This window comes from Salvelinus fontinalis, unplaced genomic scaffold, assembly GCF_029448725.1.
Source record: "Salvelinus fontinalis isolate EN_2023a unplaced genomic scaffold, ASM2944872v1 scaffold_0617, whole genome shotgun sequence".
NCBI lineage: Eukaryota > Metazoa > Chordata > Actinopteri > Salmoniformes > Salmonidae > Salvelinus > Salvelinus fontinalis.
In genome coordinates, this window is record NW_026600826.1 from 33,788 (window position 1) to 105,876 (window position 72,089).

Below are 72,089 nucleotides of genomic sequence, written 5' to 3' on the forward strand. Positions count from 1 at the left end.
TGACATTCCAGAGGAATCTGTGCTTCCAACTTTTTGGGAACAGTTTGAGGAAGGCCCTTTCCTGTTTCAGCATGACAATGCCCCGTGCAATAAAGCGAGTTCCATACATGAATGGTTAGTCGAGATTGGTGTGGAAGAACTTCAAAAAGCCCTGACCTCAACAACGTCGAACGCCTTTGGGATGAATTGGAACGCCGACTGCGAGCCAGGCCTAATCACCTAACATCAGTGCCCGACCTCACTAATGCTCTTGTGGCTGAATGGAAGCAAGTCCCTGCAGCAATGTTTCAACATCTAGTGGAAACCTTCCCAGAAGACTGGAGGCTGTTATAGCAGCAACGGTGGGACCAACTCCATATTAATACCCATGATTTTGGAATGAGATGTTAGATGAGCAGGTGTCCACATACTTTTGGTCATGTAGTGTATATACTGCAGATGGCTGGCTGGCTGGTCTGGCTGGCTGGCTGGCTTGCAGACAGACAGACAGAACATTGGCAGTTATATCCTGCCTGTTTTGCCCTGTCCGGGGGTATCGTCGGATGGGGCCACAGTGTCTCCCAACCCCTCCTGTCTCAGCCTCCAGTATTTATGCTGCAGTAGTTTATGTGTCGAGGGGCTAGGGTCAGTCTGTTATATCTGGAGTATTTCTTCTGTCTTATCCGGTGTCCTGTGTGAATTTAAGTATGCTCTGTCTAATTCTCTCTTTCTTTCTCTCTTTTTTTCTCTCTCTCTTGGAGGACCTGAGCCCTAGGACCATGCCTCAGGACTACCTGGTCTGATGACTCCTTGCTGTCCCCAGTCCACCTGGCCGTGCTGCTGCTCCAGTTTCAACTGTTCTGCCTGCGGCTATGGAACCCTGACCTGTTCACCGGACGTGCTACCTGTCCCAGACCTGCTGTTTTCAACTCTCTAGAGACAGCAGGAGCGGTAGAGAAACTCTGAATGATCGGCTACGAAAAGCCAACTGACATTTTCTCATGAGGTGCTGACCTGTTGCACCCTCGACATCCACTGTGATTAATATTATTTCACCCTGCTGGTCATCTATGAACATTTGAACATCTTGGCCATGTTCTGTTATTATCTCCAACCGGCACAGCCAGAAGAGGACTGGCCACCCCTCATAGCCTGGTTCCTCTCTAGGTTTCTTCCTAGGTTCTGGCTATTCTAGGGAGTTTTTCCTAGCCACCGTGCTTCTACACCTGCATTGCTTGCTGTTTGGGGTTTTAGGCTGGGTTTCTGATAAGCACTTTGAGATATCAGCTGATGTAAGAAGGGCTTACAAAATAGATTTGAACTACTAGTCACCCCTCCACTCTCTCCCTGAGTCCAGGACACACACACAGACAGACAGACAGACAGACAGACAGACAGACACAGACAGACAGACAGACAGACAGACAGACAGACAGACAGACACACAGACAGACAGACAGACAGACAGACAGACAGGCAGACAGACAGACAGACAGACAGACAGACAGACAGACAGACACAGACAGACAGACAGACAGACAGACAGACAGACAGACAGACAGACAGACAGACAGACAGACAGACAGACAGGACAGGACAGGACAGGACAGACAGACAGACAGACAGACAGACAGACAGACAGACAGAACTACTAGTCACCCCTCCACTCTCTTCCTGAGTCCATGCCCCAGACAGACAGACAAAACTACTAGTCACCCCTCCACTCTCTCCCTGAGTCCAGGCCCCAGACAGACAGACAGACAGAACTACTAGTCACCCCTCCACTCTCTCCCTGAGTCCAGGCCCCAGACAGACAGACAGACAGAACTACTAGTCACCCCTCCACTCTCTCCCTGAGTCCAGGCCCCAGACAGACAGACAGACAGAACTACTAGTCACCCCTCCACTCTCTCCCTGAGTCCAGGCCCCAGACAGACAGACAGACAGAACTACTATTCACCCTCCACTCTCTCCCTGAGTCCAGGCCCCAGACAGACAGAACAGCAACACCGTCAGAACTATAGCAGTCTTCATTCTGAAATGACTCTGGTCTTCTTCAGAAGTAGTGCAGTAGTCTACAGGGTTCAGAACTCACCTTTTTAAACACTTCTTATCACTCATATCATGAGGTTTCACATGTGTTTGGTTACATAGTGTCCAATGTTCTTCTGAGTGATAAAACAGCAAACATTAAGAGTGTTTACTTATCAGACCCACATATATAATAAATATACTATAATATACTATATTCATATGCGTTTAGTACTCACACATGAATCATATCCTGTTTGCAGGTCATGTGTTGTTTTGAGCCAGCAGTAAAAACACACTGACAGGACAGTTCTTCTTATGGCCACTAGGTGATAATCTGGTGTCACAGACGCAGGACTGTAGACTAGAAAGAAGCATTGTACCAATTATCTCTCCTTTCTCCTAAAGTGTGCACTTGTTCCCTTCACTGAAATGACTGGTACACTAAATATGGTGGAAATGCCCACTTGATAACAGAAGGTAGAGTCCTCTGAGTGGAACGGTGGGAGACAAACAGTACCTCCTCTCCCTTTCTCCCATCCTCCTCTCCTCTCCTCTCCTCTTCTCTCCTCTCCTCTCCTCTCCTCTCCTCTCCTCTCCTCTCCTCTCCTCTCCTCTCCTCTCCTCTCCCCTTTCTCCCATCCTCCTCTTCTCTCTCTCCTCTTTTCTCCACCTCTCCTCCCTCTCCTCTCCCATTCTCCCATCCTCCTCTTCTCTCTCCTCTTTTCTCCCCCTCTCCTCCCTCTCCTCTCCTCCTTCCTCTCCCCTTCATCTTTTATTCACTGACTTCTCACCAGTGATGTCATCATAACCAGTAACCTGTTCCTCTCTTGTCCCAGCCCAGCCTGACCCTGACATATAGTATCAGGCCTGTTGACTTGACTTGGGTAACAGACCTCTAGCTTCTACACCACATCCCCCCTTCTCCTGCTCTAACATGAGACCTCATCAGTACTCATTTTGGGTGCTGGTACTGTTTATATTGAGGTGCTGGAACATTAAGCCAATATTCTATAAGAGGTGAACTCAAGCAGTAGAAATTTAGAGGCGATATTATAGGACACACTATGTGTAACTTTGCTGCTCTGTCAGCAGCTTCCTGTGGAGTTTTTTTAACATATCAGTTTGCTGTAGTGTGTTCAACCACTGATCCAAGATAAGATGCTAAGAAGTTAATCTCACATCATTGAAGTTAGGACGTAATGAGATAGAAGTCATATAGCTTAGCAGTAGTTTCCACTCTTCAGTCGACTCTACATGACAGTAGACTTGTTTCACTCAGCGGAGCCCCAGTTAGAGGCAGATATGATACCTCTAGTGATACTGACCATCCTGTTGTGGAGCACAGGTAGGAGGCTGTTACGTTGATAGACACTTGTGACAGTTACTGAGATATGTTTTGATATTGTAAGATATGTTACCATTTGCCGGGCTAGTAAAATAACATGCAACTGGAAGCAGACAGTAAAAATGTGTCTCAAAGCAGGACAATGATGTGATCACCTGTAAATGTACTTTACTGTAGCCTAACTGTCCATCTGGGGACAGGCACTAATGTCAGTTAAGTTGTGATGGTGTCATGCATCTGACTGTTGTATATTCAGTGTGTCAATGATTGATTGTATCTGTCTCTATGTAAATGAATGAGAGTATATATTATATTGGTGTTATGTTAGAGTAGGAGAAGGGAGGGGTGTAGATGATAGAGGTCTATGAGCTGAGTCAAGATCAACAGGTCCAACACTATATGTCAAGAAGAGAGAGAGAAAGAGAGAGAGAGAGAGAGGGAGAGATGAGCAGAACGAGAGGGAGGAGAGAGGAAGAGTGGGGAGAGCAGAGGATGGGAGGGGACAGAGGAGGGTAGGGGAGAGAGGAGGGAGGAGGGTAAGGGAGAGAAAAGGAGAGGGGAGAGAGCGAGAGAGATGAGCAGAACGAGAGGGAGGAGAGAGGAAGGGTGGGGAGAGAAAAGGAGAGGGGAGAGAGAATTGTGGAGGAGAGAGAAAAAGAGAGAATGGGAAGGGAGAGAGAAGGGGAGGGGAGAGAGAGAATTGTGGAGGAGAGAGAAAGAGAGAGAAGGGGAGGAAAGAGAGAGGGGAGGGAAGAGAGGGGGGGGGGGGAGAGATTTGGGGAGAAGAGAGAAAGAGTACGGGAAGGGGTTCCACTAGGGCCCTCTCAGCCAGCCGGCTCCACTCGGGCCCTCTCAGCCATTCTGCTCCACTAGGGCCCTCTCAGCCAGCCTGCTCCACTCGGGCCCTCTCAGCCAGCCTGCTCCACTAGGGCCCTCTCAGCCAGCCTGCTCTACTAGGGCCCTCTCAGCCAGCCGGCTCTACTAGGGCCCTCTCAGCCAGCCGGCTCTACTATGGCCCTCTCAGCCAGCAGGCTCTACTAGGGCCCTCTCAGCCAGCCGGCTCCACTAGGGCCCTCTCAGCCAGCCTGCTCCACTAGGGCCCTCTCAGCCAGCCTGCTCTACTAGGGCCCTCTCAGCCAGCCGGCTCCACTAGGGCCCTCTCAGCCAGCTGGCTCCACTAGGGCCCTCTCAGCCAGCTGGCTACTCTAGGGCCCTCTCAGCCAGCCGGCTCCACTAGGGCCCTTTTAGCCAGCTGGCTCCACTAGGGCCCTCTCAGCCAGCCTGCTCCACTAGGGCCATCTCAGGAGAGGAGGAGAGGGGGAGAATAGGAGAAGAGAGGAGGATAGGAGAGGGGGGAGAAGAGGAGAGGGGGAGAATGGGAGAAAAGATTAGGAGAAGGAGAGGAGAGGGGGAGAAGGAGAGGAGAAGGGGAGGAGAGGAGAGGGGGAGAAGAAGAGAAGGGGAGGAGAGGGGTGAGGAGAGGAGAAGGGGGAAATGAGAGGGAGAGGAGAGGGAGGAGAAGAGAGGGGAGAAGAGGGGAGGAGAGGGGAGGAGGGGAGAGGGGAGGAGAAGAGAGGAGAGGATAGGGGGAGGAGAGGAGAGGAGGAGAAGGGGAGAGGAGGTACTGTTTGTCTCCCACCGTTCCACTCAGAGGACTCTACCTTCTGTTATCAAGTGGGCGTTTCCACTATATTTAGTTTACCAGTCATTTCAGTGAAGGGAACAAGTGCACACTTTAGGAGAAAGGAGAGATAATTGGGGCAATGCTTCTTTCTAGTCTACAGTCCTGCGTCTGTGACACCAGATTATCACCTAGTGGCCATAAGAGGAACTGTCCTGTCAGTGTGTATTTACTGCTGGCTCAAAACAACACATGACCTGCATACATGATATGATTCATGTGTGAGTACTAAAAGCATATGAATATAGTATATTATAGTATATTTATTATATATGTGGGTCTGATAAGTAAACACTCTTAATGTTTGCTGTTTTATCACTCAGAAGAACATTGGACACTATGTAACCAAACACATGTGAAACCTCATGATAAACCTGTCTTCCCATCACATCATGAAAGGTCATGTTGATGTTCATTTAACCTCTGTCTCTCTCTTCCTCTGACTCCTCCCTTTCTCCTCTGTCTCTCTCTCTTCCTCTGACTCCTCCCTTTCTCCTCTGTCTCTCTCTTCCTCTGACTCCTCCCTTTCTCCTCTGTCTCTCTCTCTTCCTCTGACTCCTCCCTTTCTCCTCTGTCTCTCTCTCTTCCTCTGACTCCTCCCTTTCTCCTCTGTCTCTCTCTCTTCCTCTGACTCCTCCCTTTCTCCTCTGTCTTTCTCTCTTCCTCTGACTCCTCCCTTTCTCCTCTGTCTCTCTCTTTCTCCTCTGTCTCTCTCTCTTCCTCTGACTCCTCCCTTTCTCCTCTGTCTCTCTCTCTTCCTCTGACTCCTCCCTTTCTCCTCTGTCTCTCTCTTCCTCTGACTCCTCCCTTTCTCCTCTGTCTCTCTCTATCTCTCTGACTCCTCCCTTTCTCCTCTGTCTCTCTCTATCTCTCTGACTCCTCCCTTTCTCCTCTCTCTGTCTCTGTCTCTCTCTTTCTCCTCAGATCTCCAGGCTCAAAGCGTCAGTCCACCAGGTAGGTAGAGTATAAATCTACAGTGATTATAGCAGTTCAATATTAGTCAACTTTATTATCCCACACGGAGAAATTCATGTGTCCATACAAACCATTCTAAAACCAAATTACTAGTAGTGTTTTATGGAACTACTAATACTTGTCAACCACAAATCATTACTGCTGTTAGAATAACAGAATCACTGTCATCATCTGTCCTCACCACTGTGTTTTCCTCTCTGCTGTTTACAGCTGAACTCTCAGTCAGACTGGTGGATGGAACCACTTCCTGTTCTGGGACAGTGGAAGTCTTCTACAGAGGAGAGTGGTCAGGTCTATGTTCTAGGTGGTGGAGCATGAGAGAGACTAAGGTTGTGTGTAGAGAGTTGGACTGTGGGAATCCTGTAGCTGAATCTAGAGGACCTCTGATTGAAGATGGAAGAAGAATAGGAGTCACACTAAGTTGCTATGGAAATGAGTCTTCTATTAGACAGTGTGACATCATAGGAGGACGTGGTGTCTGTGATGGTGGATATTATCATCATGTGACCTGTTCAGGTAAGAGACTGGTCATATTGAGAGATTTATTTGTACATTATACAATATTACCATGTATCATGTTTTATGTGTTTTTAATTCATTTGAATAGAGGGAGAGATGTCAGATGTATTTAAACATTATATTTGTGTTTGTCATATTGGTTTATGGGAGATGTTCATGGGCAGATCATTGTAGTTCAGATGGTACTGAAGTGAAGCTGCCTGATGGATGTCCAGCTGTTTATTTTCTATAAAGTGAAGTGAACTTATTCCTGTCTCCTGCCTGCATTATTCCCAACCCGATCCTGAGTGACTAAGAACCCATTTCTACCTCTTACAGTATCAAACATAGCAAACTACAATCTTTTATCCAACATATTTGTGTTTAGTCCTTGACAGTGTCATCAACAAAACTGATTGAATGTTCAACCAACTCTTTTTCTCCAGAGTCTGTGCGGCTTGTGGATGGAGCTGGTCTCTGCTCTGGGAGAGTGGAGGTGAAGTCCAATCAGTCCTGGGCCTCAGTGTGTGAAGCTGACTTTGACCGGCAGGATGCAGAGGTAGTCTGTGGGGAGCTTGGCTGTGGGGCTCCTGCAGCTCTACAGGGGGGGCTCTATGGAGGAGGTGAGGGTCAGACCTGGGATGAAGAGTTCCAGTGTAAAGGCAATGAGTCCCTTCTCCTGGACTGTGACACCTCAGACAGAAAACACAACACCTGCCTACCTGGTAATGCTGTTGGACTCACCTGCTCAGGTAAGAAACAGTTTGTCACTCAATCAACATTGTTTCTCACCTGGAGTGAAGAATATGAGAGACAATATAGGTGTGTTTTAGTGAGAAAATAGTAAGATTACTGTCTCTCTCTTTTCTTTTCTCAGAGCCTGATGATGTGAGGCTGGTGGGAGGAGGCAGTCGCTGTGCTGGTGGAGTGGAGTGGTACGACCAGGGAGAGTGGAGGACTGTGGGAACTCTCTCTGACGTGAAGGCTGTAGCTGCAGTAGTGTGTAGACAGCTGGGTTGTGGCTCCACTGTTTCAGAACAACCTGGAAACACCACTGGAGAGCTTGGAGTTTACTGTTATTGGTTTGAGTCTTCACTGAGGGACTGTTACAGAAGCTATGATCTCCTTCCTGGACTCACAGTGATCTGCTCAGGTAATAACAAGATACACTATGTGGCCAAAAGTATGTGGACGTCAGTGGAATCGGCTATTTCAGCCACACCTGTTGCTGACAGGTTTATACAATTGAGCACACAGCCATGCAATCTCCATAGACAAAAATTTAAGGTAGATTGGACTTACTGAAGATCTCAGTGACTTTTAACGTGGCACGTCTAGGAGCAACAACGGCTCAGCCAAGAAGTGGTAGACAACACAAGCTCACAGAACGGACCGCCAAGTGTTGAACCACGTAGAGCGTAAAAATAATCCTCTGTTGTAAAACTCACTGCTGAGTTCCACATACTTTTGTCCATGTATTATATCTCCTTCCTGGACTCACAGTGATCTGCTCAGGAAATATCAACATATTATCATTATATTCAACTGATTTCCTTCATTCATACAACTTCCTCTGCACCTCTCATGATGACTGTTTAGCTTGTAAGTCTGCTTTGCAAAATAGATCACTCAGTCAAGTAGGAATCAAATACAACTTAAATATCCCAGAATGCTTTTGTATTTGAGTGTTATCTCAGTGAATGTCTCTACTCACTACCACTGTCACATGTCATGTTATTGTCATATCTAAATGAGGAAAGTAGTTGAGGAGCTACGTTTTCTTTTTCTCTCCTCTTGTTCCAGATGTCCTGCTTAAGCCTGATATCAACATATGTTGTCTCAGTGACTGTAGGCCCACTACTCATGTTGCCCTGTGAGGGAGGGTGGCTGGCACTGTTACATGCTGATGTTATTGTCATATCTATAGGAAACTAGTTGAATAGGTTTTTCTTCTTCTCTTTTATTGTTACAGATCTCCTGGTCCAGCCTGATATTTTCCTGACTGACTCTATGGGAGGGGTCTCCAGGGGCCACCAGGGGCCCGAGATGTTCAGGGGCTACAGCTTCACCATCACCTGCTCCACTCAGCCACAGTACCCAGGAGGCTCCTTCCTCCTCACGTTCACCGGCTCCAACAGAACCCAGATCCAGCCAGCTGTCAATCACTCTGCTGCCTTCCTCTTCCCTGCTGCAGATGACTCCCACCAAGGGACCTACAGATGTGTTTATGTTTTCTCTCATAACTTCTCCTCTGAGAGTGAGCTCCTCTCCCTCACCATCACAGGTAACTGAACATGAACCAGACTTATAACTTTGTCATTGACAGATTTCCCACAGATCTATGTGATGATGATCAGTCCCCTCATCAAAGGTGTTTCTGTTTGCAGCCTCTCCTCTGCCAGCCTTCATCATCAGACACGTTGTAGTGCTGCTGCTCCTACTGACAGCCATCACCACCTCCTACCTGTACTACAAGGTAAAGACATTTACTCAGACGTTACACGTCATTTAAACTAGAGGGAGAGGGTGAGGAGGAGAGGGAGGGAGAGAGAAAGGAGATACTAGAGAGTAAATGTCTGACTGTTGGTGCTGTGTCTCCCTAGCCCACCAGGAGGCAGAAGAGAGTGAACAGGGTGAGCAGCATGGATCTTGATGTCAATGCCATGGAGATGGTCTCTCTGAGCTCCAGAGCTGAAGCTGGACCGGGAGAGGAGAGAGCAGCCCAGGGGACGGAGTAGGAGTAGAATGAAGCTGATCCTACATGCTGATCTTAGGTCAGTTTTGTGTTTTAAATCGATGGTCAACAGTGGACTGGTGTTTAAAATGTGGTGACAAACCTGAAGTGGTTCTAATTTTAATAACAAGTTCAGAATTAGTTTATCTTTCTAGAACCTTGGAAGAAATCTAAAAGGAGTGACTGCAACCACCATTATTCCTTTTAGTTTGGTTTTTACCACCAGGGTAACATGGGGTTCTGGGTAACATGGGGTTCTGGGTAACATGGGGTTTTGGATAACATGGGGTTCTGGGTAACATGGGGTTTGGGTAACATGGGGTTTTGGGTAACATGGGGTTTTGGGTAACATGGGGTTTTGGGTAACATGGGGTTTTGGGTAACATGGGGTTTTGGGTAACATGGGGTTTTGGGTAACATGGGGTTTTGGGTAACATGGGGTTTTGGGTAACATGGGGTTTTGGGTAACATGGGGTTTTGGGTAACATGGGGTTTTGGGTAACTTGGGGTTTTGGTAACATGGGGTTTTGGGAAACATGGGGTTTTAGTAACATGGGTTTTGGGTAACTTGGGGTTTTGGTAACTTGGGGTTTTGGGTAACATGGGTTTTGGGTAACATGGGGTTTTGGGAAACATGGGGTTTTAGTAACATGGGTTTTGGGTAACATGGGGTTTGGGTAACTTGGGGTTTTGGGTAACTTGGGGTTTTGGGTAACTTGGGGTTTTGGTAACTTGGGGTTTTGGGTAACATGGGGTTTTGATTATTTTAAGCGAGTAGCTCAATTACGTCTGTTTTGCGTTCCAGAATTTATTGATTTTTGCTTTTGTCTTTATCTTATTTAGTGTCTCTTAGATTCTTTATCTTATTTCGTGTCTCTTAGATTCTTTATCTTATTTCGTGTCTCAGATTCTTTATCTTATTTAGTGTCTCTTAGATTCTTTAGTGTCTCTTAGATTCTTTAGTGTCTCGTAAATTCTTTATCTTATTTAGTGTCTCGTAAATTCTTTATCTTATTTAGTGTCTCTTAGATTCTTTATCTTATTTAGTGTCTCTTAGATTCTTTATCTTATTTAGTGTCTCTTAGATTCTTTATCTTATTTAGTGTCTCTTAGATTCTTTATCTTATTTAGTGTCTCTTAGATTCTTTATCTTATTTAGTGTCTCTTAGATTCTTTATCTTATTTAGTGTCTCTTAGATTCTTTATCTTATTTAGTGTCTCTTAGATTCTTTATCTTATTTCGTGTCTCTTAGATTCTTTATCTTATTTCGTGTCTCAGATTCTTTATCTTATTTAGTGTCTCTTAGATTATTTAGTGTCTCTTAGATTCTTTAGTGTCTCTTAGATTCTTTAGTGTCTCGTAAATTCTTTATCTTATTTAGTGTCTCGTAAATTCTTTATCTTATTTAGTGTCTCTTAGATTCTTTATCTTATTTAGTGTCTCTTAGATTCTTTATCTTATTTAGTGTCTCTTAGATTCTTTATCTTATTTAGTGTCTCTTAGATTCTTTATCTTATTTAGTGTCTCTTAGATTCTTTAGTGTCTCTTAGATTCTTTAGTGTCTCTTAGATTCTTTAGTGTCTCTTAGATTCTTTAGTGTCTCTTAGATTCTTTAGTGTCTCTTAGATTCTTTAGTGTCTCTTAGATTCTTTAGTGTCTCTTAGATTCTTTAGTGTCTCTTAGATTCTTTAGTGTCTCTTAGATTCTTTAGTGTCTCTTAGATTCTTTAGTGTCTCTTAGATTCTTTTGTGTCTCGTAGATTCTTTAGTGTCTCGTAGATTCTTTAGTGTCTCGTAGATTCTTTAGTGTCTCTTAGATTCTTTATCTTATTTAGTGTCTCTTAGATTCTTTATCTTATTTAGTGTCTCTTAGATTCTTTATCTTATTTAGTGTCTCTTAGATTCTTTATCTTATTTAGTGTCTCTTAGATTCTTTATCTTATTTAGTGTCTCTTAGATTCTTTATCTTATTTAGTGTCTCTTAGATTCTTTATCTTATTTAGTGTCTCTTAGATTCTTTATCTTATTTAGTGTCTCTTAGATTCTTTATCTTATTTAGTGTCTCTTAGATTCTTTATCTTATTTAGTGTCTCTTAGATTCTTTATCTTGAAGTGTCTCCATTATTAGTTCATGTATTATAATCATCTGTTCATTCTTTGTATTTTGAAAAAAAATATAATTAAGGGGTTTGTTGTTGTTTACCTCTCATGATGTTATTGATTATAAATGTTATGATATTGATTATTGATTATGATGTAGAATATTGTTATGATGTTGTTAGTAGTATATAGATAATGATGTTATTGATTATAAATGTTATGATATAGTTTATGATGTAGATTATTGTTATGATGTTGCTCTCTAAACTGCCATGTAATCAACTGAATGCTTTTAATAAAATTACAGACTGTCAGTCTTGTGTGATTCTCCTCTTGGACAGACTAAAACATGGTTAGGTAGGACACAAGATATCTGTGAGATAGGAGCAACAGTAGTGATACATGGTTAGGTAGGACACAAGATATCTGTGAGATAGGAGCAACAGTAGTGATACATGGTTAGGTAGGACACAAGATATCTGTTAGATAGGAGCAACAGTAGTGATACATGGTTAGGTAGGACACAAGATATCTGTTAGATAGGAGCAACAGTAGTGATACATGGTTAGGTAGGACACAAGATATCTGTGAGATAGGAGCAACAGTAGTGATACATGGTTAGGTAGGACACAAGATATCTGTGAGATAGGAGCAACAGTAGTGATACATGGTTAGGTAGGACACAAGATATCTGTTAGATAGGAGCAACAGTAGTGATACATGGTTAGGTAGGACACAAGATATCTGTTAGATAGGAGCAACAGTAGTGATACATGGTTAGGTAGAACACAAGATATCTGTTAGATAGGAGCAACAGTAGTGATACATGGTTAGGTAGAACACAAGATATCTGTTAGATAGGAGCAACAGTAGTGACACATGGTTAGGTAGGACACAAGATATCTGTTAGATAGGAGCAACAGTAGTGATACATGGTTAGGTAGGACACAAGATATCTGTTAGATAGGAGCAACAGTAGTGATACATGGTTAGGTAGAACACAATATATCTGTTAGATAGGAGCAACAGTAGTGATACATGGTTAGGTAGAACACAAGATATCTGTGAGATAGGAGCAACAGTAGTGACACATGGTTAGGTAGGACACAAGATATCTGTTAGATAGGAGCAACAGTAGTGATACATGGTTAGGTAGGACACAAGATATCTGTTAGATAGGAGCAACAGTAGTGATACATGGTTAGGTAGGACACAAGATATCTGTTAGATAGGAGCAACAGTAGTGATACATGGTTAGGTAGGACACAAGATATATGTTAGATAGGAGCAACAGTAGTGATACATAGTTAGGTAGGACACAATATATATTTTAGATAGGAGCAACAGTAGTGATACATGGTTAGGTAGGACACAAGATATCTGTTAGATAGGAGCAACAGTAATGTAAACTCACGTAAACTCGTACATTGCCTTGGTCCGTACAATTGCCCTTATTTTAGCGCCCCAAAAACGTAATACTTCCAGATCAACTGTAATGTCAATACCATTGTAAAGCACAATTTCTCCCCTTTCCAACAGAATCTATTACATGACCTAAACGCTGGCCGTTTCTGCATAATTCAAACAGGCAATGAGCCCCGTCGGGTCTTTTTAAAATGGCGGGTGGGGAAGCGAAACTAATGCATGATAGTGAGAAGGAGAGATGTTGTCTGGGAAATTGCTTTTTTTCACTCGATCTGTCCAACTTATCACCTTATCGCCTCTAAAATGTAAATAAAACACTATAAAGAGTTTATATAACGTGTCATTACATACCTATTTGAAGGTTTGTGTCGAATTTGAATCGGGTTTTTAGGGCGGTGCTAAAGTGATCTTAGAAGTAAACAGCGGCTTTGAGAATGATGATCGCATGCAATGTTGACGCAAAAATGACTAGGTATCCCCGTTACCCTGGTTACTGTCGGAAGGCCAAGATGGCGTCGCTGTGAGAGGGAGTGTTTTTGCGCTCTTCAAAGCAATATTGAGGGTTAGGTGGTTAACAGTCAAATATTGGCTATTAATATTGAAAGAAACTAACTATAACTTTTTTTTATGGACATGGGATAAGTTTAGAGTTAGTTTTTGTCAAGTTGAATGGGAAGAACACGACAGAAAGACAAAAGTAGACGAAATATCCAAGTCTCACAGAAGACGGCTGACATGCTAGCTAGCCACAACGAGGACCAGAGCTGCATGGATACACAAGAAGCCGCGATCTCTAACAAGAGAAAGAACAAAACTGACCAGGATGAAATCCTTGCAACCTCTTTACCTCGGACCCCAAGTAAAAATCCTCTGGTGAAAAAAGTAAAAGACGACATTTCCATGTCGGAACTTTTCTCTGCAATCCAGTCCCTGTCTACTAAACAAGACGCCACGCTCTCCAAAGTGTCCATCATAGAGCGGGCTACAGAAGAAACATCAAAGAAGATCGATCATTTGTCAGAAACTGTCAATCAACTACACAAAATTGTGGGCGAGAAGAAGGAAAAGATAACGTTCCTAGAGAATGAGCTGAAGAAAATGCAATCCAAAAATAATGAGCTGTGTGAGAATGTAGCTGAACTTCAAAGGTACTCTGGCAGGTGGAATCTGAAAATCCAAGGTGTAAAAGAGGGAGAGGATATTAGAGAAGTAGTTATTCATATCCTGGGAAAAGTGGCACCATGCATCAAAGACAGGCTAAGAGACGTGATTGATGTGGTACATCGACTTGGGAAACGAAGATCTGATGAACCCCCTTGTAATATCATCTTGCTCTTAACTATGCGCCATTACAGGGACATCATATGGAAAATGGCCAAGGGGAACAAGTTTCTGGACGAGAAGAAACTCCGCATCAAAGAAGCTCTGATACCGCAGGATCAGGCTGCCAGAGAGAAACTGTGGCCGCTGATACAGAAGGCGCGACAAGAGGGAAAGAAGGCGGGGTTCAAGGGCCCACACGCGTTTATCGAAGGAAGAATGATTACTGGGTAACTCTGTTGACATGAACCAAATTGGAACTGTGAGTACTACCATGAGTACAGTTAATGTACTGCCAATAATACATGTACCGTTCGAACTACAACTGATGAACACTTGCCAAAGAAAAGGAAGTAAATAGATGTGTTATTCTGTTAACCACCGCTACCTCAGCTGAGTGGTTTTCCGTCGAGTAATCCTCAAGGTTCACCGTTTTGTTTTATTGTTCATATTAATACTTTTTATCTAATTTGTGTTTTTTTCTTTTTTTAATGCAGGAGTTCGTTTTCAATTCACTCAATATCGTTAGTCTGAATGCTAGGGGTTTGAGAAATCCTACAAAAAGGAAAGCTTTATTTTTATACTGTAAACGCAGTAATGCAGATTTTGTCCTTCTTCAGGAAACTCATTCGGGTGAAAGTGATTTGAAATGTTGGAAATCACAATGGGGAAATATGGCCTATTTCAGTCATGGATCAAATCACTCTGCTGGTGTTTTGACACTTATTCACAAGTTTAAAGGTGACATTCTAGAATCCACATCTTCACAAGACGGCAGATGGGTCATAGTAACTGTTAAACTTGACAATGCTATTTTCATCATCTGTGATGTATACGGACATAACTCACATGCTCCTAATAAGACCCTTTTTACCCAATTTACCAGGAAAGTACAGGATTTAAACAACAAATACTCAGAGGCTTTTCTAATTATTTCAGGGGATTTTAATGAAACACCTGATGCATCTGCTGATCGTTTTCCTCCTAGAACGAGTCAAAGCCTTCAAAATAGCAATATCATCACTAAATTATGCAAGGATCTCTGTGTTGAGGATGCCTGGCGTTATTTCAATCCGGATGCTAAGGGTTATACCTGGACCAACAAAACTATGTCACCTAAATCTAGAATAGATTTATTCCTAATTTCCCCTTTTTTGTTACAATTTGTTATAGATGTAGATCATCAGTTGGCTCCCTTTTCTGATCATCACTTGATTTCCCTGAATTTACAAGCTACTAAAAAATCAAAAGGCTCTCGAGGGTATTGGAAATTAAACAATACACTTTTTAAAGATACTGATCTCATTGAAAACATCAAATCATCAGATAAAGATATTTTTGCAAGAAAAGACTTGGGTCATGGAAGTAGATGGGAATTTTTCAAATATAAAGTCAGAGTTGTAGCCATTAAACGCGCCAAAGAGCTGATGCAATTATAGAACCATAGAGAAAATGAGATGATGAGCAAGCGTGACAGTTTTCTAAAGAAAGATAATCTATCTGAAGAAGAGGAGTCTGTGTTCAGGTCTTTACAACTAGAATTAGAACAGACTTACACGGATCTGGCAAAGGGCGCCTTTGTAAGGTCAAGAGCAAAATGGATTGAAGAGGGGGAAATAAACACTAGTTACTTTTTTGCACTTGAAAAGAGAAACTACAAAAGAAAATCTATAACTGCACTCAAAAATTAACGATGTTTTATGCAAAGATCCCATTACAATATCATAATTTGTCAACTCCTTTTATGAAAACCTTTACAGCTCTCAATTTCAGGAAGATGGTTGTGAAAGCTACATTTGCCACATTCAGAATTGTGTCCCTGTAATTGAGGATGATTTCCACTCAGCTTGCGATTCACCTGTGTCAATTGGAGAAATTAGAGAGGCTCTGAATTCAATGAAAAAAGGGAAATCACCTGGCCCTGATGGCCTATCAGTTGAATTCTATAAGACAGTTTTGGGAGTTGCTAGAAGACCCAATTTTCAATATGTTTCAAGATTGCATTAAAAATGGGGAAATGGTCTCCACTATGAAACAGGGCCTTATTTCATTGATTCCGAAGCCTGATAAAGACCCTTCTCTCATTGACAATTGGAGACCAATTACTTTATTAAATGTTGTTTACAAATTGATTGCTCTGGTTTATGCCAAAAGATTAAAGAAAGGAATAGATACCATTATAAATGAGACTCAAACAGGATTTATGAAGGGCCGTCACATAAGCTCTAACATTCGTTTAGTCTTGGACCTTATAGATTATTCAGATGCAATTGACTCAGATGCGGTTGTCCTATTTCTGGACTTCTGTAAAGCCTTTGACACAATTGAACATGAATTTCTCTTTAGGTCTCTTAAACTTTTTGGATTTGGTGAAAATTTTATTAAAGTAATTTGCATGTTTTACAAAGATATAAATAGTTCTGTGCTACTAAACCTTAATACTTCCAAAAGATTTAGTATCAACAGAAGTGTACGACAGGGATGCCCAATTTCGCCATTTTTATTCATTTTGGTTGTGGAACTTCTATCTCTAGATATTCTGAATGATGCAAATTTGTATGGCTTAACCATTTTTAACAAAGAAATCAAAATTTCCCAACTGGCTGATGATACTCTTTTCTTAAGAGACAAAGACCAGGTCGCCCATGCCCTTAATGCTATAACTGCATTTTCTATTGCATCAGGATTAATGCTGAATGTTTCTAAATGTGAAATCTTATGTTTATTTGACTCTGATGATAAAGAAATTGAAAATATTCCTGTAAAGGACTGTGTTAAATATTTATACTTGGGAGAGTACTTCTGTCCAAGGCAGAGGGACTGTCTCGCTTTGTGTACCCCTCATTATCGTTATGTGTAAATCCAGCTACATGTAAAGAGATCAATAAGACCTTTCTTGACTTCATCTGGAAAAATAAGTCTCACAAACTAAAAAATCTGTCCTTTCTAACAAAAGAGCTGAAGGCGGTCTAGAAGTGTTGGATTTTGTGACATAAATAACACTTTCAAGATAAACTGGCTGACAAGATGTTTGATCAATACTGATTCAATATGGTATTTCATTCCAAATAATGTGTTTCATAAGGTGGGAGGTCTTCAATTTTTACTGAAATGTCATTATATTCCTGAAAGATTACCTGCTAAATTGGCTAGGTTTCACCAACAAGCTTTAATGGCCTGGAAAATATGTTTCCTGTACAATTTTTCCCCTCATAAAGCTCTTTTGTGGAATAATTCAGACATAACTGTAAGGAATAAGTCATTGTTCTACCCCAACTGGCATGAGAGGAATATTGACTTTGTTCTTGATGTTTTCGACAACAGAGGTAATATTCTTACATATGAACAATTTATAACAGTTTCCAATTCCTTTCAGTGTTTATTTCTGTGATCAAAGCCGTTCCCAGTGGTCTAACTACACTAATGAAAACTCATCTTAGCTTTGGGAATGATCACAAAGTTTATCCAGAACTCAGATTGGAAGGCGTGGGCTTACTTGAGAAATCTTGTTGTAATACATATATAAGACAAATTCTTCATTCACAAAACCAACTTCCACCGAGAGGAAAATGTTTCTGGAACATGCTTATTATTCCTGACATTGTCTGGATAAATGCCTGGTTAAGGCCTTACAAATATTGTATACCAAACAAAGTTAAGGAAGTGCACTTTAAAATGTTACATAAGATACTGTATATCCATGTAATTCTATGATATCCAAATGTGTGGCTGTTGATGATATCTGCGTTTTCTGTGAAAAAAAGGTGAGAATCTGTCCCACTTGTTCTTTAATGTAAATTTGTGTCAGAATTTTGGGAAAACCTTGAAAAATACTTATTTACCATTATGAACACGACCCATGTTTTTGACATGAAAGATATAATATGTTACTATTGCAATGATAACAAGACCATTGAAATGATTGTTCATTTTTTTTATTCTTGTTGCCAAATACTTTATACACAAACAAAAATTCCAAAATTCTATACCAAAATTCTACATTTTTCTGATTGAATGTAACTATTTTATTAAAACATTAATCCTAGTGAATAACAACAACAATAACATCTTCCTGATTCATTATAGATTTTTTCAGAGTGATTACAACTACACTAGAATAGTTAATTATTTATATGTTTTGTCTGTTTTAGTATTTTCTTGTTAATACCTGTGTTCTGTTCTGTATGATGTAACAATGTAAATTGTAGATCTGCATTTTGAATTAAAAAATATATAAATCAAATCAAATATAAAAAGAGGCACTTCTGCTGCGTCTCTTTCTGCTGACTGGAGTGGGCAACGCAGTTGAGGAACCAAAAGTGTATTTTCATTTATTTCATAAAAGTGTAATATTATATTAAGTCGTTCAAAGAGAAGCATGTGTTGATTGATTCGTGTTTTATGAGTGATAATTTAAAACAAACTTTAGACCCACTACATATTTACATTGAACCATAGTTCTGACATGGATCATTTTGACCCCAGAGCCATTTCTTTTATCAGAGCCAAAATGTGGTTTATTCCATTTTTCATGACTTTGTCGATCAACTTGTTCTTAATACATCTAAATCATGGTTTAGTGTTTCTGTATCAATATGGACTTTTAACAAATAAAAATCATTTGTACTCCTACTACAATGTTAAAACATTCTACATTGTGACATCATTCAAATATTCTACATTGTGACATTTCATTGATATCATGAAACAACTACTTCATGTATGTATTTTCTGATGTTTGATCAGAGATCTTTTATCAGAGTATCTCTTGTGACATTGATCTCAGCTATGAGATTTCTCTCCTGTGTGTGTTCTCTGGTGTGATACCAGGCTGCGTGACTGAATAAAACTCTTCCCACATTGACTACAGCTATAAGATTTCTCTCCTGTGTGTGTTCTCTGGTGTATAGTCAGATGGCTAGATGTAACAAATCTCTTCCCACATTGATCACAGCTATAAGGTTTCACTCCTGTGTGTGCTCTCAGATGTACTATCAGCCAGCTTGATTGATTAAACCTCTTCCCACATTGAGTACAGTTAAAAGGTTTCTCTACTATGTGTATTTTCTGGTGTGATTTTAAATTTGTTGAACTAACAAAACTCTTTCCGCAGTCAGCGCAGTTGTAAGGTTTCTCTCCGGTGTGTGCTCTCAGATGTACTATCAGGCAGCTTGAGTGAGTAAACCTCTTCCCACATTGATGACAGCTATAAGGTTTCACTCCTGTGTGTGCTCTCAGATGTACTATCAGGCAGCTTGAGTGATTAAACATCTTCCCACATTGGGTACAGCTATAAGGTTTCTCTCCAGTGTGAATTCTCATGTGTACTTTTAGTGATTCTGATCTTAAGTAACTCTTCCCACAATCAAAACAGTGGTGAGATTTCTCTCCTGTGTGTACTCACTGGTGTATTTTAAGTTCTGATGAAGATTTGCAACCTTTCCCACAGTCAGAGCAGTGAGATTTCTTCCCTGTGGGTCTCTGCTGGTGTTTCTTGAGGTGTTCTGATCGGGAGGGACTCTTCTCTGCCTCGTCAGCTTCATGATGTTGTTGAGGCTCCCCAGAGGATCCACGATAGTCACGTCTCTCTCCTGTGTGAACAACAAAGTCAGACAGATGGTTAAAGGCCCACAACAGCAGAAATCCACTGTAAAAGGTGATGCCAACAGAGTAGCCATGATATTGTACAACAATTGACGTCTGTATTGAATGTTAAAATTATTTGACAATTGTCTTAAGACAGTCAAGTGAGCAACAATAGTCATATTTAGTCTTTTTTTCACATTAGTAGTAACATCGATGATTTTAGGCTAGAAAAAAGTAAAAGTTGTTGAAATCCTAAGCAGTGTGCCAGATGACTTTTGGTCTCCAATATAGGCCCCTTTCTGTGTTTTCTAAAATTGCGACAAGGGCGATGCACATGCAATTTGGTTGCAGAAACACCTCCCTGATAATGCAGAAACCACTAGTTATGGATGTTGTATATCTGCCTGGAGCAAAAAAGGTGAGCAAAGATTTTCGTTTTTCCACAATGTATTCTGAATATGACAACACACTATCAGTGCAAGATCAGGAGTGCTACTCAAGGAAACTCACATTAAGCTCTGTGTCTATTCACTAATTCACCACCGTGGGGGAAAACTCAGGGGAGTTCTCAGAGGCTGACAGCAGATATAGCCTCCATTTACAGGTTGCTTATGAGTGCATTTCACACTACTTTGGATTATAATTGTAAGGTTCATTTGAATGTCCTGATTAATATAATGTTTATGTTTTTGTCAAATGTACTACTTTGTATTTAAAAACGACCTCAACCAGTAAAATGTTCTTTGGCTATTATTCTAAAATGGATGACATTTAAAAAAAAAAAGATCTATCTTCAGACAATACCCCATAATGACATCACAATAAAATAGTACCCCATAACAGTGAATAAAGTTTAGAAATACTTGCTTACCAGGGAACTTTTGGCTAAACCAACTATATCATACTACGACCAATAAGCATACTACAAACTCAATGTACGTCACAAATAGTACAGTTAGTATGAGTATTCCAACACAGCTCAGGTCTCTGGGCTGCCATTTTGTTTCTGTTTAAAACCTAGGTTGCCCCTTTAAAAAAGCCACACAACAAACAACCAATCTGCAGTTGAAACAATAACAAAGATGTCATTATTTTTTTACTCCAATGTTTAGAAACAAATGTCAGATTTCCCCTTTAACACCACACACATCAGTCCCACCACTGCCTCTGTTTTTAACACAGTAACGGTACCTACAGTTGAAGTCGAAAGTTTACATACACCTTAGCCAAATACATTTAATCTCATCACAATTCCTGACATTTAATCCTAGTAAAAATTCCCTGTCTTAGGTCTGTTAGGATCACCACTTTATTTTAAGAATGTGAAATGTCAAAATAATGGTAGAGAGAATGATTTATTTCAGCTTTTATGTCATCAAATTCCCAGTGGGTCAGAAGTTTACATACACTCAATTAGTATTTGGTAGCATTGCCTTTAAATTGTTTAACTTGGGTCAAACGTTTCAGGTAGCCTTCCACAAGCTTCCCACAATAAGTTGGGTGCATTTTGGCCCATTCCTCCTGACAGAGCTGGTGTAACTGTGTCAGGTTTGTAGGCCTCCTTGCTCGCACACGCTTTTTCAGTTCTGCCCACAAATTTTCTATACGATTGAGGTCAGGGCTTTGTGAGGGCCACTCCAATACCTTGACTTTGTTGTCCTTAAGCCATTTTGCCACAACTTTGGAAGTATGCTTGGGGTCATTGTCCAATTGGAAGACCCAAGCTTTAACTTCCTGACTGATGTCTTGAGATGTTGCTTCAATATATCCACATAATTTCCCCTCATGATGCCATCTATTTTGTGAAGTGCACCAGTCCCTCCTGCAGCAAAGCACCCCCACAACATGATGCTGCCACCGGCGTGCTTCATAGTTAGGATGGTGTTCTTTGGCTTGCAAGCCTCCCCCTTTTCCCTCCAAACATAACGATGGTCATTATTGCCAAACAGTTCTATATTTGTTTCATCAGACCAGAGGACTTTTCTCCAAAAAGTACAATTCACTGATGTGGCCATCAACCTCCTCCTTCACATCTGACTCCTGATGATCAACCTCCTCCTTCACATCTGACTCCTGATGATCAACCTCCTCCTTCACATCTGACTCCTGATGATCAACCTCCTCCTTCACATCTGACTCCTGATGATCAACCTCCTCCTTCACATCTGACTCCAGTGATCAATCCAGAGCGTCTTCTTTTTTGGGGGGAATCCCAATGGACGTCATCGAATAGGCCGTCATCACGACCACCAACAAGTTAATTGTCATTCAGGTTATCAATAGGAAGAGCATCAGCAATATGTCCTGTCTGGTAACTTGTCTCGTTCAATGGATTTACATTGGCAGGTGCACAGGGTGAAACCCCATTAAGAAAACTCAGTCGATCTCAAACTGCGGGAAAACTTTTGGAAGTCTTTATCAAAGTCTGTGTCCTGTGATGTTGGGACAAATGATAGTCCCTTATTATACAAGCGACAAAGTTCACAAATTCTACAGCACAACGGCAGAGTCATGGAGACTTTTGACTGGTACCATTATTTTCTCATGCAATTACAGTAGGTTGTACCCAATTGGTTTTCTCTCTAGGTCATGTCAGTAGGTTACAGTAGGTTGTACCCAATTGGTTTTCTCTCTAGGTCATGTCAGTAGGTTACAGTAGGTTGTACCCAATTGGTTTTCTCTCTAGGTCGTGTCAGTAGGTTACAGTAGGTTGTACCCAATTGGTTCTCTCTCTAGGTCATGCCAGTAGGTTACAGTAGGTTGTACCCAATTGGTTCTCTCTCTAGGTCATGCCAGTAGGTTACAGTAGGTTGTACCCAATTGGTTGTCTCTCTAGTGGAAACAATTATCAACCCAATGTGGAAAGTGTTGAATTTGGTCAACAACAAAATGAATTGCTTATTTGCTACGTGAGGTTTACTTGATCTAACAGAAGTGTCGTAATTCTTTAATTGTTATGTGGACACGTGACATACCGACAACTTTGATAAAAAACACTATAGGAGTTGTCTCCAGATCGCTATGCATATTCATGCTAGTAGCTTAGCATCTCTCTCCATTGAATACAGGCGGTTGACGACAACAACCCTCATAGAATATAAACAATAGATAACAATAATAATAAGATCCACCAATCCAAAGAAAGGATAGGCGGGAGCTAGACAACCCACAGTGCCGCTTTGTGGACAACGACTCCGCTTGTTAGGGCAGAGACTTATTGTCAGTATATCCATAATCGTTGGTGTAGCCAACCCAACTCTCGCATGGCACTATTGGGGGGCACTGTGTGTAGTAAATCATAACTACATTAAAATCACTACATGCCGTGGCCCCCAGATAGACCCTTCTCAAATATATATGTTAAGTCACTTTTTGAAAACGGAGCGGAGAAAACAAGGGGTAGCTTGCTCTCTACGTCGTCTGATTCTAGACATATCAGTCATCATCCTAGGGCCCTCCCTTGATGAGGTATTGACGAGCCAACTCCGAATATCCAAAGTGAAAACCCAATTTAAGGCGGTACTTACTGATGTAAATCAGATCTCCTACCTCCACCTCTTCATCTTTCAATGTGACAGAAATCTCCCCTTCCTTCTTCACGTCAAAAACGGCATCTCTTTCTCATCCTCCTCTTTCACTGTAACGTCTTCCTCTTTCACTGTAACAGCCTCGCCCTCAATTTATTTTTTAACGGTGACATCCTCCTCTTCCTTCTCCTCTTTCACTACAATGTTCAGCCCCAGAGCTTCTTTCTCCGTCCAGCAGACCCCTTCTTCTTTAGCAGGAGGAGAGTAGCTTAGTGAGCTCATGTTCGGGGATGTTAGCTAGCTAGCTATCATTAGCGACTAAGCTAGTGCTAATTTAACCAGCCAGCTACTATATCTGACTAATAAAAAATAACGTAACATTAAATTAAATAGGCTAACAAGTAGATACGATAGAAGTGTGTCTAAAACACAGCAGCTAATATACACCGAAAGCGTAAAAACAGCTTGAATCTTTCGGCTACGTTGGCTAGCAAGCTACCGAGGTGGTTGAATTGTTGTTTTTGAAGAACCGTCCACTACATTATACGTCACGATAGCAGCATCGCCTGAACGACGCAAATCGCCGTCTGCTGACTGGAGTGGGAAACGCAGTTGAGGAAAATATTATTTTAAATGGATTTCATTAAATAATACTATTATATTGAGACATACAAAGACAGGAAGGTGTTGATTGATTAGTGCAAATACATTTTATTTTACTACAGCACATTTAAGGCAGTTTCATTAAGTCAAACTAAATCTAAATAAGTAGCCAGCTACTGTTGGTCTATACAGCACCCACATGGTGTAACAATACATCATGTAGATGTATATAATGAACAGACTAGGTCTATACTGCTCCTACATGGTGTATCAATACATCATGTAGATGTATATAATGAACAGACTAGGTCTATACTGCTCCTACAGGGTGTAACAAGACAACATGTAGATGTATATAATGAACAGACTAGGTCTATACTGCTCCTACATGGTGTAATAATAAATCATGTAGATGTACACTACCGTTCAAAAGTTTAGGGTCACTTAGAAACGTCCTTGTTTTTGAAAGAAAATCAATTTTTTTGTCCAATAAAATAAATTCAAATTGATCAGAAATACAGTGTAGACATTGTTAATGTTGTAAATGACTATTGCAGCTGGAAACGACTGATTGTTTTATGGAATATCTACATAGGTGTTCAGAGGCCCATTATCAGCAACCATCACTCCTGTGTTACAATGGCATGTTGTGTTAGCTAATCCAAGTTTATAATTTTAAAATGCTAATTGATCATTAGAAAACCCTTTTGCAATAATGATAGCACAGCTGAAAACTGTTGTGCTGATTAAACAAAGCTTTTGTAAACAGTGTGCAGGTCTTCTTGTTCTTTAACAAAGCTTTTTTAAGGCAGTAGAACAACAATAATCATCACCTCTTGACCCTCTTCCCTCCCCTTAACATTCAGACTCTGTCAGTGTGCCAGGTGGACATTGGGTTTGATTCAGACTCTGTCAGTGTGCCAGGTGGACATTGGGTTTGATTCAGACCCTGTCAGTGTGCCAGGTGGACATTGGGTTTGATTCAGACCCTGTCAGTGTGCCAGGTGGACATTGGGTTTGATTCAGACCCTGTCAGTGTGCCAGGTGGACATTGGGTTTGATTCAGACTCTGTCAGTGTGCCAGGTGGACATTGGGTTTGATTCAGACCCTGTCAGTGTGCCAGGTGGACATTGGGTTTGATTCAGACCCTGTCAGTGTGCCAGGTGGACATTGGGTTTGATTCAGACTCTGTCAGTGTGCCAGGTGGACATTGGGTTTGATTCAGACCCTGTCAGTGTGCCAGGTGGACATTGGGTTTGATTCAGACTCTGTCAGTGTGCCAGGTGGACATTGGGTTTGATTCAGACCCTGTCAGTGTGCCAGGTGGACATTGGGTTTGATTCAGACCCTGTCAGTGTGCCAGGTGGACATTGGGTTTGATTCAGACTCTGTCAGTGTGCCAGGTGGACATTGGGTTTGATTCAGACCCTGTCAGTGTGCCAGGTGGACATTGGGTTTGATTCAGACCCTGTCAGTGTGCCAGGTGGTCATTGGGTTTGATTCAGACCCTGTCAGTGTGCCAGGTGGACATTGGGTTTGATTCAGACTCTGTCAGTGTGCCAGGTGGACATTGGGTTTGATTCAGACCCTGTCAGTGTGCCAGGTGGACATTGGGTTTGATTCAGACCCTGTCAGTGTGCCAGGTGGTCATTGGGTTTGATTCAGACCCTGTCAGTGTGCCAGGTGGACATTGGGTTTGATTCAGACCCTGTCAGTGTGCCAGGTGGACATTGGGTTTGAATCAGACCCTGTCAGTGTGCCAGGTGGTCATTGGGTTTGATTCAAACCCTGTCAGTGTGCCAGGTGGACATTGGGTTTGATTCAGACCCTGTCAGTGTGCCAGGTGGACATTGGGTTTGATTCAGACCCTGTCAGTGTGCCAGGTGGACATTGGGTTTGATTCAGACCCTGCCAGCGTGCCAGGTGGTCATTGGGTTTGATTCAGACCCTGTCAGTGTGCGAGGTGGTCATTGGGTTTGATTCAGACCCTGCCAGCGTGCCAGGTGGTCATTGGGTTTGATTCAGACCCTGCCAGCATGCCAGGTGGACATTGGGTTTGATTCAGACCCTGTCAGTGTGCCAGGTGGTCATTGGGTTTGATTCAGACCCTGTCAGTGTGCCAGGTGGTCATTGGGTTTGATTCAGACCCTGCCAGCATGGCCAGAAATGTATTCCAAGGTCAGTAACTTATAACCACGGAATCACCGCAGACCATTCATGCATGACTAAAAACACCTAAGTATTAGATTTACTGCATCAGTAAAACTAATTTTGTCACTGCATAAGACACCATTCACAATGCTGGCTGAGGTACGTGTAAAACATGACATATTATTTCCTCATTGTAAAAAATGTCCCGCTCCTTTAAAACGTATTTGTAATGGCAAGGCTTTAGCTCAGTGGGCTGTTCCATTGTTGAGGAAAGCAGGGGGAGTGTTGTGAGTAACAGAACTGCCTGAGATGTAGGGGAAGGGAAGCTGTTCCATTGTTGAGGAAAGCAGGGGGAGTGTTGTGAGTAACAGAACTGCCTGAGATGTAGGGGAAGGGAAGCTGCTCACTGATTGGCTGTAGGGACAAGGACAATTTTAAATCCAGCTGGGCCTTTTAACACAGACAGTTGTTCCTGCTGTAGATGTTATGCCTTTGTACAGATCTAGGATCAGTTCGTTTTAAATGTTCTCTAACACAGACAGTTCTTCCTGCTGTAGATGTTATGCCTTTGTACAGATCTAGGATCAGTTTGTTTTATATGATCTCTAACACAGACAGTTGTTCCTGCTGTAGATGTTATGCCTTTGCACAGATCTAGGACCAGTTCACCTCCACAATGCATATACATTACCGGTCAATTGTTTGGACACACCTACAAATGCAATAATTTTTCTTTATTTTAACTATTGTCTATATTGTACAGATCTAGGATCAGTTTTAACTATTGTCTACATTGTAGAATAATAGTGGAGACATTGAAACTATGAAATAACACATATGGAATCATGTAGTAACCAAACAAGTGGCAGTAGAATGGCTTTACTGAAGATCTCAGTAACTTTCAACGTGGCACCGTCAGAGGATGGCACCTTTCCAACAAGTCAGTTTGTCAAGTTTCTGACCTGCTAGAGCTTCCCCGGTCAACTGTAAGTGCTGTTATTGAGAAGTGGAAACATCTAGGACCAACAACAGCTCAGCCAAGAAGTAGTGGGCCACACAAGTTCACAGAACAGGACCGCCGAGTGCTGAAGCGTGTAACGTGTAAAAATCATCTGTACTTGGTTGCAACACTCACTAACAAGTTCCAAACTGCTTCTGGAAGCAACATCAGCACAAGAAACTGTTTGTCAGGAGCTTCATGAAATGGGTTTCCAGGGCCGAGCAGCTGCATACAAGCCTAAGATCACCATGTGCAATGCCAAGTGTAGGCTTAAGTGGTGTAGCTAGCTGCCATTGGACTCTGGAGCAGTGGAAACGTATTCTCTGGAGTGATGAATCATGCTTCACCTTCTAGCAATCCGACGGACTAATCTGGGTTTGGTAGATGCCAGGAGAACGCTACTTGCCCCAATGCATAGTGCCAACTGTAAAGTTTGGTGGAAGAGGAATAATGGTCTGGGGTTATTTTTCATGGTTTGGGCCCCTTAGTTCCAGTGAAGGGAAATCTTAACCCTACAGCATTCAATGACATTCTAGAAGATGCTGTGCTTCCAACTTTCTGGCAACAGTTTGGGGAAGGCCCTTTCTTGTTTCAGCATGACAATGCCCCTGTATGCAAAGCGAGTTCAATACATGAATGGTTAGTCGAGATTGGTGTGGAAGAACTTCACAAGCCCTGACCTCAACAACGTCAAACACCTTTGGGATGAAGTGGAACGCCGACTGTGAGCCAGGCCTAATCGCCCAACATCAGTGCCCGACCTCACTAATACTCTTGTGGCTGAATGGAAGCAAGTCCCCGCAGCAATGTTCCAACATCTAGTGGAAAGCCTTCCCAGAAGAGTGGAGGCTGTTATAGCAGCAACGGGGGGACCAACTCCATGCAAATGCCCATGATTTTGGAATGAGATGTTTGACAAGCAGGTGTCTACATACTTTTGTTGATTTAGTGTATATACTGCAGACAGACAGACAGAACTACTAGTCACCCCTCCACTCTCTACGACCTACCTACCTACCTACCTACCTACCTACCTACCTACCTACCTACCTACCTACCTACCTACCTACCTACCTACCTACCAACCTACCTACCTACCTACCTACCTACCTACCTACCTACTAACTAACTAACTAGTCACCCCTCTACTCTCTCCCTGAGTCCAGACCCCAGACAGACAGACAGAACTACTAGTCACCCCTCCACTCTCTCCCTGAGTCCAGGCCCCAGACAGACAGACAGACAGAACTACTAGTCAACCCTCCACTCTCTCCCTGAGTCCAGGCCCCAGACAGACAGACAGAACTACTAGTCACCCCTCCACTCTCTCCCTGAGTCCAGGCCCCAGACAGACAGACAGAACTACTAGTCACCCCTCCACTCTTTCCCTGAGTCCAGGCCCCAGACAGACAGACAGACAGAACTACTAGTCACCCCTCCACTCTCTCCCTGAGTCCAGGTCCCAGACAGACAGACAGACAGACAGACAGACAGACAGACAGAACTACTAGTCACCCCTCCACTCTCTCCCTGAGTCCAGGCCCCAGACAGACAGACAGACAGAACTACTAGTCACCCCTCCATTCTCTCCCTGAGTCCAGGCCCCAGACAGACAGACAGACAGACAGAACTACTAGTCACCCCTCCACTCTCTCCCTGAGTCCAGGCCCCAGACAGACAGACAGACAGAACTACTAGTCACCCCTCCACTCTCTCCCTGAGTCCAGGCCCCAGACAGACAGACAGACAGACAGACAGACAGACAGACAGACAGACAGACAGAACTACTAGTCACCCCTCCACTCTCTCCCTGAGTCCAGGCCCCAGACAGACAGAACAGCAACAGCGTCAGAACTATAGCAGTCTTCATTCTGAAATGACTCTGGTCTTCTTCAGAAGTAGTGCAGTAGTCTACAGGGTTCAGAACTCACCTTTTTAAACACTTCTTATCACTCATATCATGAGGTTTCACATGTGTTTGGTTACATAGTGTCCAATGTTCTTCTGAGTGATAAAACAGCAAACATTAAGAGTGTTTACTTATCAGACCCACATATATAATAAATATACTATAATATACTATATTCATATGCTTTTAGTACTCACACATGAATCATATCATGTTTGCAGGTCATGTGTTGTTTTGAGCCAGCAGTAAAAACACACTGACAGGACAGTTCCTCTTATGGCCACTAGGTGATAATCTGGTGTCACAGACGCAGGACTGAAGACTAAAGAGAAGCATTGCCCCAATTATCACTCCTTTCTCCTAAAGTGTGCACTTGTTCACTTCACTGAAATGACTGGTAAACTAAATATAGTGGAAACGCCCACTTGATAACAGAAGGTAGAGTACTCTGAGTGGAGCGGTGGGAGACAAACAGTACCTCCTCTCCCTTTCTCCCATCCCATCCTCTCCTCTCCTCTCCTCTCCTCTCCTCTCCTCTCCTCTCCTCTCCTCTCCTCTCCTCTCCCCTTTCTCCCATCCTCCTCTTCTCTCTCTCCTCTTTTCTCCACCTCTCCTCCCTCTCCTCTCCCTTTCTCCCATCCTCCTCTTCTCTCTCTCCTCTCCTCCCTCTCCTCTCCTCCTTCCTCTCCCCTTCATCTTTTATTCACTGACTTCTCACCAGTGATGTCATCATAACCAGTAACCTGTTCCTCTCTTGTCCCAGCCCAGCCTGACCCTGACATATAGTATCAGGCCTGTTGAGTTGACTTGGGTAACAGACCTCTAGCTTCTACACCACATCCCCCTTCTCCTGCTCTAACATGAGACCTCATCAGTACTCATTTTGGGTGCTGGTACTGTTTATATTGAGGTGCTGGAACATTAAGCCAATATTCTATAAGAGGTGAACTCAAGCAGTAGAAAGTTAGAGGTGATATTATAGGACACACTATGTGTAACTTTGCAGCTCTGTCAGCAGTTTCCTGTGGAGTTTTTTTAACATATCAGTTTGCTGTAGTGTGTTCAACCACTGATCCAAGATAAGTTGCTGAGAAGTTTATCTCACATCATTGAAGTTAGGACGTAATGAGAGAGAAGTCATAAAGCCTAGCAGTATTTTCCACTCTTCAGTCCAAACCTTATGACAGTAGACTGTATATGTCAGTGGAGCCCCAGTTAGAGACAGATATGATACCTGCAGTGGTACTGATGACCCTGTTGTGGAGCACAGGTAGGAGGCTGTTATATTGATATACACTTGTGACAGTTACTGAGATATGTTTTGATATTGTAAGATATATTACCATTTGCAGGGCTGGTAAAATAACATGCAACTGGAAGCAGACAGTAAAAATGTGTCTCAAAGCAGGACAATGATGTGATCACCTGTAAATGTACTTTACTGTAGCCTAACTGTCCATCTGGGGACAGGCACTAATGTCAGTTAAGTTGTGATGGTGTCATGCATCTGACTGTTGTATATTCAGTGTGTCAATGATTGATTGTATCTGACTCTATGTAAATGAATGAGAGTATATATTATATTGGTGTTATGTTAGAGTAGGAGAAGGGAGGGGTGTAGATGATAGAGGTCTATGAGCTGAGTCAATATCAACAGGTCCAACACTATACGTCACGGAGAGAGAGAGAGATGAGAAGAGAGAGGAGGGGTGGGGAGAGAGATTTGAGGAGGAGGAGAGAAAGGGTAGGGAGAGAGGAGGGTTGGGGAGAGAGAAAGGGAGGGGAGAGAGAAAGGGAGGGGAGATGGGAAAGGAGGGCATAGAGCAAGATAGGTGAGAGAGAAGGGGAGGGGAGAGAAAATGTTTGAGGAGAGAGGAGGGGAGGGGAGAGAGAAGAGAGGAGGGTATTGGAGAGAGAATGGGAGGTGAGAGAGGAGGGTAGGGGAGAGAGATTTGAGAAGGAGAAAAGAGGGTAGGGGAGAGGGAAGGGTAGAGGAGAGATAAGGGTAGGGAATAGAGGGTAAGGTAGAGAGAAGGGGATGGGAGAAAGGAGGGAAGGGGAGAGTGGAGGGTTAGGAGAGAAAAGGGTAGAGTAGAGAGGATGGGAGGGGAGGGGAAGGGATAGAGAGATTTGCAGAGGAGAGAGGAGGGTAGGGGAGAGGGGAGGGGAGGGGAGAGGGAGATGTGTGGAAGTGAGAGGAGGGTAGGGGAGAGGGGAGGGGAGGGGAGAGAGAGATGTGTGGAAGTGAGAGGAGGGGAGGGGAGAAAGGAGGGTGGAGGAGAGAGGAGGGTGGAGGAGAGAGGAGGGTGGAGGGTGGAGGAGAGATGGGGAATGTGTTTACACATGGGTGTTGTTGCACCATACCAACGATAAGCCTGTCTTCCCCATCACATCATGAAAGGTCATGTTGATGTTCATTTAACCTCTGTCTCTCTCTTCCTCTGACTCCTCCCTTTCTCCTCTGTCGCTCTCTTCCTCTGACTCCTCTCTTTCTCTCTATCTTTCTGTCTCTCTCTCTCTCTTTCTCATCTGTCTCTCTCTTTCTCCTCAGATCTCCAGGCTCAAAGCGTCAGTCCACCAGGTAGGTAGAGTATAAATCTACAGTGATTATAGCAGTTCAATATTAGTCAACTTTATTATACCACATGAAGAAAGTCATGTGTCCATACAAACCATTCTAAAACCCAATAACAAGTAGTGTTTTATGGAACTACTAATACTTTACATATTATATATTATATTGGTCTGATGTTAGAGTAGGAGAAGGAGGGTGTAGATGCTAGAGGTCTGTTACCCAAGTCAACAGGTCTGATGCTACCTGTCAGGAAGAGAGAGAGAGGAACAGAGAGAGAGGAAGGAGAGAGAGAGAAGGCGTGGAGAGAAAGTGAGATGTCAACAGAGATAGGGAGAGCTAGAAGGAGAGGAGAGAAAGGGAGATGTCAACAGAGATGGGGCTGACAGAATAACATGCAGCCAACTGAATATCTTGTCATTACTGACTTCTCACCAGTGATGTCATCATAACCAGTAACCTTTTCCACTCTTGGTCCGGCTCAGCTTGACCCTGACCTCTGAAATTAATGACTTAAAAAATGATTTAAAAAAATTAAATTAGATTTAATCTCATCTGCAAAGAGAGTTACACATTTGCATGGAAGGGGAATGTACACTACATGACCAAAAGTATGTGGACACCTGCTCAAATATGTTCATTTAACCTCTGTCTCTCTCTTCCTCTGACTCCTCCCTTTCTCTCTATCTATATTTCGTTCTCTCTCTCTCTATCTATATTTTGTTCTCTCTCTCTCTCTCTCTCTCTCTCTCTCTCTCTCTCTCTCTCTCTTCTGTCTCTCTCTCTCTATCTCTCTTCTGTCTCTCTCTTCTGTCTCCCTCTTTCTCCTCAGATCTCCAGGCTCAAAGCGTCAGTCCACCAGGTAGGTAGAGTATAAATCTACAGTGATTATAGCAGTTCAATATTAGTCAACTTTATTATCCCACATGGAGAAATTCATGTGTCCATACAAACCATTCTAAACCCCAATAACAAGTAGTGTTTTATGGAACTACTAATACTTGTCAACCACAAAGCATTACTGCTGTTAGAATAACAGAATCACTGTCATCATCTGTCCTCACCACTGTGTTTTCCTCTCTGCTGTTTACAGCTGAAGACTCAATCAGACTGGTGAATGGAACCACTTCCTGTTCTGGGACAGTGGAAGTCTTCTACAGAGGAGAGTGGTCAGGTCTATGTCCTATGTGGTCGTGGAGCATGATGATAGAGGTTAAGGTTGTGTGTAGACAGCTGGACTGTGGGAATCCTGTAGCTGAATCTGGAGGACCTCTGTTTGAAGATGGAAGAAGAGGAGTCAGACTGGGTGGTTGCTATGGAGATGAGTCTTCTATTAGACGGTGTGACATCATAGGAGAACCTGGTGTCTGTGATGGTGAATATTATCATCATGTGACCTGTTCAGGTAAGAGACTGGTCATATTGAGAGATTTATTTTTACATTATACAATATTACCATGTATCATGTTTTATGTGTTTTTATTTCATTTAAATAGAGGGAGAGATGTCAGATGTATTTAAACATTATATTTGTGTTTGTCATATTGGTTTATGGGAGATGTTCATGGGCAGATCATTGTAGTTCAGATGGTACTGAAGTGAAGCTGCCTGATGGATGTCCAGCTGTTTATTTTCTATAAAGTGAAGTGAACTTATTCCTGTCTCCTCCCTGCATTATTCCCAACCCGATCCTGAGTGACTAAGAACCCATTTCTACCTCTTACAGTATCAAACATAGCAAACTACAATCTTTTATCCAACATATTTGTGTTTAGTCCTTGACAGTGTCATCAACAAAACTGATTGAATGTTCAACCAACTCTTTTTCTCCAGAGTCTGTGCGGCTTGTGGATGGAGCTGGTCTCTGCTCTGGGAGAGTGGAGGTGAAGTCCAATCAGTCCTGGGCCTCAGTGTGTGAAGCTGACTTTGACCGGCAGGATGCAGAGGTAGTCTGTGGGGAGCTTGGCTGTGGGGCTCCTGCAGCTCTACAGGGGGGGCTCTATGGAGGAGGTGAGGGTCAGACCTGGGATAAAGAGTTCCAGTGTAAAGGCAATGAGTCCCTTCTCCTGGACTGTGACACCTCAGACAGAGAAAACAACACCTGCCTACCTGGTAATGCTGTTGGACTCACCTGCTCAGGTAAGAAACAGTTTGTCACTCAATCAACATTGTTTCTCACCTGGAGTGAAGAATATGAGACACAATATAGGTGTGTTTTAGTGAGAAAATAGTAAGATTACTGTCTCTCTCTTTTCTTTTCTCAGAGCCTGATGATGTGAGGCTGGTGGGAGGAGGCAGTCGCTGTGCTGGTGGAGTGGAGCGGTACGACCAGGGAGAGTGGAGGACTGTGGGAGCTTCAGACCGGAACCAGGAGGATGTAGCTGCAGTAGTGTGTAGACAGCTGGGTTGTGGCTCCACTGTTTCAGTACTACCTGGAAACACCACTAGAGGGTTTAGAGTTTCCTGTTCTGGGTCTGAGTCTTCACTGAGGGAGTGTAGAAGAATGTATGATCTCTCTCCTGGACTCACAGTGATCTGCTCAGGTAATAAGATACACTATATGGCCAAAAGTATGTGGGCATTTGTGGATTCTGATATTTCAGCCACACAGCAATGTGTAGCTGAAATGAGCACACAGCCATGCAATCTCCATAGACAAACATTGCCAGTAGATTGGACTTACTGAAGATCTCAGTGACTTTCAACGTGTCACGTCTAGGAGCAACAACGGCTCAGCCGTGAAGTGGTAGACAACACAAGCTCACAGAACGGACCGCCGAGTGTTGAACCACGTAGAGCGTAAAAATAATCCTCGGTTGTAAAACTCACTGCTGAGTTCCACATACTTTTGTCCATGTATTATATCTCCTTCCTGGACTCACAGTGATCTGCTCAGGAAATATCAACATATTATAATTATATTCAACTGATTTCCTTCATTCATACAACTTCCTCTGCACCTCTCATGATGACTGTTTAGCTTGTCAGTCTGCTTTGCAAAATAGATCACTCAGTCAAGTAGGAATCAAATACAACTTAAATATCCCAGAATGCTTTTGTATTTGAGTGTTATCTCAGTGAACGTCTCTACTCACTACTACTGTCACATGTCATGTTATTGTCATATCTAAATGAGGAAAGTAGTTGAGGAGCTACGTTTTCTTTTTCTCTCCTCTTGTTCCAGATGTCCATGCTTAAGCCTGATATCAACATATGTTGTCTCAGTGACTGTAGGCCCACTACTCATGTTGCCCTGTGAGGGAGGGTGGCTAGCACTGTTACATGCTGATGTTATTGTCATATCTATAGGAAACTAGTTGAAGAGGTTTTTCTTCTTCTCTTTTATTGTTACAGATCTCCTGGTCCAGCCTGATATCTTTCTGACTGACTCAATGGGAGGGGTCTCCAGGGGCCACCAGGGGCCCGAGATGTTCAGGGGCTACAGCTTCACCATCACCTGCTCCACTCAGCCACAGTACCCAGGAGGCTCCTTCCTCCTCACGTTCACCGGCTCCAACAGAACCCAGATCCAGCCAGCTGTCAATCACTCTGCTGCCTTCCTCTTCCCTGCTGCAGATGACTCCCACCAAGGGAACTACAGATGTGTTTATGACAATTATGTTTTCTCTCATAACTTCTCCTCTGAGAGTGAGCTCCTCTCCCTCACCATCACAGGTAACTGAACATGAACCAGACTTATAACTTTGTCATTGACAGATTTCCCACAGATCTATGTGATGATGATCAGTCCCCTCATCAAAGGTGTTTCTGTTTGCAGCCTCTCCTCTGCCAGCCTTCATCATCAGACACGTTGTAGTGCTGCTGCTCCTACTGACAGCCATCACCACCTCCTACCTGTACTACAAGGTAAAGACATTTACTCAGACGTTACAAGTCATTTAAACTAGAGGGAGAGGGTGAGAAGGAGGGAGAGAGAATGGAGATACTAGAGAGTAAATGACTATCTGTTGGTGCTGTGTCTCCCTAGCCCACCAGGAGGCAGAAGAGAGTGAACAGGGTGAGCAGCATGGATCTTGATGTCAATGCCATGGAGATGGTCTCTCTGAGCTCCAGAGCTGAAGTTGGACCGGGAGAGGAGAGAGCAGCCCAGGGGACGGAGTAGGAGTAGAATGAAGCTGACCCTACATGCTGATCTTAGGTCAGTTTTGTGTTTTAAATGGATGGTCAGCAGTGGACTGGTGTTTAAAATGTGGTGACAAGCCTGAAGTGGTTCTAATTTTAATAACAAGTTCAGAATTAGTTTATCTTTCTAGAACCTTGGAAGAAATCTAAAAGGAGTGACTGTAACCACCATTATTCCTTTTAGTTTGGTTTTTACCACCAGGGTAACATGGGGTTTTGGGTAACATGGGGTTCTGGGTAACATGGGGTTCTGGTAACATGGGGTTTTGGGTAACATGGTGTTTTGGTAACATGGGGTTCTGGGTAACATGGGTTCTGGGTAACGTGGGGTTCTGGGTAACATGGGGTTTGGGTAACATGGGGTTTTGGGTAACATGGGGTTCTGGGTAACATGGGGTTCAGGGTAACATGGGGTTCTGGGTAAAATGGGGTTTGGGTAACATGGAGTTCTGGGTAACATGGGGTTTGGTAACATGGGGTTTTGGTAACATGGGGTTTGGGGTAACATGAGGTTTTGTTAACATTTGGTTTTGGGTAACATGGGGTTTTGTTAACATGGGGTTTTGGTAACATGGGGTTTTTGGTAACGTGGGGTTTTGGTAACATGGGTTTTTTGGTAACATGGGGTTTTGGGTAACATGGGGTTTTGGTAACATGGGGTTTTTGGTAACGTGGGGTTTTGGTAACATGGGGTTTTTGGTAACATGGGGTTTTGTTAACATGGGGTTTTGGTAACATGGTGTTTTTGGTAACGTGGGGTTTTGGTAACATGGGGTTTTTGGTAACATGGGGTTTTGGTAACTTGTGGTTTTGATAATTTTAAGAGAGTAGCTCAATTACGTCTGTTTGGTGTTCCAGAATGTATTGCTTTTTGATTTCTGCTTTTGTCTTCAGGTCTTTGTCTTATTTAGTGTCTCTTAGATTCTTTATCTTATTTAGTGTCTCTAAGATTCTTTATCTTATTTAGTGTCTCTTAGATTCTTTATCTTATTTAGTGTCTCTTAGATTCTTTATCTTATTTAGTGTCTCTTAGATTCTTTATCTTATTTAGTGTCTTATAGATTCTTTATCTTATTTAGTGTCTCTTAGATTCTTTATCTTATTTAGTGTCTCTTAGATTCTTTATCTTATTTAGTGTCTCTTAGATTCTTTATCTTATTTAGTGTCTCTTAGATTCTTTATCTTGAAGTGTCTCCATTATTAGTTCATATATTATTATGATCATCTGGTCAATCTTTTTATTTTGAAACATTTTTTAATAAAGGGGTTTGTTGTTGTTGTTTACCTCTCATGATGTTATTGATTATAAATGTTATGATATTGATTATGATGTAGATTATTGTTATGATGTTGTTAGTAGTATATAGATAATGATGTTATTGATTATAAATGTTATGATATAGATTATTGATTATGATGTAGATTATTGTTATGATGTTGTTAGTAGTATATAGATAATGATGTTATTGATTATAATTGTTATGATATTGATTATTGATTATGATGTAGATTATTGTCATGATGTTGCTCTCTAAACTGACATGTAATCAACTGAATGCTTTTAATAAAATTACAGGCTGTCAGTCTTGTGTGATTTAATAATTAGACAGACTACAACATACAGTATGAATTAACTGAGATCAGTCTTGTGTGATTCCCCTCGTGGACAGACTACAACATACAGTATGAATTAACTGAGATCAGTCTGTGTGATTCCCCTCTTGGACAGACTACAACATACAGTATGAATTAACTGAGATCAGTCTGTGTGATTCCCCTCTTGAACAGACTACAACATACAGTATGAATTAACTGAGATCAGTCTTGTGTGATTCCCCTCTTGAATTAACTGTCATGCTGAAACTCTCATAACAAAGTCTGTAAGTGTCTGTGCATTTGTGTGTGTGTGTGTCTGTGTGTGTGTGTGTGTGTGTGTGTGTGTGTGTGTGTGTGTGTGTTCAGAACTCTGGTTGTATTAAAACATGATCTTCTTACTAGGTAGTGTCCACTCCAGAACATGTGTAGTGTAGGATGTGTGTCTGTGTACTCCAGTACATGTGTAGTGTAGGATGTGTGTCTGTGTACTCCAGTACATGTGTAGTGTAGGATGTGTGTCTGTGTACTCCAGTACATGTGTAGTGTAGGATGTGTGTCTGTCCACTCCAGTACATGTGTAGTGTAGGATATGTGTCTGTGTACTCCAGTACGTGTGTAGTGTAGGATGTGTGTCTGTGTACTCCAGTACATGTGTAGTGTAGGATGTGTGTTTCTGTGTACTCCAGTACATGTGTAGTGTAGGATGTGTGTCTGTGTACTCCAGTACATGTGTAGGATGTGTGTATGTGTACTCCAGTACATGTGTAGGATGTGTGTCTGTGTACTCCAGTACATGTGTAGTGTAGGATGTGTGTCTGTGTACTCCAGTACATGTGTAGTGTAGGATGTGTGTCTGTGTACTCCAGTACATGTGTAGTGTAGGATGTGTGTCTGTGTACTCCAGTACATGTGTAGTGTAGGATGTGTGTCTGTGTACTCCAGTACATGTGTAGTGTAGGATGTGTGTCTGTGTACTCCAGTACATGTGTAGTGAAGGATGTGTGTCTGTGTACTCCAGTACATGTGTAGTGTAGGATGTGTGTCTGTGTACTCCAGTACATGTGTAGTGTAGGATGTGTGTCTGTGTACTCCAGTACATGTGTAGTGTAGGATGTGTGTCTGTGTACTCCAGTACATGTGTCGTGTAGGATGTGTGTCTGTGTACTCCAGTACATGTGTAGTGTAGGATGTGTGTCTGTGTACTCCAGTACATGTGTAGTGTAGGATGTGTGTCTGTGTACTCCAGTACATGTGTAGTGTAGGATGTGTGTTGATGCCTAAAGGGACTCTGTATTCAACACACTTCAACCAGACGACTGTAAAAGCTTCTGTTTTATTGAAGAACAACCGTTGTCTCCATTGAACACAATGTTGTGGTTAGTTAGACTGGTTCCTGGCTGAGCTGTGTGACAGTTTGACATCAGTCTCCTGTTACCTGCTGAGAGAGAGAGAGAATCTATTAGAGAGGTTAGTGTAGTAGGGTTACTCATCACCAAGCAGTATCTACCTCTGGTACCAAACATCTACATGTAACAGTTAGTGTAGTAGGGTTTCTCATCACCAAGCAGTATCTACCTCTGGTACCAACATCTACATGTAACAGTGTAGTAGGGTTACTCATCACCAAGCAGTATCTACCTCTGGTACCAAACATCTACATGTAACAGTGTAGTAGGGTTACTCATCACCAAGCAGTATCTACCTCTGGTACCAAACATCTACATGTAACAGTTAGTGTAGTAGGGTTTCTCATCACCAAGCAGTATCTACCTCTGGTACCAAACATCTACATGTAACAGTGTAGTAGGGTTACTCATCACCAAGCAGTATCTACCTCTGGTACCAAACATCTACATGTAACAGTGTAGTAGGGTTACTCATCACCAAGCAGTATCTACCTCTGGTACCACACATCTACATGTAACAGTGTAGTAGGGTTACTCATCACCAAGCAGTATCTACCTCTGGTACCCAACATCTACATGTAACAGTGTAGTAGGGTTACTCATCACCAAGCAGTATCTACCTCTGGTACCAAACATCTACATGTAACAGTGTAGTAGGGTTACTCATCACCAAGCAGTATCTACCTCTGGTACCAAACATCTACATGTAACAGTTAGTGTAGTAGGGTTACTCATCACCAAGCAGTATCTACCTCTGGGACCAAACATCTACATGTAACAGTGTAGTAGGGTTACTCATCACCAAGCAGTATCTACCTCTGGTACCAAACATCTACATGTAACAGTGTAGTAGGGTTACTCATCACCAAGCAGTATCTACCTCTGGTACCAAACATCTACATGTAACAGTTAGTGTAGTAGGGTTACTCATCACCAAGCAGTATCTACCTCTGGTACCAACATCTACATGTAACAGTTAGTGTAGTAGGGTTACTCATCACCAAGCAGTATCTACCTCTGGTACCAACATCTACATGTAACAGTGTAGTAGGGTTACTCATAACCAAGCAGTATCTACCTCTGGTACCAAACATCTACATGTAACAGTTAGTGTAGTAGGGTTTCTCATCACCAAGCAGTATCTACCTCTGGTACCAACATCTACATGTAACAGTGTAGTAGGGTTACTCATCACCAAGCAGTATCTACCTCTGGTACCAAACATCTACATGTAACAGTGTAGTAGGGTTACTCATCACCAAGCAGTATCTACCTCTGGTACCAAACATCTACATGTAACAGTGTAGTAGGGTTACTCATCACCAAGCAGTATCTACCTCTGGTACCAAACATCTACATGTAACAGTTAGTGTAGTAGGGTTTCTCATCACCAAGCAGTATCTACCTCTGGTACCACACATCTACATGTAACAGTGTAGTAGGGTTACTCATCACCAAGCAGTATCTACCTCTGGTACCATACATCTACATGTAACAGTGTAGTAGGGTTTCTCATCACCAACCAGTATCTACCTCTGGTACCAAACATCTACATGTAACAGTGTAGTAGGGTTTCTCATCACCAAGCAGTATCTACCTCTGGTACCAAACATCTACATGTAACAGTGTAGTAGGGTTTCTCATCACCAAGCAGTACCTACCTCTGGTACCACACATCTACATGTAACAGTTAGTGTAGTAGGGTTACTCATCACCAAGCAGTATCTACCTCTGGTACCAAACATCTACATGTAACAGTTAGTGTAGTAGGGTTTCTCATCACCAAGCAGTATCTACCTCTGGTACCCAACATCTACATGTAACAGTTAGTGTAGTAGGGTTACTCATCACCAAGCAGTATCTACCTCTGGTACCAAACATCTACATGTAACAGTGTAGTAGGGTTTCTCATCACCAAGCAGTATCTACCTCTGGTACCAAACATCTACATGTAACAGTTAGTGTAGTAGGGTTTCTCATCACCAAGCAGTATCTACCTCTGGTACCCAACATCTACATGTAACAGTTAGTGTAGTAGGGTTACTCATCACCAAGCAGTACCTACCTCTGGTACCACACATCTACATGTAACAGTTAGTGTAGTAGGGTTACTCATCACCAAGCATTATCTACCTCTGGTACCAAACATCTACTTGTAACAGTTAGTGTAGTAGGGTTACTCATCACCAAGCAGTATCTACCTCTGGTACCCAACATCTACATGTAACAGTGTAGTAGGGTTACTCATCACCAAGCAGTATCTACCTCTGGTACCAAACATCTACATGTAACAGTGTAGTAGGGTTACTCATCACCAAGCAGTATCTACCTCTGGTACCACACATCTACATGTAACAGTGTAGTAGGGTTTCTCATCACCAAGCAGTATCTACCTCTGGGACCAAACATCTACATGTAACAGTTAGTGTAGTAGGGTTTCTCATCACCAAGCAGTATCTACCTCTGGTACCAAACATCTACATGTAACAGTGTAGTAGGGTTTCTCATCACCAAGCAGTACCTACCTCTGGTACCACACATCTACATGTAACAGTTAGTGTAGTAGGGTTACTCATCACCAAGCAGTATCTACCTCTGGTACCAAACATCTACATGTAACAGTTAGTGTAGTAGGGTTTCTCATCACCAAGCAGTATCTACCTCTGGTACCACACATCTACATGTAACAGTTAGTGTAGTAGGGTTACTCATCACCAAGCATTATCTACCTCTGGTACCAAACATCTACTTGTAACAGTTAGTGTAGTAGGGTTACTCATCACCAAGCAGTATCTACCTCTGGTACCCAACATCTACATGTAACAGTTAGTGTAGTAGGGTTACTCATCACCAAGCAGTATCTACCTCTGGTACCAAACATCTACATGTAACAGTGTAGTAGGGTTACTCATCACCAAGCAGTATCTACCTCTGGTACCCAACATCTACATGTAACAGTGTAGTAGGGTTACTCATCACCAAGCAGTATCTACCTCTGGTACCCAACATCTACATGTAACAGTGTAGTAGGGTTACTCATCACCAAGCAGTATCTACCTCTGGTACCAAACATCTACATGTAACAGTGTAGTAGGGTTACTCATCACCAAGCAGTATCTACCTCTGGTACCAAACATCTACATGTAACAGTGTAGTAGGGTTACTCATCACCAAGCAGTATCTACCTCTGGTACCAAACATCTACATGTACCAGTTAGTGTAGTAGGGTTTCTCATCACCAAGCAGTATCTACCTCTGGTACCAAACATCTACATGTAACAGTTAGTGTAGTAGGGTTTCTCATCACCAAGCAGTATCTACCTCTGGTACCAAACATCTACATGTAACAGTGTAGTAGGGTTTCTCATCACCAAGCAGTATCTACCTCTGGTACCAAACATCTACATGTAACAGTTAGTGTAGTAGGGTTTCTCATCACCAAGCAGTATCTACCTCTGGTACCCAACATCTACATGTAACAGTGTAGTAGGGTTACTCATCACCAAGCAGTATCTACCTCTGGTACCAAACATCTACATGTAACAGTGTAGTAGGGTTTCTCATCACCAAGCAGTATCTACCTCTGGTACCAAACATCTACATGTAACAGTTAGTGTAGTAGGGTTTCTCATCACCAAGCAGTATCTACCTCTGGTACCCAACATCTACATGTAACAGTGTAGTAGGGTTACTCATCACCAAGCAGTATCTACCTCTGGTACCCAACATCTACATGTAACAGTGTAGTAGGGTTTCTCATCACCAAGCAGTATCTACCTCTGGTACCAAACATCTACATGTAACAGTTAGTGTAGTAGGGTTTCTCATCACCAAGCAGTATCTACCTCTGGTACCCAACATCTACATGTAACAGTGTAGTAGGGTTTCTCATCACCAAGCAGTATCTACCTCTGGTACCAAACATCTACATGTAACAGTGTAGTAGGGTTACTCATCACCAAGCAGTATCTACCTCTGGTACCAAACATCTACATGTAACAGTGTAGTAGGGTTACTCATCACCAAGCAGTATCTACCTCTGGTACCAAACATCTACATGTAACAGTGTAGTAGGGTTACTCATCACCAAGCAGTATCTACCTCTGGTACCAAACATCTACATGTAACAGTGTAGTAGGGTTACTCATCACCAAGCAGTATCTACCTCTGGTACCAAACATCTACATGTAACAGTGTAGTAGGGTTTCTCATCACCAAGCAGTATCTACCTCTGGTACCAAACATCTACATGTAACAGTGTAGTAGGGTTTCTCATCACCAAGCAGTATCTACCTCTGGTACCAAACATCTACATGTAACAGTTAGTGTAGTAGGGTTACTCATCACCAAGCAGTATCTACCTCTGGTACCATACATCTACATGTAACAGTTAGTGTAGTAGGGTTTCTCATCACCAAGCAGTATCTACCTCTGGTACCAAACATCTACATGTAACAGTTAGTGTAGTAGGGTTACTCATCACCAAGCAGTATCTACCTCTGGTACCAACATCTACATGTAACAGTTAGTGTAGTAGGGTTTCTCATCACCAAGCAGTATCTACCTCTGGTACCAAACATCTACATGTAACAGTGTAGTAGGGTTACTCATCACCAAGCAGTATCTACCTCTGGTACCCAACATCTACATGTAACAGTGTAGTAGGGTTTCTCATCACCAAGCAGTACCTACCTCTGGTACCACACATCTACATGTAACAATTTGTGCAGTAGGGTTACTCATCACCAAGCAGTATCTACCTCTGGTACCAAACATCTACATGTAACAGTTAGTGTAGGAGGGTTACTCATCACCAAGCAGTATCTACCTCTGGTACCAAACATCTACATGTAACAGTGTAGTAGGGTTACTCATCACCAAGCAGTATCTACCTCTGGTACCACACATCTACATGTAACAGTGTAGTAGGGTTACTCATCACCAAGCAGTATCTACCTCTGGTACCAAACATCTACATGTAATAGTTAGTGTAGTAGGGTTACTCATCACCAAGCAGTATCTACCTCTGGTACCACACATCTACATGTAACAGTGTAGTAGGGTTACTCATCACCAAGCAGTATCTACCTCTGGTACCACACATCTACATGTAACAATTTGTGCAGTAGGGTTTCTCATCACCAAGCAGTATCTACCTCTGGTACCAAACATCTACATGTAACAGTGTAGTAGGGTTACTCATCACCAAGCAGTATCTACCTCTGGTACCACACATCTACATGTAACAGTGTAGTAGGGTTACTCATCACCAAGCAGTATCTACCTCTGGTACCACACATCTACATGTAACAGTGTAGTAGGGTTACTCATCACCAAGCAGTATCTACCTCTGGTACCAAACATCTACATGTAACAGTTAGTGTAGTAGGGTTTCTCATCATGCTGAAACAAAGCACAGAAAACATCTTAGTTCATGAGATACATAGATACACACAGATACATAGATACACACAGATACATAGATACACATAGATACACACAGATACACACAGATACAGACAGACAGACAGACAGACAGACCTTCCTTCTGCACCCCACCTCCCTCCCTCTCTCCTTCCCCACCCTCCCCCTCCCTGTCTTCATACCTCAGCATGTTGTCCTGGGGTCAGCTGTCTCTGACACTGTTGATACTATCTTTCTCTCCCCCCTCACTCAACCATCCCTTCCCTCTCTCCCCTCCCCTTCTCTCCCTGACTCACTCTCTCTCCCCCTTCCCTTCCCTTCCATCTCCCCCCTCCCCCCTCCGCTATACTCCCCTCCCTCTCAGCTCCTGTTCCTCCCTCCCCCTTCTCTCCCTCCCTCCCTCTCTCTCCATACCTCAGCATGTTGTCCCGGGGTCAACTGTCTCTGACACTGTTGACACTTCAGACACAGAGGGTGGTAGTCCCGCCCCAATGACCTCTTCTTCTCACCTGGACCAATGGGGAGAGAGGATACCAAGGGTTATAGGTCAAATGTCTGTCATGGACCAATCTGGTTAGAGGATACTCAAATTGTATTTGTCACATGCGCCGAATACAAGTGAAATGCTGAATACAACAGGTGTAGACCTCACAGTGAAATGCTGAATACAACAGGTGTAGACCTCACAGTGAAATGCTGAATACAACAGGTGTAGACCTCACAGTGAAATGCTGAATACAACAGGTGTGGACCTTACAGTGAAATGCTGAATACAACAGCTGTGGACCTCACAGTGAAATGCTGAATACAACAGGTGTGGACCTCACAGTGAAATGCTGAATACAACAGGTGTAGACCTCACAGTGAAATGCTGAATACAACAGGTGTAGACCTTACAGTGAAATGCTGAATACAACAGCTGTAGACCTCACAGTGAAATGCTGAATACAACAGCTGTAGACCTCACAGTGAAATGCTGAATACAACAGCTGTAGACCTCACAGTGAAATGCTGAATACAACAGGTGTAGACCTCACAGTGAAATGCTGAATACAACAGGTGTGGACCTTACAGTGAAATGCGAAGGGGGGGACAATGCAAATAGTCTGGGTAGCCATTTGATTAGATGTTCAGGAGTCTTATGGCTTGGGTGTAGAAGATGTTTAGAAGCCTCTTGGACCTAGACTTGGTGCTCCGGAACCGCTTGTCGTGCAGTAGAAGAGAGAACAGTCTATGACTAGGGTGACTGGAGTCTTTGACCATTTTTATGGCCTTCCTCTGACACCGCCTGGTATAGAGGTCCTGGATGGCAGGAAGCTTGACCCAGTGATGTACTGGGCCGTACGCACTACCCTCTGTAGTGTCTTGAAGTCGGGGGCCGAGCAGTTGCAATACCAGGCAGTGATGTACTGGGCCGTACGCACTACTCTCTGTAGTGTCTTGAAGTCGGAGGCTGAGCAGTTGCCATTCCAGGCAATGATGCAACCAGTCGTGATGCTCTCGATGGTGCAGCTGTAGAAGCTTTTGAGGATCTGAGGACCCATGCCAAATCTTTTCAGTCTCCTGAGGGGGAATAGGCTTTGTCATGCACTCTTCACGACTGTCTTGGTGTGCTTGGACTATGTTAGGTTGTTGGTGACGTGGACACCAAGGAACTTGAAGCTCTCAACCTGCTCCACTACAGCCCCGTCGATGAGAATGCCATTGTCCTCCTTTTCCTGTAGTCCACAGTCATCTCCTTTGTTTTTATCACGTTGAGGGAGAGGTTGTTGTCCTGGCACCACACGGCCAGGTCTCTGACCTCCTCCCTATAGGCTGTCGCACTGTTGTCAGTGATCAGGCCTACCACTGTTGTGTCATCGGCAAACTTAATGATGATGTTGGAGTCATGCCTCGCGGTGCAGTCATGAGTGAACAGGGAGTACAGGAGGGGTCTGAGCACGATCCCCTGAGGGGCCCCTGTTGTGAGGATCAGCATGGCGGATGTGTTGTTACCTACCCTCACCACCTGGGGAGGCCCGTCAGGAAGTCCAGGATCCAGTTGCAGAGGGAGGTGTTTAGTCCCAGGGTCCTTAGTGAGTGATGAGCTTTGAGGGCACTATGGTGTGGAACGCTCAGCTGTAGTCGATGAATTGCATTCTCACATAGGTGTTCCTTTTGTCCAGGTGGGAAAGGGCAGTGTTGAGTGCAATAGAGATTGCAGGTCATGGACCAGTAGGGTTGGAAGATACCAAGGGTTAGAGGTCAAATGGTGTCTGCCATTCAGAGAGCTCTGCACTGTGACCTGAGAGTTGCTAAGCTACCGGTAATTTACCAAAGTAACTTTGGGAATTTATACTAGAATAACTTTCAAAAAATGTATTCCTCTATATGGTGTCTGTGTCCATATTGTCCAACAGACTAATTAATGGAAAAGCATCTAATCAACAAGGCCATTATTTTGATGAACTCTATTGACTTATTTAACAACTGACATCAGTTTGGCTCCAACACATTTACAACAAAGACATTTTGACAGTAAAATAAATACAAGTGTTTAATTTAAAAAAAATGTTTTATTAATTACAGACTCATGTGATAAGGCCACACAGAGGGCCATAGATAATTACAGACTCATGTGATAAGACCACACAGAGGGCCAGAGATAATTACAGACTCATGTGATAAGACCACACAGAGGGCCAGAGATAATTACAGACTCATGTGATAAGGACACACAGAGGGCCAGAGATAATTACACACTCATGTGATAAGGACACACAGAGGGCCAGAGATAATTACAGACTCATGTGATAAGGACACACAGAGGGCCAGTGATAATTACAGACTCATGTGATAAGGACACACAGAGGGCCAGAGATAATTACAGACTCATGTGATAAGGCCACACAGAGGGCCAGAGATAATTACAGACTCATGTGATAAGGACACACAGAGGGCCAGAGATAATTACAGACTCATGTGATAAGACCACACAGAGGGCCAGAGATAATTACAGACTCATGTGATAAGGCCACACAGAGGGCCAGAGATAATTACTGACTCATGTGATAAGACCACACAGAGGGCCAGAGATAATTACAGACTCATGTGATAATCTGAAGTACCCAAAACGGCCACTAGATGTAATTTGATAAAATTCCCCCTAAAATGTAAATGTTACCAAAATTCTGGTAGTTTCCTGGTAAACATAGAAACTTTCCAATAATATACCTTTCATTTGCAACCCTAGTTCCTGTACCGGACACATGCAAATAATGCAAGTCCCTAAAGGAAAGGAAGGCAAGTTGGTATTTGAACAAAGCCGAAGTGTGAGAGACCAGTCTGCTGTCTCATATCAGTTGAGGACTTAGGAAAGGAGCCCAGGTGAAAGGAAGCCAGGTTAGACTATAGGAACCCAGCCTCTAAAGGGAAGGAAGCCAAGTTAGACTATAGGAACTCAGCCTCTGAAGGAAAGGAAGCCAGGTTAGACTTTTGGAACCCAGCTTCTGAAGGAAAGGAAGCCAGGTTAGACTATTGGAACACAGCCTCTAAAGGAAAGGAAGCTAGCTTAGACTTTTGGAACCCAGCCTCTTAAGGAAAGGAAGCTAGGTTAGACTATTGGAACCCAGCTTCTGAAGGAAAGGAAGCCAGGTTAGACTATTGGAACACAGCCTCTGAAGGAAAGGAAGCTAGCTTAGACTTTTGGAACCCAGCCTCTTAAGGAAAAGAAGCTAGGTTAGACTATTGGAACCCAGCCTCTGAAGGAAAGGAAGCCAGGTTAGATTATAGGAACCCAGCCAGTGAAGGAAAAGAGACCAGTTTAGGGTGTTGGAACTTATCCCAGGATGAAAAGAAGGCTGGTTAGAAAGGAAAGGACACCAGGTCAGAGTATTGGAGAGGAGCCGGTGTGTTAGAGAACAGTCTGCTTCCTCAGAGAAGACACTTCCTGTTGTCTGTGTGTGAGTCATGACAGACTGTTCAGAGCATGGAGACACACACACACACGACACACACACACACCAAAGTAGACAGGTTTCCCACAGATGGGACAGTAGCCCACCATGATAGATGATATTCCTGACACTGTTATTTAGCAGACAGGAAGTGTGTACGTAGAGAGAGTGAGATGGAGAAAGTGTGTGTAGAGAGAGAGAATGTGTGTGTGAGAGAGTATGTAGAGAAAAGGTGTGTGTGTGTGTCAGAGAGATGTAGAGGAAATAGGTTCAACTCTGTGAATGTGGCGTGTTGTGATGACAGAACCAGGATGTGGTGAGAACCTTGTCACAGCAAGACAAAGAAACATCACTTCAAAAGAAAATTAGAGGGGGGGGGGAGAGAGAGAGAGAGAGAGAGAGAGAGAGAGAGAGGTGAGTACCTTGTCACAGCAAGACAAAGAAACATCACTTCAAAAGAAAATTAGAGGAGAAAGAGAGAGAGAGAGAGAGAGAGAGAGAGAGAGAGAGACAGAGAGAGACAGAGAGAGACAGAGAGAGACAGAGAGAGACAGAGAGAGACAGAGAGAGACAGAGAGAGACAGAGAGAGACAGAGAGAGACAGAGAGAGACAGAGAGAGACAGAGAGACAGAGACAGAAAGAGACAGAGAGAGAGACAGAGAGAGACAGAGAGAGACAGAGAGAGAGAGAGAGAGACAGAGAGAGACAGAGAGACAGAAAGAGAGAGAGAGAGAGAGGTGAGTACCTTGTCACAGCAAGACAAAGAAACATCACTTCAAAAGAAAATACTTGATCAACACATTGGTGTCACTGGTAAAACTAAATATACATAGAACTAGAAAGATATGATACATAGAACTAGAAAGATATGATACATAGAACTAGAAAGATATGATACATAGAACTAGAAAGATATGAAACATAGAACTAGAAAGATACGATACATAGAACTAGAAAGATACGATACATAGAACTAGAAAGATACGATACATAGAACTAGAAAGATACGATACATAGAACTAGAAAGATACGATACATAGAACTAGAAAGATACGATACATAGAACTAGAAAGATACGATACATAGAACTAGAAAGATACGATACATAGAACTAGAAAGATACGATACATAGAACTAGAAAGATACGATACATAGAACTAGAAAGATACGATACATAGAACTAGAAAGATACGATACATAGAACTAGAAAGATACGATACATAGAACTAGAAAGATACGATACATAGAACTAGAAAGATACGATACATAGAACTAGAAAGATACGATACATAGAACTAGAAAGATACGATACATAGAACTAGAAAGATACGATACATAGAACTAGAAAGATACGATACATAGAACTAGAAAGATACGATACATAGAACTAGAAAGATACGATACATAGAACTAGAAAGATACGATACATAGAACTAGAAAGATATGATACATAGAACTAGAAAGATATGATACATAGAACTAGAAAGATATGATACATAGAATAACCTTTAGATTGAAGATGATTAGTCTATTCTGGGCTGTTATGTCTGTACAGAACATCAGTTGGGACTAGTATAGGTCACTCCGAAAACAGAAAATGAGGAGAAGAGAGAGAGGAGAAAGAGAGAGGAGAAAGAGAGAGAGAGAGAGAGAGAGAGAGAGAGAGGAGAAGGAGACTCTTGGTGCTGAATAGAGAGAGAGAGAGAGACTCTTGGTGCTGAATAGGGGGACTCAATACAAGGAGTCAGCATATCAAGTTACCTGTTCAGTCCTCTTTTCATCTTTAAACACTTTTCTCTCCAACACCAAGGATTGGGAGACTCTCAATTGAAAAGGGAAACCTGACACCAACCCCACTTCACACACAGAGGAGTGGAGAGGGGGAGATAAGGTGAGGATGAGTGAATGGGGGAGACAGATGGGGAGAGAGAGGGGTGAGAGAGATAGAGATTATTGACAGACTGGGTTGGTAGGAGACAGGGGAGGAGGGAGAGAGAGGGTGAGGAACATAGTGTGTAAAAGGTGACTAACTTGTCTGTGCAGATGAAGATAGCTGACGTTGACAGCACCAGGGCCGTCTAGCGTTACCACAGCTCACACTATTCTCTGATCCATTCTGCATGTTTCCACACAGCGGAGTTCCTGCACATTGTGAAAATCAGGATGTGTCACACACTGCGGTCACACCCAAACAGCTCTTGGCTGTACGCCCAGGCTTATCACTAAGTTACACACTGCGGTCACACCCAAAAAGCTCTTGGCTGAACGCCCAGGCTTATCACTAAGTCACACACTGCGGTCCCACCCAAACAGCTCTTGGCTGAACGCCCAGGCTTATCACTAAGTCACACAAGACAAGTTTGTATCAGTGAAAAAAACAATAGCATTTAAGACAATTCTCTAAGTAAAAAAACAGCATGTAATTTGTAATTTACTACCACACCTGTTGAGTTGACTTGGGTAACAGACCTCTAGCTTCTACACCACAGAAAGTTAGAGGTGACTTTCCCAAGTCAAGCAATGACAATTAGGTAAGATATTACAGGACACACTATGTGTAACTTCTGCTCTGTCAGCAGTTTCCTGTGGAGTTTTTCTAATGTCAATGTTTCCTGTAGGTAGGTGGGTTTAACTGGTCTGATTTGCTTAACAGTTTGCCACATAATTGAAGTAAGGAAGTAATGAGTTAGAAGTCATATATCCCAGCAGTATTTCTCACTCTTCAGTTCTCTCTTCATGACAGTAGACTTGTTTCACTCAGTGGAGCCCCAGTTAGAGACAGATATGATACCTGCAGTGATACTGATGACCCTGTTCTGGAGCACAGGTAGGATGCTGTTATGTTGATAGACACTTGTGACAGTTACTGAGATATGTTTTGATATTGTAAGATATATTACCATTTGCAGGGCTAGTAAAAGAACATGCAGCTGGAAGCAGACAGTAAAAATCTGTCTCAAAGCAGGACAATGATGTGATCACCTGTAAATGTACTTTACTGTAGCCTAACTGTCCATCTGGGGACAGGCACTAATGTCAGTTAAGGTGTGATGGTCAGTGTTATTAGAACCAAGGTAAGACCCAAATGCAGACAACAGGGGCAGGCAAAGACAGGGGTCGATAGTCCAGAGTAAGGAGACAAAGGTACAGGACGGCAGGCGGGCTCAGGGTAGGCAGATATCGGTAATCCAGAGGAGGGCTGAGGTACAGATCAGCAAGCAGGCTCAGGCAGAGTGGTCAGGCAGGCGGGCTCAGAGTCAGGACAGGCAGAGTGGTCAGACAGGCAGGCTCAGAGTCAGGACAGGCAGAGTGGTCAGACAGGCAGGCTCAGAGTCAGGACAGGCAGAGTGGTCAGGCAGGCAGGCTCAGAGTCAGGACAGGCAGAGTGGTCAGACAGGCGGGCTCAGAGTCAGGACAGGCAGAGTGGTCAGACAGGCGGGCTCAGAGTCAGGACAGGCAGAGTGGTCAGGCAGGCAGGCTCAGAGTCAGGACAGGCAGAGTGGTCAGGCAGGCGGGCTCAGAGTCAGGACAGGCAGAGTGGTCAGGCAGGCAGGCTCAGAGTCAGGACAGGCAAGGGTCAAAACCGGGAGGACAAGAAAACAGAGACTGGGGAAAAGCAGGCGCAGACACAAACCACTGGTTGACTTGAACAAACAGTACAAACTGGCTTCAGACAAACATAAAACACAGGCATTAATACACAGGGGATAATGGGGAAGATGGTCTACACCTGGAAGGGGGTGGAGATAATCACAAAGACAGGTGAAACAGATCAGGGTGTGACACAATGTTCTTTCTAAACTGCAGATAAATCAGCCAATAGCGAGAAGCATGAGATTGAAATTCACTACATTTTCTCTGTCATCTCTGAGGTCTGTCATCTGAGTCAAGCTCTACAGGCCTGATGCTATATGTCAGGAAGAGAGAGAGATCAGGACAGCAACACAATTAGACCCAAACAAATCATGAGAAAACTAAAATATAATTACTTGACACATTGGAAAGATTAACAAAAAAACTGAGCAAACTAGAATGCTATTTGGCCCTAAACAGAGAGTACACAGTGGTAGAATACCTGACCACTGTGACTGACCCAAACTTAAAGAAAGCTTCGACTATGTACAGACACAGTGAGCATAGCCAGCAAGATGTGTGACCTGTTGCCACAAGAAAAGGGCAACCAGTGAAGAACAAACACCATTGTAAATATAACCCAAATTTGTTTATTTATTTTCCCTTTTGTACTTTAACCACTTGCACATCGTTACAACACTGTATATATACATAATATTACATTTGAAATGTCTTTATTCTTTGGGAACTTCTGTGAGTGTAATGTTTACTGTTCAATTTCATTGTTTAGTTCACTTTTGTATATTAACTAGTTAACTTGTGTTTCCCATGCCAAAAAAGCCCTTCAATTGAATTGAATTGAGAATGAGAGATAAGATCAGAGAGAGGGAGGGGGACAGATAAGGGGAGGAGAGGGAGGGAGGTTTGAAGGAGATAAGGCTGACAGACTAACATGCAGTCAACTGAATATATTTTCATTACAGACTTCTCACCAGTGATGTCATCATAACCAGTAGTGATGTCATCATAACCAGTAACCTTTTCCACTATTGGCTCAGCACAGCTTGACCTCTGACCTATGGAACTGAATGAGAGTATATATTATATTTAATATTGGTCTTATGTTAGAGAAGGGAGGGGTGTAGATGCTAGAGGTCTGTTACTTGAGTCAAGATCAACAGGCCTGATGCAATATGTCAGGAAGAGAGAGAGAATGAGAGAGAGGAGGGGGTGGGGAGGGTGAGAGAAAGGGAGGGAGGTGTCAAAAGAGAGAGGGCTGACAGTAACATACAGTCAACTGAATATAGTCAACCAGTAACCTCTTCCACTATTGGCTCAGCTTGACCTCTGACCTATGGAACTGAACGATTGAGAAAACAAAAACAGATGAAAACAAATATATTAAATTATATATAATCTCCTCTGCAGAGAGATGTTCACCTTTCCACATTGTGACTTTTGTGGTGAGGTCTTGTTGAGAAATGTCACACCATTTCTCAGTGCTCAATGTCTCAACACTGTTTCTCAAAGGAACCACAACCATTTGTCCTGTTCGTCTCTCACAGTTTAGTTCAGTCTACTGCTAAATAACAGGATATGGAGAAACAGCATTTGGCTGTGAGTCCAGAACCATGAGTCAGTCATGTAGACAAAGGGGAAGTGTTCTAGCAGAGGGAGCAAGTCTCATCAGTACATTATGTGACTTTAGTTAAATACAGAGATACACTGGATAAACATTATAACAGACTAATTAAATACATAGATACACTAGATAAACATTATTACAGACTAATTAAATACATAGATACACTATAACATACTAAATAAATACATAGATACACTAGATAAACATAACAGCAATTCTGCCACCATAGACCCTCTCAGCCAGCTTTCTCCACTAGTGCCCTCTCAGCCAGCCTGCTCCACTAGGGCCCTCTCAGCCACCCGGCTCCACTAGGGCCCTCTCAGCCACCCGGCTCCACTAGGGCCCTCTCAGTCAGCTGGCTCCACTAGGGCCCTCTCAGCCACCCGGCTCCACTAGGGCCCTCTCAGCCACCCGGCTCCACTAGGGCCCTCTCAGCCACCAGGATCCACTAGGGCCCTCTCAGCCACCAGGATCCACTTGGACCCTCTCAGTCACCCGGCTCCACTAGGGGCCTCTCAGCCAGCCTGCTCCACTAGGGCCCTCTCAGCCACCTGTCTCCACTAGGGCCCTCTCAGCCAGCCTGCTCCACTTGGACCCTCTCAGCCACCTGTCTCCACTAGGGCCCTCTCAGCCACCTGTCTCCACTAGGGCCCTCTCAGCCACCTGGCTCCACTTGGACCCTCTCAGCCAGCCTGCTCCACTAGGGGCCTCTCAGCCAGCCTGCTCCACTAGGGCCCTCTCAGCCAGCTTTCTCCACTAGGGCCCTCTCAGCCACCTGTCTCCAATTGGACCCTCTCAGCCAGCCTGCTCCACTAGGGGCCTCTCAGTCAGCCTGCTCCACTTGGACCCTCTCAGCCAGCCTGCTCCACTTGGGCCCTCTCAGCCACCTTGCTCCACTGGGACCCTCTCAGCCAGCCTGCTCCACTGGGGCCCTCTCAGTCACCCGGCTCCACTAGGGCCCTCTCAGCCACCCGGCTCCACTAGGGCCCTCTCAGCCACCCGGCTCCACTTGGACCCTCTAAGCCAGCCTGCTCCACTGGGGCCCTCTCAGCAAGCTGGCTCCACTAGGGCCCTCTCAGCCAGCTGGCTCCACTAGGGCCCTCTCAGCCAGCTGGTGTCTGTAGTAGAGTGTGAGCTGTGTGTACAAAAAGTAGAAGTACAAATGTCAAGGGAAATGAACTAAAGTGATAAATCTAGTCCTAGGTTTTATTTACTGTGGTGTTTGTTCTCCACTGGTTACCCTGTTCTCATCACAACAGGTCACACATTCTGCTGACATGATTGCACACTGTGGTATTTCACCTAACAGGACCCTCTCAGCTTGTCAATATTATATTTGTTTTCAAATTATTTTGGGGTCCTTGTAATGTGAGGGAAATATGTGTCTCTTATATCGTCGTACATTTGGCAGGAGGTTAGGAAGTGGAGCTCAGTTTCCACCTCATTTCGTGGGCACTGGGAACATCGCCTGTCTTCTCTCTGCCTGTGGCCACCTCTCTCAATAGCAAGGCTGTGCTCACTGAGTCTGTACATTGTCTGTATGTATGTATGCCATCATTTACTGTCTGTTTAGGGCCAAATAGCATTTAAGTTCAAATTGAGAATTTGTAATGTAGGTCATATCATTTATGTATGTTTGGTTGTAATTTGTTTGGGCCAGACTGTCTGAGTGCTGACCTGAGGCTTTGTTGGGTTAGTAGTGGTTTGTGAACTAAGCTTCAGGACCAGCTGGATGAAGGGACTTTTCTCTATGTTCATATGTTCATCTCTTGGCATCTCTTGGCATTTCAGTGCTGGTCTCTTGTTTTTAGGTGGTTATGGAATTTGATGGCTCATTTCAGGATAGTAATTAGTGATTGATATTAGTGATGGACATTAATTAGTGATGGATATTAATTAGTGATGGATATTAATTAGTGATGGATATTAATTAGTAATGGATATTAATAAATGATGGATATTAATTAGTGATGAATGTTAATTAGCGATGGATATTAATTAGTAATGGATATTAATAAATGATGGATATTAATTAGTGATGGATATTGGTCTAATTCTGTCCTACATGCATTATTTGGGCCTTTTCCTCTGTACTTTAAGAATGTTTTAGCAGAATTTCAATTGGATGTTTGCCCCATTTAAAAAGTATTGATTGGTTAGTGGACCCCTGTTACGAGAATTATGTCATCAATGTTCATAAACTGAACTTCATTAAACCCCGTCTGCAACCCAGTTTGTAAGATTCTAGTTGAATGAAACAGACCGAGTCCCAGTTTACAATAATCACAATGTTTATTCACGAGAGTTCTAAAATCAGACAATGGACATTTGGTTATATACTTCATTTTTGGTCATTAATTAATAACCTCTCTGGGATCGCGGGACGCTTGTGTCCCAACAGCCTGTTAAAATGTAGAGCGCCAGATTTAAAAAAAATCAATAAAATCAAACTTTATTAAATTACACATATAAGATACCAAATTAAAGCTACACTCGTTGTGAATCCAGCCAACATGTCAGATTTCAAAAAGGCTTTTCAGCGAAAGCAAACGATGCTATTATCTGAGGATACACCATTGTAAACAAAGAGAGAGAAGCATATTTCAACCATGCCGGCGCTACTCAAAACGCAGAAATAAAATATAAAACATGCATTACCTTTGACGAGATTCTTTTGTTGGCACTCCAATATGTCCCATAAACATCACAAATGGTCCTTTAGTTCGATTAATTCCGTCCATATATATCCAAATTGTCCATTTATTTGGCGCCGTTGTACCAGGAAAAACAGCGTTCAATTTGCGCAAAATCACGACAAAATATCGAAAAAAAATTACCTCTAAACTTTGCCAAAACATTTCAAAGTACTTTTGTAATACAACTTAAGGTATTTGTAAACGTTAATAATCGATCAAATTGAAGACAGGTCAATCTGTTTTCAATACAGGATATCAACAAACTCACGGTACTTTTCAAGTCTTGCTCAACTTTCAAACATAAACAAAGACGTCACTCCACTTCCGGGTCAATATCTTTCTCAGTTCACTATTGAAAAACCTTAACCTTTTTCCATACAATGGCGACATCCAGTGGAAGCAGTAGAAACTGCGTGTACACTGATTAGAATTCTGGTTTGCCCATGACAATCCATTGAACATACAGGAACTTAACAATAAAAAAGTTAGTCCTCAGGGTTTTGACTGATATATAAGTTCTGTTATACTTACAGATATGATTCAAACAGTTTTAGAAACTTCAGAGTGTTTTCTATCCAAATCTACTAATAATATGCATATCTTATATTCTGGGGATGAGTAGCACGAAGTTGAAATTGCGCACGCTATTTTTCCCTAAGTGAAAACTCTGCACCCTATCCTAAGATTCTAGTTGAATGAAACAGACCGAGTCCCAGTTTACAATAATCACAATGTTTATTCACGAGAGTTCTAAAATCAGACAATGGACATTTGGTTATATACTTCATTTTTGGTCATTAATGCCTCTTCTCTTCTCCTAGCACTATCAATACCGTTTACAAGTCTTCTCCTACACATACATTGCTTATCATATCCTGCCACATGTTACACAATCTACTGCAAATCTAACGGTTTCTCTCCCCCCCCTGGGTGGGGGGACCTGTTTCCCTGTTATCAGTTTCACAAGTTGTCTGCCACAGTTCCTCGTCTGTTAACAGTTCCTCTTTTCCTATGCACGTGTGATTCAAATACATTTCACTCCATTATACCGTGACAGGGTGGAATACTGTTAGGTGTTTATTAAACTTAATTTGAATGTATAAATAATTGAGTCATTATCTTACCATTACCTTAAACATATAAATCATTTAGTCATTATCTTACCATTACCTTAAACATATAAATCATTTAGTCATTATCTTACCATTACCTTAAACATATAAATCATAGGAATTCCTATAACAACACCACAGTTTACCTCCATTTGGTTCAATTGTAGATCTGAATATTTTGTGTGAGGTTCTAATTGGTACTTTGAATTTTTGGACATTTCTCCAAAAAGTACAATCTTTGTCCCCATGTGCATTTGCAAACCGTAGTCTGGCTTTTTTATGGCGGTTTTGTAGCAGAGGCTTCTTCCTTGCTGAGCGGCCTTTCAGGTTATGTCGATATAGGACTCGTTTTACTGTCTGATGAAACAAAAATAGAACTGTTTGGCAATAATGACCATCGTTATGTTTGGAGGAAAAAGGGGGAGGCTTGCAAGCCGAAGAACACCATCCCAACTGTGAAGCACAGGGGTGGCAGCATCATGTTGTGGGGGTGCTTTGCTGCAGGAGGGACTGGTGCACTTCACAAAATAGATGGCTTCATGAGGATGAAAAATTATGTGGATATATTGAATCAAAATCTCAAGACATCAGTCAGGAAGTTAAAGCTTGGTCACAAATGGGTCTTCCAAATGGACAATGGCACCAAGCATCTTTCCAAAGTTGTGGCACAATGGCATAAGGACAACAAAGTCAAGGTATTGGAGTGGCCTTCACAAAGCCCTGACCTCAAACCTATGGAGAATTTGTGGGCAGAACTGACAAAGTGTGTGCGAGCAAGGAGGCCGACAAACCTGACTCAGTTCCACCAGCTCTGTCAGGAGGAATGGGCCAAAATTCACCCAACTTTTTGTGGGAAGCTTATGGAAGGCTAACCGAAACATTTGACACAGGTTAAACAATTTAAAGGCAATGCTACCAAATACAAATTGAGGGTATGTGAACTTCTGACTCACTGGGAATGTGATGAAAGAAATAAAAGCTGAAATAAATAATTCTCTCTACTATTATTCTGAAATTTCACATTCTTAAAATAAAGTGGTGATCCTAAGACAGTGAATTTTTACTTGTATTAAATGTCAGGAATTGTGAAAAACTGAGTATAAAAGTATTTAGCTAAGGTGTATGTAAACTACCTCTGGTGTACTAACCGGTGCCTCTGCACATTGACTCTGTATCGGTACCCCCGTGTATATAGTCACGCTATTGTTATTTTACTGCTGCTATTTAATTACTTGTTACTTTTATCTCTTATTCTTATCTGTATTTTTTGAAACTGCATTTTTGGTTAGGGGCTCGTAAGTAAACATTTCACTGTAAGGTCTACTACACGTGTTGTATTCAGCATTTCACTTTAAGGTCTACTACACCTGTTGTATTCAGCATTTCACTGTAAGGTCTACTACACCTGTTGTATTCAGCATTTCACTGTAAGGTCTACTACACCTGTTGTATTCAGCGCATGTGACAAATAACATTTGATTTGATTTGAAATGCATTCATTTTGCCCCTGGCCTGAGAGGATGGAAGTTCAACATGCACTGTAGCTAGATGTAGTAGGCTAATGTTAACTAGCTGGCCTGAGAGGATGGAAGTTCAACATATACTGTAGCTAGATGTAGTAGGCTAATGTTAACTAGCTGGCCTGAGAGGATGGAAGTTCAACATGTACTGTAGCTAGATGTAGCAGGCTAATGTTAACTAGCTGGCCTGAGAGGATGGAAGTTCAACATGTACTGTAGCTAGATGTAGCAGGCTAATGTTAACTAGCTGGCCTGAGAGGATGGAAGTTCAACATGTACTGTACCTAGATGTAGCAGGCTAATGTTAACTAGCTGGCCTGAGAGTATGGAAGTTCAACATGTACTGTAGCTAGATGTAGCAGGCTAATGTTAACTAGCTGGCCTGAGAGGATGGAAGTTCAACATGTACTGTAGCTAGATGTAGCAGGCTAATGTTAACTAGCTGGCCTGAGAGGATGGAAGTTCAACATGTACTGTAGCTAGATGTAGTAGGCTAATGTTAACTAGCTGGCCTGAGAGGGTGGAAGTTCAACATGTAGCTAGATGAAGTAGGCTAATGTTAACTAGCTGGCCTGAGAGGATGGAAGTTAAACATGTAGCTAGATGTAGCAGGCTAATGTTAACTAGCTGGCCTGAGAGGGTGGAAGTTCAACATGTACTGTAGCTAGATGTAGCAGGCTAATGTTAACTAGCTGGCCTGAGAGGGTGGAAGTTCAACATGTAGCTAGATGAAGTAGGCTAATGTTAACTAGCTGGCCTGAGAGGGTGGAAGTTCAACATGTACTGTAGCTAGATGTAGTAGGCTAATGTTAACTAGCTGGCCTGAGAGGGTGGAAGTTCAACATGTACTGTAGCTAGATGTAGTAGGCTAATGTTAACTAGCTGACCTGAGAGGATGGAAGTTCAACATGTAGCTAGATGTAGCAGGCTAATGTTAACTAGCTGGCCTGAGAGGATGGAAGTTCAACATGTAGCTAGATGTAGCAGGCTAATGTTAACTAGCTGGCCTGAGAGGATGGAAGTTCAACATGCACTGTAGCTAGATGTAGCAGGCTAACGTTAACTAGCTGGCCTGAGAGGATGGAAGTTCAACATGTACTGTAGCTAGATGTAGTAGGCTAATGTTAACTAGCTGGCCTGAGAGGATGGAAGTTCAACATGTACTGTAGCTAGATGTAGTAGGCTAATGTTAACTAGCTGGCCTGAGAGGATGGAAGTTCAACATGTACTGTAGCTAGATGTAGTAGGCTAATGTTAACTAGCTGGCCTGAGAGGATGGAAGTTCAACATGTACTGTAGCTAGATGTAGTAGGCTAATGTTAACTAGCTGGCCTGAGAGGATGGAAGTTCAACATGTACTGTAGCTAGATGTAGCAGGCTAACGTTAACTAGCTGGCCTGAGAGTATGGAAGTTCAACATGTACTGTAGCTAGATGTAGCAGGCTAATGTTAACTAGCTGGCCTGGCACATCGTTGCCCATGACAGGAAGTTGTGCTGGCCAGCAAGTATTTTAGCCAGGTACCTTAGGAGAAAAATAACTAAAAGGGTGTCCTGTATGACAGAGTCACAGACGTGTAGGATACATGAGAGGTTGATGGCATTGGTGTTTCTCTACAAGTAGGAAGTGTCAACATGTTTTTTCTACTTACACACACTCACACACATACGTACACACACACACACACACACACACAAATATCAGTACCATGGACAGCCACATCATATTTAGCTGACATTGATTGGACTAAATAGTTGTTGGTATCTTTTAGTTGTCACTGTAATAGACTAAGCAGAGGTGATTTGATGATGTTGAAGTTGAAATGGTGCTGGAATAGTGGAGGCAGCAGCTCCTGTTGTCTTTGTGACTTGCTGTAACTCTGTGGTTCTAAATCAATAGTTGTTTAGTAGCGAGAAAATGTCAGAAACATGACCTTGCTTGACCATGCTGTAGGTCACAAGTGTCAAACTCATTCCACGGGGGGCCGAGTGTCTGCGGGTTTTCGCTCCTCCCTTGTACTTGATTGATGAATTAACATCACTAATTAGTTAGGAACTCCCCACACCTGGTTGTCTAGGGCTTTATTGAAAGGAAAAACCAAAAACCTGCAGACACTAGGCCCTCCGTGGAATGAGTTTGACACCCCTGCTGTAGGTCATGTAACTGTTTGTTACATGTAGTATGTTTTGTGGACTTCACCGGACAGATGTTGCTCTCTGGTTTTGTGATGAAACAAAGGTGTGGTTGAATTTATTCTGCCACTGTCACGCCCTGACCTAATAGAGCTTTTTATGTCTCTATTTTGGTTTAGTCAGGGTGTGATTTGGGTGGGCATTCTATGTTCATTTTTCTATGTTTTGTATTTCTTTGTTTTGGCCGGGAATGGTTCTCAATCAGGGACAGCTGTCTATCGTTGTCTCTGATTGGGAACCATACTTAGGTAGCTTTTTCCCACCTGTGTTTTGTGGGTAGTTGTTTAGTGTTTTCTGCACCTGACAGGACTGTTTCGGTTTCGTTTCTCACTTTTTTTATTTTGTAAGAGTGTTTGTTGAGTTAATAAAAACCATGAACACTTACCACGCTGCGCTTTGGTCCGATCCTCCTTCATGCAACGATGACCGTTACAGCCACAGTGTCTTCTTATAATCTTGGCTTTAGGCTTAAATATCACAGTGTCAAGGCAGATAAACTAACAGTTTACAGAGCAAACAACACAATTATCACAACACATAAGTTGTAATATGGCTTTTTTCTGGACTGGCTTCCCCAGTGATTTTATCCAGAACCCACTACTTCTGCCAGGGCCGCCTCTCCACCAGTCTAGTATATAACTCAACTCAACTCTATCCCTGACCCCCACCAGTCTAGTACATAACTCAACTCTCTCCCTGACCACCACCAGTCTAGTACATAACTCAGCTCTCTCCCTGACCCCCACCAGTCTAGTACATAACTCAACTCAACTCTATCCCTGACCCCCACCAGTCTAGTCAACAATTAAACTCTCTCCCTGACCCCCACCAGTCTAGTACATATCTGAACTCTCTCCCCGACCCCAACCTGTCTAGGATTTAACTCAACTCTCTCCCCGACCCCCACCAGTCTAGTACATAACTCAACTCTCTCCCCGACCCCAACCAGTCTACTACATAATTCAACTCACTCCCGACCCCCACCAGTCTAGTACATAACTGAACTCTCTCCCCGACCCCCACCTGTCTAGTATTTAACTCAACTCTCTCCCCGACCCCCACCAGTCTAGTACATAACTCAAATCTCTCCCTGACCCCCACCACTCTAGTACATAACTCAACTCTCCCCCCGACCCCCACCAGTCTAGTATATAACTCAACTCTCTCCCCGACCCCCACCAGTCTAGTACATGACTCAACTCTCCCCCCGACCCCCACCAGTCTAGTATTTAACTCAAATCTCTCCCTGACCCCCACCAGTCTAGTATATAACTCAACTCTCCCCCCGACCCCCACCAGTCTAGTATATAACTCAACTCTCTCCCTGACCCCCACCAGTCTAGTACATAACTCAACTCTCTCCCCGACCCCCACCAGTCTAGTACATAACTCAACTCTCCCCGACCCCCACCAGTCTAGTCAACAATTAAACTCTCCCTGACCCCCACCAGTCTAGTACATAACTGAACTCTCCGACCCCCACCTGTCTTGTATTTAACTCAACTCTCCCCGACCCCAACCAGTCTACTACATAACACAACTCGCCCCGACCCCCACCAGCCTAGTACATAACTCAACTCACTCCCGACCCCCACCAGTCAAGTACATAACTCAACTCTATCCCTGACCCCCACCAGTCTAATACATAACTCAACTCTCTCCCTGACCCCCACCAGTCTAGTATATAACTCAACTTTCTCCCTGACACCCACCAGTCTAGTACATAACTATACTCTCTCCCCGACCCCCACCAGTCAAGTACATAACTCAACTCTCTCCCTGACCCCCACCAGTCTAGTATATAACTCAACTCTCTCCCTGACCCCCACCAGTCTATTACATAACTCAACTCTCCCTGACCCCCACCAGTCTACTCTCTCCCTGACCCCCACCAGTCTACTCTCTCCCTGACCCCCATCAGTCTAGTACATAACTCAACTCTCTCCCCGACCCCCACCAGTCTACTCTCCGACCCCCACCAGTCTAGTACATAACTCAACTCTCCCCGACCCCCACCAGTCTACTCTCCCTGACCCCCATCAGTCTAGTACATAACTCAACTCTCCCTGACCCCCACCAGTCTACTCTCTCCCTGACCCCCATCAGTCTAGTACATAACTCAACTCTCCCCGACCCCCACCAGTCTACTCTCCCCGACCCCCACCAGTCTAGTACATAACTCAACTCTCTCCCCGACCCCCATCAGTCTAGTACATAACTCAACTCTCTCCCCGACCCCCACCAGTCTACTCTCCGACCCCCACCAGTCTAGTATTTAACTCAACTCTCTCCCTGACCCCCACCAGTCTAGTACATAACTCAACTCTCTCCCCGACCCCCACCAGTCTACTCTCCGACCCCCACCAGTCTAGTATTTAACTCAACTCTCTCCCTGACCCCCACCAGTCTAGTATTTAACTCAACTCTCTCCCCGACCCCCACAAGCCGGCTCATAGCCTGTGACAAAAATGAGGGGCCACGAACAGGTATAGGCCATTTTAAAAGTGTTCTTTATTATAAACAACCTATTAACTTAAACTAAGAAAAAGGAATGAGGTGTGGAAGTATCATGATGTAAGGTGTATGTAAAGTGCATGGATGCGTGAATATGTGTGTGTGAACATGACTGAGTGAAAACTATGCAAAACTACAAAGGAACAAACAAATCATGAGCATACCTGGAGGAGCAGAGAGAGAGAGAGAAAAGTGATTAGTGACAGCTTTATACCCTGAGCCCAGGTGGCTCCAATCACTAACGACCCTCCTCTGCCTGCAGGAGGAACCGCCCCCTGCACTGCAGAGGAGGAGCCGTGACACCCCCCTCCTTAAAATGAGGGTCCCACCCTCAACCCAACTTCCTCCAACATAATCAAAATAATTCAAATTTCCCCAAAAACAAATAAACAAAAAAAAAACAATCCCGGCTCCTAGCAGTAGCCCCGTGTCCCCCAGCCGACTGTCCGTCCCTCAAACTCGGCAGCCCTGGTACCTGGGGAGCAATTTAAGAGGAAAGAGGCACAGACAGCCCGTAGGGGTCAACAGAGAAAAGGTACAAGCTAGGTTAAAGGAGCACGGGACAGAGCATCAGCAATGATATTATCCTTACCCTTAATGTGCCTAATATCAAGGTTGAATGGTTGCAAGAACAAAGCCCAACGCATCAGGCGCTGGTTGGGGTTTTGCAGGGACCTCAGAAAAACCAGTGGGTTGTGGTCAGTGAACACAGTTAAAGGGGTCAAACCAGAACCAACATAGACCTCGAAGTGCTGTAAAGCCCAAATGAGACCTAAAGCCTCCTTTTCAATTACAGAATAGTTTTTCTGATACTTATTAAATTTTCGGGAGAAGAAACTGACTGGACACTCAACCTTGTTGTCATTCTCCTGGAGAAGCACAGCCCCAGCACCGATTTGACTGGCGTCTACCTGCAATTTGAAAGGTTTCCCAAAATTTGGTGCTGCCAACACAGGTGCCAAACACAAAAGAGCCTTAACTGCATCAAATGCCTCTTGACACTGGGTGGACCAGATAAATTCAGCCTTGGCCTTCAACAGATTGGTCAGGGGGGACACTACCGAAAAGTTTTTACAATAAGCACGGTAGTACCCCGCCATTCCCAGGAAGCGCATCAGTTCTTTCTTTGTAGAGGGCTGTGGAAACTGCTTCACAGCCTGAACCTTGGCTTCCACGGGACAGACAAATCCCTGACCAACAACCTTGCCTAGGTATGTGACTGTGGCTTTGGCAAACTCACATTTTTCCAAATCAATACCATTTTCCAACATAGGCTGCATCTCTGTTTCCAGTTTCAGTCTCTCCTCCTCAGATACACGATAAAATCTCTGTTTGATAGGCTTAGCATCTCCGATGTCTATGTCATGCTCAATTAAGTGGGTTTGCAATGGAGTGTCTTGTAAGACCTGGTTTGGCTTACTTGTGCGCTGACACGTATGACAAGTTTTAATAAACTGAGCTACATCCCGCTTTAAACGTGGCCAGAAAAAAATAACGAAGTATGCGATCATAAGTTTTACGAACACCCATATGACCTGTCACATCACCATGTGAAGTTTGCAACACTTTCTTTCGCAAACTAGTAGGTACAACTATTTGAAAGACTGGTTCTCCTAAACCCTGATCATAGTGTGGAACCCATTTCCTGACCAACAGCCCATCAAAAAGAAAATAACACTGAGCACTATTCCTCACCACTGAATCAGGAACCACTTTATCAAACAGATCAGCTAAAGTAGTATCGGCCTTTTGCTCAGTCAATGAATCTCTAGAACTAGTCAACTGTTCTGTCTGGAGTTTGACTGGCAACTCAAGACTTTCTGGCCTACTCTCAATCTCCTTACGAGAGGCTGCGCGGGTAACCGCACAGACTGGAAATATCTCAGGAGACACACAATTTTGATCCGGAGATTCCCTTGCAGGTGACACTGAAGGTTGCTTCTTACAGATGTTTAGTTTGCCATCTGCCCACACCTTACTACCTGCCAAGTCATTCCCCAAAATCATGTGGACTCCCTCTACTGGCAACTGGGGTCTAACCCCAACATCTACATCACCCTCTACTAGAACACATTTTAGGGTAACTTCATGTAAAGGACAAGAGAATGGAACTAAACCCATACCACATACCATTACACAACGGCCAGTATCAGACTCTTTAGAGAACGGCAAAACAGATTCCAGAATAAAAGAATCTAAAGCTCCAGTGTCTCTTAGGATCTTGATTTTAACATTGTGGTTGCCATCTACCAGGGACACTACACCATCTGAAATAAAGGCTGAAAAATCACAACGGGAAGACTGAGAATCAAACTCGACTAGTGGCTGAAACAGCTCACCCTGGTGGTCAGAGGCTGTAACAGGACTTGCCATCACAGCAGGTTTAACTTGACCTGACTGTTTTGATTTAAGCAGAGGACAATTTTTCTTCCAATGTCCTTCAACTAAACAGTAGCGACAGGTATTAGCATTAACCGGTGCTTTAAGTCCTCCAGACCCAAACGTCTGCTGAGGCTTTTGGAAAGAAGCCCCCAAAAAAGGTGACTTACTATTCCTAGGAGTAATGTTAGTTTTATGGTACATGTCACTGTTTGACTCAAAATGGCTTTTATGTGTTAGCCTGTACTCATCTGCAAGGATTGCTGCATCACTTGGAGACTTAACTTTACATTCATTCATTCATATATGTAGCAACCTGGTCAGACACAGAATTTTTGAACTGTTCTAACACAATCAAATTAGACAGACCCTCAAAAGTACTAACTTCAGAAGCTGTACACCAACGATTAAACGCAGAAGTCAAATTACGAACAAACTCAGAATAGGTTTGTGAATCTAACTTTTTCCTGTAACGAAAACGTTGACGATATGCCTCTGGCACAAACTCGTAGACCTTCAGAACTGCTGATTTAACTTTAGCAAAAACTTTACTGTCAGCTACACTCAGTGCTGCAAAAGCCTCAAGTGCTTTACCTGTAAGTACACATTGCAACAACATAGTCATGTCCAAATCTGACCAAGCTCTAGCCTCCGCAATACGCTCAAATAAAGCAAAGTATGTGTCTGGATCTGACTCATCAAATTTAGGCAACAAACGAAGATTCTGTGAAACATCAAACTGTGGTAGTCTTTCTGGTCTATTAGAGCGATTGAGAAATGCTATCTCCAACTGCATTTGCAGCAGTTCCCTCTGCTGCTCAAAAGTTAAAGGACTAGACTGAAAACTTGCACCCTCACTACTAGTATACTGACCGTCAAAAACACCCATTTCCCTAAAACCCTGCTTTAATCTAGTTAACGATCTCTTTAATTTTTTTATCAACAATCTCAATCTGATAATGTTCAGCAATTTCAACTATCTGCTCCTTAGTACACAACTCTAAGGCTACCTCTGAAGGAGCTTGAACAAAACTACTCAAAATGGAAGACATTTTCCTCAACCAATACAACTATTACAAATGCTCCAAAAAACACACAACTCACCTGCTGTCAGTCTGGGTTCAAGGACAGGAGCCACACCCCACTATCCTCCAAAAACTACTAACTAACTGGCCCTGGTCTTCGTGCAGTCACATGTGGTGGAGTTTTATGCACACAAAACCAGTGGAGTGGAAAAGACAACCAGAAACTGGCGGCCCTCCCATAACCACGGAGGTGCTCCCGAGCCGATGTAGGGGAAAAGGGAAAGGGATGCTCTACCCACGTTCACTGCCACCTAAAACAAAAACACCACAAGCCTCCTATTGACACTCGCTGATATGCCTGAACAGGAGAGGACTCCCACCTGAACAAAACCCAGAAAAACACAGAATTGCTTAGCTACCAAGCTAACTGAACCAAAAGAACACATGGCTCTCAACTCTCTCTTCAACAAAATTGGCCCAACCAAAACTTACCCTCAAACAAAAACATTTGGCAAACTGAACTAAACTAACCCAAGTTAACTACTATCCCGGACGAGTCCCCACTTGTCACAAGCCGGCTCATAGCCTGTGACAAAAATGAGGGGACACGAACAACAATTATAGGCCAATTAAAAGTGTTCTTTATTATAAACAACCTATTAACTTAAACTAAGAAAAAGGAATGAGGTGTGGAAGTATCATGATGTAAGGTGTATGTAAAGTGCATGGATGCGTGAATATGTGTGTGTGAACATGACTGAGTGAAACCTATGCAAAACTACAAAGGAACAAACAAATCATGAGCATACCTGGAGGAGCAGAGAGAGAGAGAGAGAAAAGTGATTAGTGACAGCTTTATACCCTGAGCCCAGGTGGCTCCAATCACTAACGACCCTCCTCTGCCTGCAGGAGGAACCGCCCCCTGCACTGCAGAGGAGGAGCCGTGACAATAACTCAACTCTCTCCCTGACCCCCACCAGTTAAGTACATAACTCAACTCTCTCCCCGACCCCCACCAGTCAAGTACATAACTCAACTCTCTCCCTGACCCCCACCAGTCTAGTATATAACTCAACTTTCTCCCTGACCCCCACCAGTCTAGTACATAACTCAACTCTCTCCCTGACCCCCACCAGTCTAGTACATAACTCAACTCTCTCCCTGACCCCCACCAGTCTAGTACATAACTCAACTCTCTCCCTGACCCCCACCAGTCTAGTACATAACTCAACTCTCTCCCTGACCCACACCAGTCTAGTACATAACTCAACTCTCTCCCCGGCCCCCACCAGTCTAGTACATAACTCAACTCTCTCTCTGAACCCCACCAGTCTAGTACATAACTCAACTCTCTCCCCGGCCCTCACCAGTCTAGTACATAACTCAACTCTCTCTCTGAACCCCACCAGTCTAGTACATAACTCAACTCTCTCCCCCGACCCCCACCAGTCTAGTACATAACTCAACTCTCTCCATGACCCCCACCAGTCTATGAATACTGTCCTACTGTGATTTTTTATTTTTTTTACCTGGATTTTAGATTTTCTTTTTTGAAAAATCATGTTTGATTGATATAAGAAAGAAAAACTCATATTATTCTTATATTATTCTACATGTTTTTAACCTCTTATTTTGGGCACTAAACTATCTCCATATATTCTTCCATTAATGTGTTAAACTGGTACCAGGAGACCTTCAGACGAGTCTTGTAAAGCTTGTGGGCGTCCAAGATCAAACCAACCTGTACGTGTTCCTGAGAGACTCACCTTTCCATAGTGGGGTCATGTTAGTGTGTCCTAGATCAATACAACCTGTATGTGTTCCTGAGAGACTCACCTTTCCATAGTGGGGTCATGTTAGTGTGTCCTAGATCAAACCAACCTGTACGTGTTCCTGAGAGACTCACCTTTCCATAGTGGGGTCATGTTAGTGTGTCCTAGATCAAACCAACCTGTATGTGTTCCTGAGAGACTCACCTTTCCATAGTGGGGTCATGTTAGTGTGTCCTAGATCAAACCAACCTGTACGTGTTCCTGAGAGACTCACCTTTCCATAGTGGGGTCATGTTAGTGTGTCCTAGATCAAACCAACCTGTACGTGTTCCTGAGAGACTCACCTTTCCATAGTGGGGTCATGTTAGTGTGTCCTAGATCAATACAACCTGTATGTGTTCCTGAGAGACTCACCTTTCCATAGTGGGGTCATGTTAGTGTGTCCTAGATCAATACAACCTGTATTTGTTCCTGAGAGACTCACCTTTCCATAGTGGGGTCATGTTAGTGTGTCCTAGATCAAACCAACCTGTATGTGTTCCTGAGAGACTCACCTTTCCATAGTGGGGTCATGTTAGTGTGTCCTAGATCAAACCAACCTGTACGTGTTCCTGAGAGACTCACCTTTCCATAGTGGGGTCATGTTAGTGTGTCCTAGATCAAACCAACCTGTACGTGTTCCTGAGAGAAGTGGAGAGGGGGATAAGAGGAGTGGGGGTGAGAAGTGGAGCAGGCGACGGGGAGGAGGGGGAGGGGGTAGGGGAGTAGAGGGCGGAGAGGGGAGAATAGTAGAGGAGATTGGGGACAAGATGAGGGTAGAGAGGAGAGGGGGAGAAGAGAAGAAGAGGTGAAGAGAGAGAAGAGGGGGGGAGAAGAAGAGAAGAGGAGAGGGGAGAAGAGGAGAGGGTGGGAGAGAGGGAGAGAGGAAAGGAAGAGGAGAGGGTGAGAAGATGTGAAGAGAGAGGAGAGGGAGGGAGAAGGGGAGAGGGAGAGGGAAGAGAGGAGAGGGGAGGGGGGAAGAGAGTAGAGGAGTGGAGTGCAGATGGGAGTAGAGGGGAAACGAGAGGGGAGAGGAGAGCAGGGATAAGAGGAGAAGGGGGAGCCGAGGAGAGGAGAGGGTGAGACGGGGAGAAGAGGAGATGAGAAGGGGAGAAGTGAAGAGGGGGGGATAAGATGAGAAGGGGGAGGAGAGGGGGGAGAGGGGAGAGAAGAGGAGGATGTGAGAAGGGGAGAGGAGGTACTGTTTGTCTCCGTTCCACTCAGAGGACTCTACTTTCTGTTATCAAGTGGGTGTTTCCACCATATTTAGTATAGCAGTCATTTCAGTGAAGGGAAGTGAACAAGTGAACTTTAGGAGAAAGGAGAGATAATTTGGACAATGCTTCTTTCTAGTCTACAGTCCTGCGTCTGTGTCACCAGATTACCACCTAGTGGCCACAAGAGGAACTGTCCTGTCAGTGTGTTTTTACTGTTGGCTCAAAACAACACATGACCTGCATACATGATATGATTCATGTGTGAGTACTAAAAGCATGTGAATATAGTATATTAAAGTATATTTGTTATATATGTTTAATGTTTCATCACATTGTTTACTGTAGCGTTAAGAACCATGATAAACAACCCCAAACCATTATTCCTCCTCCACCAAACTTTACAGTTGACAATATGCATTGGGGCAGGTAGAGTTCTCCTGGCATCCGCCAAACCCAGATTTGTCCATCATATTGCCAGATGGTGAAGCGTCATTCATCACTCCAGAGAACGTGTTTCCACTGCTCCAGAGTCCAATGTCGGAGATCTTTACACATCTCAAGCCGGCATTTCCCATGGTGATCTTAGGCTTGTGTGTGGCTGCCATGGAAACCCATTTCATGAAGCTCCAGACGAACAGTTCTTGTGCTGACGTTGCTTCCAGAGGAAGTTTGGAACTCGTTAGTGAGTGTTGCAACCGAGGACAGACGATTTTGTACGGTTTCAGCACTCACGGTCCCGTTCTTCGAGGCTAAGCCACTGCTGCTCCTAGATGTTTCCACTTCACAATAACAGCACTTACAGTTGACTGGGACAGCTCTAGCAGGGCAGAAATTTGACCATTTGAAAGGTAGCATCCTATGACGTTGCCATGTTGAAAGTCACTGAGCTCTTCATTAAGGCCATTCTACTGCCAATGTTTGTCTATGGAGATTGCATGGCTAAGTGCTTGATTTAATACATCTGTCAGGAAGGGGTGTGGCTGAAATAGAATCCACTGATTTGAAGGGGTGTCCACATACTTTTGTATATATAGTGTATGTACACATGGGTGTTGTTGCACAATACCAACAATAAGCCTGTCTTCCCATCACATCATGAAAGGTCATGTTGATGTTCATTTAACCTCTGTCTCTCTCTTCCTCTGACTCCTCCCTTTCTCCTCTGTCTCTCTCTTCCTCTGACTCCTCCCTTTCTCCTCTGTCTCTCTCTTCCTCTGACTCCTCCCTTTCTCCTCTGTCTCTCTCTTCCTCTAACTCCTCCCTTTCTCCTCTGTCTCTCTCTTCCTCTGACTCCTCCCTTTCTCCTCTGTCTCTCTCTTCCTCTGACTCCTCCCTTTCTCCTCTGTCTCTCTCTTCCTCTGACTCCTCCCTTTCTCCTCTTCCTCTCTATCTCTCTGTCTCTTCCTCTCTCTTTCTCCTCTGTCTCTCTCTTTCTCCTCAGATCTCCAGGCTCAAAGCGTCAGTCCACCAGGTAGGTAGAGTATGAATCTACAGTGATTATAGCAGTTCAATATTAGTCAACTTTATTATCCCACATGGAGAAATTCATGTGTCCATACAAACCATTCTAAAACCCAATAACAAGTAGTGTTTTATGGAACTACTAATACTTGTCAACCACAAAGCATTACTGCTGTTAGAATAACAGAATCACTGTCATCATCTGTCCTCACCACTGTGTTTTCCTCTCTGCTGTTTACAGCTGAACTCTCAGTCAGACTGGTGAATGGGACCACTTCCTGTTCTGGGACAGTGGAAGTCTTCTACAGAGGAGAGTGGACAGTTCTATGTACTAGGTGGTGGAGCATGAGAGAGACTAAGGTTGTGTGTAGAGAGCTGGACTGTGGGAATCCTGTAGCTGCATCTAGAGGACCTCTGATTGAAGATGGAAGAATAGGAGTCAGAATATATAGTAGCAGATGCAGGGGAGATGAGTCTTCTATTAGACAGTGTGACATCATAGAATTAAGACCTGATGTCTGTATTGCTGAATATTATCGTCATGTGATCTGTTCAGGTAAGAGACTGGTCATATTGAGAGATTTATTTGTACATTATACATTATTACCATGTATCATGTTTTATGTGTTTTTATTTTATTTAAAGAGAGGGAGAGATGTCAGATGTATTTAAACATTATATTTGTGTTTGTCATATTGGTTTATGGGAGATGTTCATGGGCAGATCATTGTAGTTCAGATGGTACTGAAGTGAAGCTGCCTGATGGATGTCCAGCTGTTTATTTTCTATAAAGTGAAGTGAACTTATTCCTGTCTCCTGCCTGCATTATTCCCAACCCGATCCTGAGTGACTAAGAACCCATTTCTACCTCTTACAGTATCAAACATAGCAAACTACAATCTTTTATCCAACATATTTGTGTTTAGTCCTTGACAGTGTCATCAACAAAACTGATTGAATGTTGTGGTGTAAATTCTCTTCAGTAATGAGGAGAGACCAG

General features: G+C 43.2%; 2 protein-coding genes and 2 long non-coding RNA genes across 13 annotated transcripts in view; 2 read left to right on the top strand and 2 right to left on the bottom strand.

Moving 5' to 3' along the window:
- Window positions 1-18,010: 18,010 nt before the first annotated feature.
- Window positions 18,011-23,788, bottom strand: LOC129846752 (uncharacterized). Of its 2 annotated transcripts, XR_008758287.1 has the most exons (3): window positions 23,205-23,756; window positions 18,957-19,682; window positions 18,011-18,872 (listed from the first exon to the last, which is right to left on the bottom strand). It is a non-coding gene; the product is annotated as an uncharacterized LOC129846752 (long non-coding RNA). The 2 variants fall into 2 exon arrangements; XR_008758286.1 differs by having other exon boundaries at window positions 18,011-19,682; window positions 23,205-23,788.
- An 8,768-nt stretch (window positions 23,789-32,556) lies between these two features.
- LOC129846753 (scavenger receptor cysteine-rich type 1 protein M130-like) lies at window positions 32,557-33,596 on the top strand (the record flags this gene model as incomplete). Its single annotated transcript, XM_055914617.1, has 2 exons — window positions 32,557-32,845; window positions 33,274-33,596. Coding segments are annotated over exons 1-2 (543 nt in total), but the record flags the coding sequence as incomplete, so codon positions are not given.
- On the bottom strand, window positions 33,573-56,207 carry LOC129846750 (cysteine-rich protein 2-like). Of its 9 annotated transcripts, none has more exons than XM_055914608.1 (5): window positions 55,822-56,207; window positions 52,511-52,602; window positions 49,977-50,087; window positions 44,424-44,518; window positions 33,573-33,975 (listed from the first exon to the last, which is right to left on the bottom strand). In XM_055914608.1, exons 1-5 carry the CDS (start codon window positions 56,019-56,021, stop codon window positions 33,616-33,618), a joined length of 858 nt encoding a protein of 285 aa, XP_055770583.1. In that variant the 5' UTR covers window positions 56,022-56,207; the 3' UTR covers window positions 33,573-33,615. The 9 variants fall into 9 exon arrangements, 6 of the variants coding, with proteins under 6 accessions (XP_055770583.1, XP_055770588.1, XP_055770587.1 ...); XM_055914612.1 differs by lacking the exon at window positions 33,573-33,975 and adding an exon at window positions 38,494-38,614; XM_055914610.1 differs by lacking the exon at window positions 33,573-33,975 and adding an exon at window positions 38,494-38,617 and having other exon boundaries at window positions 55,822-56,206.
- Window positions 56,208-68,776: 12,569 nt separating this feature from the next.
- The window catches only part of LOC129846754 (uncharacterized), a 3,632-nt gene continuing 319 nt past the window's right edge, over window positions 68,777-72,089 (top strand). Inside the window, exons 1-3 of the long non-coding RNA XR_008758288.1 lie at window positions 68,777-68,833; window positions 71,070-71,099; window positions 71,331-72,089. The exon at window positions 71,331-72,089 is cut by the window's right edge and continues 319 nt beyond it. This is a non-coding gene — a long non-coding RNA (uncharacterized LOC129846754). The remainder of the gene's footprint in view (window positions 68,834-71,069; window positions 71,100-71,330) is intronic.

Coding starts and splice junctions, on each gene's coding strand:
- LOC129846750 (XM_055914608.1), bottom strand. CDS start 56,021: ATGTTTTGGCAAAGTTTAGAGGTAATTTTTTTTCGATATTTTGTCGTG. Junction 52,603..55,821: donor ACAAAAGAATCTCGTCAAAG/GTAATGCATGTT, acceptor ACTCTCATTCAG/TTCCATAGGTCAGAGGTCAA. Junction 33,976..44,423: donor CCCCGGGACAACATGCTGAG/GTATGGAGAGAG, acceptor TTACCTGAGCAG/ATCACTGTGAGTCCAGGAGA.